The 72,089-nt window shown below is 35.9% G+C and overlaps 2 protein-coding genes and 1 long non-coding RNA gene across 4 annotated transcripts; 1 reads left to right on the top strand and 2 right to left on the bottom strand.

Annotated features, from left to right (window-relative positions):
* The first annotated feature begins 24,728 nt into the window (after window positions 1–24,728).
* On the top strand, window positions 24,729–42,230 carry LOC110713677 (serine/threonine-protein kinase STY8-like). 2 transcript variants are annotated; one of them, XM_021892135.1, is made up of 16 exons: window positions 24,732–25,203; window positions 25,313–25,427; window positions 26,707–26,804; window positions 26,901–27,026; window positions 27,143–27,197; window positions 27,411–27,521; window positions 28,175–28,225; window positions 28,795–28,955; window positions 29,038–29,145; window positions 37,491–37,564; window positions 38,313–38,488; window positions 40,254–40,349; window positions 41,246–41,326; window positions 41,522–41,575; window positions 41,662–41,796; window positions 41,895–42,230. In XM_021892135.1, the coding sequence occupies exons 1-16, from the start codon at window positions 25,004–25,006 to the stop codon at window positions 41,922–41,924; spliced, it is 1,671 nt and encodes a 556-aa protein (XP_021747827.1). In that variant the 5' UTR covers window positions 24,732–25,003; the 3' UTR covers window positions 41,925–42,230. The 2 variants fall into 2 exon arrangements, with proteins under 2 accessions (XP_021747828.1, XP_021747827.1); XM_021892136.1 differs by lacking the exon at window positions 28,175–28,225 and having other exon boundaries at window positions 24,729–25,203.
* Window positions 42,231–43,465: 1,235 nt separating this feature from the next.
* LOC110713598 (protein IQ-DOMAIN 31-like) lies at window positions 43,466–45,894 on the bottom strand. Its single transcript, XM_021892048.1, has 2 exons — window positions 44,325–45,894; window positions 43,466–43,863 (listed from the first exon to the last, which is right to left on the bottom strand). The coding sequence occupies exons 1-2, from the start codon at window positions 44,904–44,906 to the stop codon at window positions 43,684–43,686; spliced, it is 762 nt and encodes a 253-aa protein (XP_021747740.1). The 5' UTR covers window positions 44,907–45,894; the 3' UTR covers window positions 43,466–43,683.
* Window positions 45,895–52,115: 6,221 nt separating this feature from the next.
* On the bottom strand, window positions 52,116–54,449 carry LOC110713599. The gene is made up of 2 exons (XR_002510007.1): window positions 53,927–54,449; window positions 52,116–52,265 (listed from the first exon to the last, which is right to left on the bottom strand). It is a non-coding gene; the product is annotated as an uncharacterized LOC110713599 (long non-coding RNA).
* Window positions 54,450–72,089: the final 17,640 nt, after the last annotated feature.

The following is a 72,089-nucleotide window of genomic DNA, read 5'->3' as shown; positions in this document are numbered from 1 at the left end:
GTACAAAATTAATCATAACTTTTAATAAAATAAGATTCATTTATAATATTTTTAAAATAATAGAGAATTAGTAAAAATAAGTTTTAATCAGTAAAAATACTTTCATTTTAGTAAAATAATTTAAGTATGATATTGCATGTATAGATATCTTGCACTAACAAAATGATTATATGATCGTATTTGACATTCAAGCCAAAAGTTTTATCGTAAAGTTCAATAAACAGTCTGGGCAACGCCTGGGGCACAAAACTAGTCACTAATATATAAAGTCGGTCTAGCAGCGAAGCCACAAGACATCATCGACACTTGGCACTTCAATTTTTCGCTAAGTGTCGAGCCACGTAGGCGACAAATAGGTATTATTGTGACACATAAGATGCTAAGTAAGCGGATTTTGGATATAGTTTTTAAAATAAAATATTGTGTAGTGTTTTATTTTCGATATACTTCTAATATTTATTATTATTATTATTATTATTATTATATATATATATAAATATATAACTTTTAGTAAATATCTTATAGCTTATTACTTTTTCTAACATAAAATTCATTTTAAAAAGTTTTGTAAAATGTGATCTATTTATAATATATTTTAATAAAAAAATAGAAAATTAAGTTTTAATCAGAAAAAATAATTTTAGTTTGGTAAAATAGTTTCAGTTCAATAGAAATAATTTAAATGTAATAAAAAAATCAAGTTAATAATAACATAGATACATATCTATTTTACAAATAAAACTACAAAAAGTATAGTATTATATAAATATAAGCAATATGATATCGTATGTCTGAATATTTTACATTATCAAAAGGGGTTATATGATCTTATTTAACATTCAAGCGAAAAAGTTTAGGACAATCCGGTCATCGCCGCGGCACAAAACTAGTAATCTTATATAGCTAGTGTGTGAGGAAGTTCCAATTCAAAGTCGGTTGTGATTGAAATTATGGATCAAAGGTAATGTCAATTAGTGTTTTATAGGTGGCATGTACGTTTAGATTTCTGTTCTTTGGTGTTCCTCCTCAGGAATTTAAGCACGATTCGTACATTATACAATGGAAACCATCGATCTTCAACAATGATCTAAACCAGTAAGTGTAGACACCCATTTGTGTCTCCCCAAAAACCAAACCCAGTGATGAGTACCTTTCACGTCGAATCATAATCGAATGAAGTGAAAGTGTGGAAAGTCTAGTGTTGCGGTCAGTTTTTATTTCTTTTCTTTCTCTCTGTTTTTGAAAACCTATTTTAAGAAAACAGCCGATCCAGTTTGGTTTGGTCCATGGCAAGGGTCCAATAATGGTGTAGTTGGGTCAGTTCGAAAAGAGCTTTCCAACGATATATTATAAGCCCTATTCCGATGAAAAATGAGGAAGTTATGGTCAAATTACTAAACTGGGCCCAGTTTGATATTTATATGCGGCCCAATGATCAAGAGGAGGACCTAATATTGATTTATCATTCCTAATGTGATTAGAATTGATTATAGTCTTCTAGATTTTTCTTGAAGGTTCTTTTGAATCCTAATTTAATTAGCATTGATAAATTGACTTTAGCTGACTTTTAAGAGTTTTAATTAGAATAAAAGAAGTGTTTTTAAGGAAAATATGATTTTTACCTCTCGTACGGCTAAATTTTATCAAAATAAGAAAACACGTGGAACTTTATTTCCAGCGTCTGGCGCTGCCCTCCAACGTCTGGCGACAGGCGCGTGTTTGGCGTTGTAGTCGTGTTTTATTCTTTTTGAAACTCTGATTCATTTTTTATCATATCCGGCTGATTTTCTTTATAAATAGCCTCCTTAAAACTCTGTTTTAAGTCATCAACTCTCAATCAATTCTCATCAATCCTTCTCATCAAGAATTTCTTGATTCTCTCTCTCTTTCTAAACTAACCCTTTTACAAACACAATTCCTCATACATTAGCACTAGACACACCTAAAATAATTCGAATTTTCCTTCGCCCTAGACGTGAAAGGTTTGAATTCTGAGGGTTTGGTCCCAAATCTAGTCTAAACTTTCTTAATTCCTTATTTCAATTATTTTATTTAATTGTTTATTTATTATTTTCCTTGAAGTTACTAACGTGTGTATTTTGTTATTAGAAAGAGGTACGAGGCATCCAAGTAAGTGCTTTAATTGTTTAATTGATATTTTGATATAGAAATCATGTTTAGGTTATTATTTTGATTCCTAGTATCATGTTTAGGGTAATTTCTAATATCAAGTATGATTAAAAGAATGCTTCCTAGTATCATGTCTAGGGTAAAGAATAAGTTTCTTAAATCAATTATGATTTCTATGATGCTTCCTTTCCTAATATCATGTTAGTATCATGTTAGGGTTAAAGCTTTTATCTTTATTGTTTAGTGACATGCTAGGGTTTGTTATTAATCTTGTTAGTATCATGCCTAGGATCTTGCTATTATTATGCTTTATCATGATTTTTAATGATGATTATTATTGTTGCTTGATTATATGTATTGTTATTGCTTGATCACGCCTTTTATTCATGTTTAAAAGGAATTTGTACTTGTAATCACGCTTAATAATAAGATAATTAATAATCTTGTTTAGAGTTAATATGATTATAATTCAAGTGATCGCCAATAATAGTTTTATTTGTGCATTAAATCAACCAACATAGATAAACAGATTTAGGGTAAACCTATTGATTGCATGTTAGTCAGAAAGCGCACATGAATACGATCAGAATAAAGTAGAGGCCTATTATTGGGCAGGTTCAATATCTTTTAGGTTGGATTTGTACCTTCATCCCCAAACTTTTAGTCTTGATTCCAGACCTATTGGAGTTAACGATCTCCTGGATCGTTAAGGGGTGTAACATTCACCTCGTGAACGGTTTACAAGTTCCTAAAACTCGTTGGCAACTCTTTTTCTCTTGCTTCCTTTCCTTTGGACGCCACCATGCTTAAGTGTATGATCACAGTGGGGTTCAAGTTTGGGGTAATGCTTGAAATATTCCCTAAAGTAACCGTACTAAAAAAATCTTCATGCTTTCATGACTTATTCATGTACATCTCAATAAATATATTAGTTAGACAATCATCCTTTGGTCACAATCATAAAAAACCTTACAACAGTGCTATTGTTGTTGTTGTTTTTAATTTGCTTTATTCTTGTTTTGTTTAACTCATTTTCATAAATCTTAGCTTATTAAATACGTACCCCACGAATTAGTTCTTGTTAGTTGCTTTTTTCGTTATTTTCTGTTTCGTTCTTGTTAGTTAGGTCTCTTGGTGAAGTAAATAAAGGAAGTTGCAGGGAGGTTTAGTTCTTCCCGTTCATCGGAGTTTCGGGGTATCGTCAAGTGATTTAGTTTTATTTAACCAACGAATTGAAGTGCCAAGGCTATTTTTAACGTCGCTGTCGAAAGGAATTTAGTTAATTGTTTTCCCGACGGTAAAGGTGAATTTAAGAATAGGGTTTCGTCCCTAAATCCAAGGGTTTATTTGAGGAAAGTGGTCTTCTAGCGTTGGCCTTAACGACTGGTTGGGGTTCGTTTTTGCCGGTGAAGTAGTATTGGGTACCTTTGCTTCTTCTTGGTCTCACGAGTCCCTTTGTTAGTGTCTTTGATGTTTTTGTTCTGGTTTGTTGTTTAATTGTTTTTCCTTTGGTTTATTTTTATTTTTTGTTTTGCTTTAGTGCTTGTTTAGGCTGTGTGTTTGGTTGCTTGGATTGTTGTTTCTAAATAACTCTCTTCCTCTGCTTAGTCATGAGTTAGAGTTTCTTAGAGTACTTCTAGTTTTGGAAGTTATCGAAGTGTTGTGGTTTTTGGAGCCTAGTTTGTGGGTTTTGTGGGTTTTGTGGGTTGTAAAATTAAACGACCCCTTTTTTGTTGGGTGTGTGGTCCTACTTGGATCCTTGTCGGGGTGTGAAGGTGTTCCCCTGATAGTTAATACAATTCTCCAGGGGGTGAAGTTAATTGCGCAGCTAGATGGTCTTCCCTGCATATGGAGTTTGCAGGAGAAGTGTGGTTTTGAGGGAAGGGTTTGGTTTGTCGTTCATGTTGCTGGGTTGTGGGATGATATGGGCATTCAGACAATTGCTATCATCCCATTGTTAGTTTGGGTGATGAAAAAGTCAGTCATCGTTGTTAACCAATATCTTGAAAGAGGCTACCCATCTTTAATGTTTGGGTTTAGCAAAGTCCTCCATTTTATTGCATTCTCTATCAATACAGTTGCAAGAAGAAAACCTGCAATTGGATGCACGGTTTCTCATAGAGTCATTAGAGTATATGACCCTATAGGTTTTGTTCCAAGACCCCTAGGATGCAGTTATGTTTTTCGGTCCCTAGGAGTGGAACGGTGTCATAGGTTAGTTCTTCAGCAACAGGATGCATATTTCGGGTTCTTTCGTCTCCCAACAATTTCCATCATGAGTTCCCGTCACTTTCAATGCCAGTTCGGGGTTCTCTTCAAGGTTCGTGCTCTGCGCTCTTAGTCCATCTCGATTGTCTCAGTTCATTCGGCTTCTTTTGGTCCACAGTTTGGATGTGGTTTGGTCTTCTGGGTGGTCTGGGCTCCGCAGCTCATGGTTTGCTGCACGATCTTTTCAGTATTTTGTTATCTTCGATCTTCCTGTATAAGTTCTTAGTGTGTGTAGGTTTTTGTGTTCATGTAATAGTTTGTTTAGGTTGTAATCCTGTTTTTCTTTAATAGTATCTTTTGTAAAAAAAAAAAAATACGTACCCCACAATTTGTAGGATTGCAAATCAAATTCCACCAAATGTCATTACACAAAGCAAACAGCCACACTATATTAAGGAAAACTTGAATTTTCAAGAACAATTACATCCCATATATTAACTCTGTAGGAACTAGTTCAGACAAATTAACTCTGAAATACCCCAATGTATTCTATTTTACCATAAAAAGAACCCTTGTCAAGAACAATTACATCCCATATATTAACTCTGTAGGAACTAGTTCAGACAAATTAACTCTGAACTACCCCATCGTATTCCATTTTGCCACAAAAAGAACCCTGTTCTGCCTACACCTTTTGTTGGGTACATGACACAATTAAATCACAAACAAGTATTGGATACTTGTTAGATTTTTAACAATGTGTATTTTATTAATATGTAATTTTCATAATTTAATTTGTTTCATTACGAAACTAAAGATATTTAGCGATAAAAAAATTGCATATAAAACGATGATCTGATTTGATATTATTTTTTCTAATCTGATCTGATCTGAACTTATTTTTTCTAATCTGAACTTATTTTTATAAAATAAGTAAAAACAAGGTAAACTAAACAAGGCCTACAATGTCTTTGGTCTCCAACGCATGAAGACCCTTGGCCTCCAAGGTTATAATATTTGCTCTCCAAGCCTCCAAGGTCAAGGCTTACTTTTGTATTATAAATATCCATCATATTCCTCTTGTTTTGAATACATAACACAAGGGGATTGTTTGGTAAATGGCTTTTTATTGGCTTTTGGCTTTTTCATTTGGTAAAACATCCAAAATTTGTGTTTGGTAAATGGCTTTTTCAACCAGTTGAAAAGCTGGCTTTTAAGCCAAAATGAAAAAGCTACTTGGAGTAGCTTTTGACTTTTGGCTACCTAAGTTACTAATAACATCCAATAGTAAATTTTACCAAATATGTTTTCAGACTAATAAAAAGTCAAACAGCCTTTAAAAAAGCCAATACAAACAGCCAGTCAAACCAGCCAATCAAACTAGCGGACAGCCAACAGCCAGTAGTCAATTGCCAAACAAGGTCAAGATGTGACTACTAGCTCATTAGTGAGTTTCTTAAATCTCTTGAGAATTAGATTCAATATAATCTAGAGAGTCGTACCATACTCTTGTACCCTTCGAGTTGTACTAAGGGTCTGTTCTCATTGCCTGAACTCAGCTGAACTGAACAGAACTGAACTGAACTGAACTGAACTAAGCTGAACTAAACTAAACTGAACTGAAATGAATATTTTATAAGAGAAGGAAATTAGGAGCTGAACTGAACTGAACTGTACTGAGCTGAGCTGAACTGAACTGAACTGAACTGAATTTCAACGTAAGAGAACAAGCCCCAACTCTCATACCCTTTTTCATATATTGGATAATTAGTACTCGCTGTTGGTGGGTTGTTTACCTCATTTGAGGGTTTTCCCACGTTAAATTTATGTGTCTCTTATTACTCTTCTTGTCCATCTTTTATCTATTTATTTTTCGATATCATTTTGTGCTTCTGCTTGCTCCTAATACAAGTGAAATAACAAAAACATCAAAATCATAAAATTAAAAAAAAAATGTCTTTTTTATACTTTATCTTACACACCCCCATTTACTTTTTTCAAAATTTTCTTAAATTATTTATCACAATTAGTGACTATAACATAAAAAAACAGAGGGAGTGGTAGTTACAAATTAACAATGGCAAAAATATTTCCACGTGTTCATGAATTAACAGTAGATTAACTCAACTTGTTATTGTTCTAATTAGCTAAATAGCTTCTAATGTTACTTGTCAAGTTATCAGTAGCAATTTTGTAAATAATACTCCCTCCGTCCTCGATTGATAGTTAATTTTGCTAAAAAAATCACGGGAATTAAGGAGAAATAAAAAAAAAATACATTGAAAAAGTAAATTTACATAGGGTATGCTAAATAATAGATAGAAAAAGTAATTAAAGTACATGGGAAAATAAAATTTACATGGGAAAATTAAATTTGTACAAATATTTTTGCAAATGTTAGAGAATTTGAGTAAAGATAAAACACAGTCCCTAAACTTTCGTATTTGTGCACTTTTAGTCCCTGCCAACTTTTTTGTACATTTTTTGTCCCTCCTCCACCACTTTAGGTGTTTTTCAGGCAAAAGTTTATAGACTATGCTGACTAAGAGTTTAGGAACTATGAGTCAGCAAAATAGTTTAGGAAAGTTGAGTCATCAATAATTTAGGGACCATGACTTATGTATATATATATATATATATATATATATATATTTCCATTTTTTTTTCATAATTTATTAAAAAAGAACTTTTAATTACTTATCATTTTTATTCTTTTTTTTACAGCGTTATTTTTAAAATCAGCTTTAATTATAAATCAAAAGTAATTATGGAACATATGAATCTTACTAAAAGTGATTTTATTCTAAAAATGTAAAGATTTATCATTTCCTCAAATTTGTCATCATTGACAATAGATGCTCCATTCCTTTTCCAAAAGTTCTTATATTTTAACTCTATTAGACAACAACGCTTCAGACGTGCTTTAGGTTTATTAGTAACCGATATTGTCCTTCTGGGACAATAATTTAATTGGAGCATTTATAATTAGTATATGATCAACCATTTATATCCATCTTCAAGATGGTATCAATTAAAAATATTTAATGAACATGTGGCCACTTCTATTAAATAAATCGTTGATATTTAAGTTATTGTATGTATCAAACTGACCATCAATATATTTTATTATTTATATGTAAGGGTTACATACAATCTCCCCCTAATCCTTGCAAATGGAGGTATGGAATGAATCAATCCAACAACCTTTAAAATCCTTGCAACTTTTAAGCCATAAATTCTTTTGGCAATGTCATGTATCAATTAAAGTGTTCCTTTTAGCAAAAACATATTTATATAAAATTATACTTATAGAACACTTATCATGTTCCTCATGCCCAATTACATTCATCTTAAAAAAAAACAAAACCTCTTATATTTATGGGCATAATAAAACGTTGATTATGAATAGTTTCTCACAATGTCATGTATAATTACTTGAACTCATAACACACTTTTTGCTATATATTTAATTAATTAAAGAACTTCAAGTCTATATGTACGAGAATATATACCAATCCATCTACATTTTTCAGAAAGAGAAGGTAAAAATAAGACATGACATAATCAGTTCGAGCTTTAATCAAAACATACCTTATTCGATCCACTCAACTACACTAGCCAAATTAAAATTAATCTTTGGAAACATAAGTAAACATAAGTAAACATGACATTGTATTTATAGAATCACGTTAGTATGTAGTGGATATCTAAGCAACATGCTTTAGCTTTGTAGATCATGCACATTTCTTTTATGTTCAAGCTAGGAACTTTAAGTCTATGTGTGTGAATACTCTTTATAAATATAAGAAACTTCAGGTCCGCACATCATATTCAATTTACATTCATTCCAATAATCTAACTTAAAGTAGGTACATAATACTATAATTGAATGAGAAGGTAAAAACCTACTACTTCATGCTTTAATAAAAAATACCTGAATCGATTGAATCAACTATACTGTCGGATCAATTATATAATATATTGCCTGATAAAGCTTAATTAGAAAATAGAAACAAGCACATAAGCAACCAAAATTTAACACGTTCACGTTAGTGGAAAACCAGATGTTTCATATCATACTTGAAATATAAAAACATAATTCAATACATAAATTATAAATAGTTTCACATGTGCCTTAGGCTTACTTCGTACAAACATTCAAGGCATTAGACATAGAATTTCACAAACAAATTATATGGGTAAATAACCAAACTCATTTAATACGGATAGGAAAAGTAATACCAAAATCTAGCAAATATATGTAATACAAGTTCGTGAAAACCATACGTTCATAAAATTAACACCAATAATAATTCTAAATATCCTTTTAGATTCAAACTAAACAAAACTCATAGTCAAAACAAAACTACTAATTAGTTATTTTCTGCAACAGAAGCCAACTATTCCCAAATTGCTCATTGGACTCTAGGAATAATAAAAATACGAAAATTTAGGAAACAATATAAACATTTATATTATGTAAAGGCTTAAAATTAACAATAACAGATAGTTGAGAATGAACTTTCCTGATATCAAAATCTTTCCCACTATAAAAACCAGCCTTATCGTCGAATTCATATTGTCAACGTCATCTGCTAGCCTGTAACTCATGAAAACATCAATGAAAAGAAAATAAAGTATAGAAATAATTCAAGATAAACAAACCAATGCAACCAAAAAATAATACGAGAGTTCTTTGTAATTAAATAAAGCGGCACTACCATTAACATTCTAAATTATTAATACCATGAGACTCCTTGTACTAGACCCAAATTAATTAATGAGGATTGGGAATGATATGACATTTCTTGAAACGTGTGATTTCATTATTTAAAGTTCAAAACCCATGATCAAGAATAATCTCTTTCTAATTTCTTCCCAAGATGCGACACAACAAGATAATAATGAGTATAATTTAGCACATTCAGTATACAACGAATTAATCATTAACCTAAGAAATCAACAATAAAATTTACATATTGATTAGAGATTTGGTGCTGATAACGTATTGTAAAATAAGGAAAAAATATTGTAAAATAATGTATCGTAAAATAAGGGATTGAAATGTGTATTCTACTTGTCTTTCATATGATGGAGGTATACATATATATAGTACAATAATTGATAGAGTTTGCTTGGAGAATAATAAACCCTAAACTCTAGAAAGTTCTAGAGTGATACAAGATGGACATCCACAAATATGTTTAGATAAGAATAAATCATATATCTAGAATATTCCGGAATGATATAAGGAGCATAATGGTCATCCACACGATATTTCATAACATACTTTTCTTTAAAAAAAAATTGACAGGAAAAAAATTAAATTAAGCTTTATCTTTTCATGGCTTCTACTCTATCCCCTTCTTCCCTAACACCCCCTTCCCAATTTTCTCTCTCCTCCCTTCACCCATGGCTTCCAACTCCCTCTCCTCCTTCGAAAATGGCTCTCACCCCTTAAAAAACCCAACCTCAATAAAACAATGAACAAACCCTAATTTCCCCCCTTGAAATCTCCGTTGAATCCTCCCCAATTTTCCTACCATGACCCCACAAAAGCTTGCATCAACAATTGCTCGCACTTAAGGGTGTTTAAGAATGGGTTGAATTTGGCCGGATTTAAGGATTTATCTGGGTTAATGCAGATGTAATTGTTCTGTAATGGTGGAATTAATGGTGATTCGGGTGGTACGATTACAAGGCTTAAAATTACTTCGGTTGATGAAACATTTTAGGCTTTGGTTTAGATTGCAATGGCGGGCTAGTGTTGGATATGCGGCTGCGTGAATTAGGTTGTTGTGGTGTAGATATTAGGTTGTTGTGGTGTAGATATGTACGATTGCGGCGACATGAGAGGATGAATAGCAGAAGTGGTGGTGTTGTGAATTAATACAAGTTGCAAGGTTGGTAATGGTGCGGTACAGGAGGTTAGGGGGTTGTGTTTGGTGGTAGTTGCGGTGGGGATTAAGGGAATTACATGGCTTTTTTATTTTTATAATTTTTAAATAAGAATAGAGGTTTTTTTTTTTAATTAAAGAAAAAATAAAGGAATTTTTCTTTTGTTTTTATTTATTTATTGTAATTAATGGGGGGTGTTAAAAAAATGACATAAAAAAATGTAAAAAAAACAAAATAATATAATGAGTCATGATCCCAAAACTTTTGTGGTGGATGAGGGACCAAAAGTGTACAAAAAAATTGACAGTGACTAAAAGTGCACAAATACGAAAGTTTAGGGACTGTATTTTACCTTTACTCTAGAGAATTTTGGTAAAAAAACAATATTAATGGTACTTGAAAAAAGCAAATGTGACTAACATTTTGAGTCACCAATAATGGTAAAAGTGACTATCAATCGAGGATGGAGGGAGTAACAAATTGAAAGTACTACTATAAGGTAAATAAGTACTAGGTTAAAAAAAAAAAGGTAAATAAGTACTACTATTACTAAACATTTTCAGCTGTACTTTTCATGCTCCAAGTGTCAGTACTCAGTAGTACTACACTACTACTACTGAATAGTAACATTATTACTACTCTACTAAGAGGTAAAAAAGTTCAGATTAATTGTGCATAACTACTGTATTATGCATTACAACTTTCCCATATAAACCATGAAGGCTTGCTATATATACTTCGTCATTGCATTCGTCCGTGAAGACAATAAATCTATCCGTGGGAATAAACTATTGATGTCATATCATCTTTACGTTGGCCCAATTACTATCACTAAGAACTTAATAAGTCAAGTATCATTATTCTATTAGTACAATTAGTCTATCTATTAGGCTAATGATCGAGATCATCTAATACCAACCACATATTTATATTCAAGGAAAAGGAACCAAGATATGCACATACCATTAAAAAATTATTTTAGCAAAGTAAAGACAATAAATCTATCCATTTTTTCAATAAATATTATAATAAGCTTTGATGTCATGATCCATGATTCAAAAGTGAATATGTTAATGTATAATTAGGTAAAACTAATTGCCGCTTAACATGGATTAGGAATCTATGAAGTGGCTATGAAGGGTAAACTATATCTTCGTTACTGCCATATTGTCATTTTTTTTTACAACATAGTGTCATATTGTCACGGTAGTGTTTATTGCTTTGCGTATGACCATTGTGACACCCGACAAGTTATGAGATTGGATTTTTTGTTTAGAGAGCCACAAAGGCAGATGTGATAATCGATCCCAAAATCTCTTGAAATCAGAATATAAGTTCTAATCAATTGAGTTATTTCTCACTCTCTTTAGATTGGCTTTTGTGATTCTATGAAATCTGCTTCAACTTTCCACATTTGTTGAATTAGGGGTGAGCATTGATCGGGTACCCGTATCGTTAACACTATTGGTTCGGGTACCTGATAACTAATAACACAAAAAATGATATCTATTAACTGAACTGATAAATTCAGCTACCCGATCTTGGGGTACCCGAATTTTTGGATCGGTTATCGGGTACCCAATATGATATACAATAATGAAAATTTAGACTTTATAATATAGCTATTGTGATATCATTCAACACTAATTAACAATGGTACCACTTGAGCATGACCAAATTACTAATAATATTACTAATCATTTAAACTATAAAGTGATTATGAAGTAAGGTAAGAGTTTAGATTTTGGATAAATAAATTTACAAAAATTTCACCAAATGCCCCTGAGTTTTTTTCATTATTCACGAAATACCCATAACAATTTTTTCAAATTCACCATATACCCTTGAGTTTAACAAAAATTTCACCAAACACCCTTAATGACTAACGACAGTTAAGTCCGTTTGTCATTAGGGTTAATTATGCCACGTGGAATTATGTTATTGGTTATTATTGAAATTTATTAAATAATAATTATAAAAAAAAGTAAAAAATAAATAAATAAAAAACAATAAAACACCAGTTTTCAAAAAAAAAAATAAAAAAAAAATAAAATAAATAAAACCACCTCTAACCCCCACCACCATCAGCCACCTTAACCTAGCCACCTCCTTACATCACGCAACCACCCTAAGCCCCTTCGCCGGCAACCCAAGTCCCCTCCCCATGTCGTCGCCGCCCACCTTACCCAAAAATCGACACCCTGAAACGACCCTAAAACCCCAAGATCGAAACCCTAAAAATCAAAATCAAGGGTTTCGATTTTGGGTTTTTTTTTACTTTAGGGTTTAGCGTTGTGGTTCAGGGGGTGGAGACGGCAAGGGGAGGGTCGGGTTGGGTTCGCCGGTGCGCGATGGTAGTTTGGACACCGGTGGTGGAAGGAGAGAGAAAGGGGTTTTAGTATAGGGGGTGGCGCCGGCTGTTGGGAGTCCGGTTCGGGATGGCGTCGGCGCTAGTTCAGGCGAAATCCACACCCACCATCCTCGACACCTTAATTAAACCCAAAAATTCGAAATCCCCAAATCAAAACCCTAGATTTCAATTTTGGGGTTTTTGATTTTGGGGTTTTGGCGTGGTGGTTCACGGAGGGGGAGGGGCGATTTCGGTTCACTGGCGCAGGGAGGGGTTCTTTGACGCCGGCGGTCGGCTGTCAGAGGAAGGAAGGTGGCTGGGGTTTTTTATTTTTAAGTTATTAGTTTTTTATTATTATTAATTATAATTATATTATATTAGTTAATAAAATTTAAAAATTAAAAGAAAATCAATCCTAGCATGCCACATGGCATATTTAGTCTTAATGATTAACGGAGGTTAACGTCGTTAGTCATTAAGGGCGTTTTGTGACATTTTTGTTAAACTCAAGGGTATATGGTGAATTTGAAAATTGTTATGGGTATGGGTATTTCGTGAATAAAAAAATAACTCAGGGGCATTTGGTGAAATTTCCGATAAATTTAAGTAGGAAAACAAAAAAGAAAAAATTGCTTATCGAATCAGATTGGGTAACTGTTAATTTTAAAATGATACCCAATAATCGTACCCGATAACAAATCATCGAATCGGGTATTCGAACCATTATGTTTATCGGAACGGATACCCTAATTTTCGATTTGGTTATAGTTCAAGTTTTCGATTTTTTGGATAATTTTGCTCAATCCTATGTTGAATCTATAAAGTAGATTTTCCTATATACAAAGGACATCACTCATTTCCCACAATGAAGAGATTGTAACAATAACATTAGTGGTTAATAACTTAAGATTGATAATGTGTGTACCATTTGTCATAGATTTAAATCCACACTCTTATTTGTAAATATGTGTATGCTAGGTCATAATAATATGAGATTATAAGTCGTTTATTAAGAATTTAAATTTTAAACTAACAACAAAATCAAACTTTTACAGTACGTGACTCTACTGAAATACTCTGTATAAGGAAAAATTGTTTAAATAATCTGAACTTTGGTCGGTTTACTTTAAAAAATCTCATCTTTCGATTATTCAGGAATATCCTAACTTTGGGTGCATTTGTTTTTTAACAGTCCTAATGGACCGGTTACCTAATGAGAAAGTAAATTTTACTTTAATTTTAATAAATGTCATGTGTTGTGAGTTAATTGATTAAAAAATATAACAATAACAATGATAATAATAAAAACAATAATAATAATGATAATGATAATGATAATAATAATAATAATAATAATAATAATAATAATTTTCTTGCTTCTCGGTTACAGTCTGCTGGGTTACAGACAAAGCTTCTACGACATGCTGACATTGTTGGTCATGGTCGAGCTTTTGAAGACGCTTTGGTTCTGTTTAATGGCACGATGGAGTATGATTTTTTAAGTAATGCTAGTGAGGTCGCTGCCCCGGAACTCATGAAGAAATTGGCAGATATAGATTTCACGAAGGTTACCGATTCTACAGAATCCACCTTTTCATTATCCCCTCGTCTATCAGCATTGTGGAAATATCAGCAAGGAGATCACACGTCTACTTGGCTTTGGGCCGTTCCTATTTCAAGATTGGGTCAAACTATGAACGCAAAGACTTACCGATGTGTGTTATGCTACCGATTGGGTGTTCCGTTGTTCTCTGCCTCGACACTGTGCTCTGCTTGTTTGAGGGTTTTTCCAGGGATATTTTTGGCGATCACGCAGTTTCGTGTGCTGGTATTGTGGGTATTAAACATAGACATAATATTGTTCGGGATACCCTAGTTGATGTTTGCTATCGTTCTAGGATTTCGGCAAGGAAAGAGGTTGACAATGGGTTGTCTGGAGGGAACGACAAGGCCCTCATACCTGCTGATGTGTTACTTTATTCTTGGGATTGTGGTCGTGATGTCTGTGTAGATTTGACAGGATCTTCTCCTTTGACACAGTCGGGGCTATCTGACTTTATTCCTGGACAGGTTGTGGCTGATGCAGCTCATCAGAAGCGGGTTAAGTATGAGGCTCGGTGTAAGGCGATTGGATGGGTTCATTCCCTTCTCTTTTTCTTCGTTTGGTGAATTAGAGAAGAAGATTTTTGCATTGCTTAAGCGAATTCAGAGGTTCTCGATGACGCAAGACATTGGAGCACGTGGTGCAGCTCATATTTTTACTAGGGTAGGCTTTGCTATAGCTAGAGGAGTGGGGGTCCAGATTGTATCTCGGCTTCCCACTAATTTATTGTAGGTTGTATGACTTTTGTTTTTGAGATATAATAATAACAATAATAATAATAATAATAATAATAATAATAATAATAATAATAATAACAATAAACCAGCCCCCATCCTTCCCTTCCCCCATCTGAAATCCCAACCTTGCCCTCTTCATTCCCCAGTCGGAAAACCACAGCCCCCACTCAAAACCACCTCCCAAGCATCCCATCACCTTGGAAACTTCCTCCCCTGCCCTCGAAACTTCTCCTCCCTTGCATCCCCCACCTTGGAAACTTCCTCCTCCGCCCTTGAAACCTCCCTCCCTTCCCCCAACCCTATAAAACATCCCCTCCTCTTCCATAACCCTCGAAATCATCCCCCTCTTTTCCCCCAACCTTGGAATCCCCTAGTCGCCTAGGAGTTGATTTCTTCTCTACATCAAATATTGTTTTTAATTGATTTATTATTATAAATTTTCTTAAGAGTAACTGTTTTATTTTTTTACTGAAATGAAATTATTTTAACTAAATATTAATATTTTAAGATGAATAAAAGAGGGCATAGTTATGTATTAAAAATTTCTCCATATAGTCCTTATTCAATAGTTTCTTAAATACACTTTCTCTGTTTTCTTTAAAATGCAACACACCTCTGTGACACACCTTTTAGGAGTTGGTTAAAGTAGGTTTATGAACGACTTTATCAAAATAATTTGAACACCAAATTAATTGCTTAAAAATAAATTAATTCCCTATTTACGTTGATATAAAAACTTATCCCCATCATATTATCCACGTAGGGTTGGTGGATGGTTCATCAACTTTTTTTTTTAATTATTTACAAAGATTTGGTTTATCAAAGAACCGTTAATCGTGATATCAGTTCTATACATTAAAACAGCAAACATTGTTAGCGGTTCTTTTAATTAAAGTGGAAATAAAATTTAAGTGTGATATTATTTAATTAAAAGAGACACTAACGGTGTTTGCTTAATGTATAGAACTGTTATCATCATTAGCGGTTCTTTTAATTAATGTGGAAAAAAAATTAAAGTGTAATATTATTTAATTAAAAGAACTACTAACGGCGTTTGCGGTTTTAATGTGGTTTTAATGTATAGAACTGCTATCACCGTTAGCGGTTCTTTGCTAAACCAAAATAAATAAATAATAAAAAAAAACCTTCCAATAATCCTATATGGAGGGAATAAGTTTTTATACTCACGTAAATAAGGAATTAATTTACATTTAAGTAAATTTTTAATAGGTATGGATAAATTATCTATCTATATATATATATAAATATATATATATATATATATATATATATATATATATATGTTGTTTTTTATGATTAAAGATATGGAAAATGTTTGGAGGGTAATCCCTAAAAAAATACATATAATTGAAGGGTTGGGGATTTAGAGTACTATAGTGAATTGTACTGTTGATAAAGGAAATGTATATTCGTGTTAATGCATGACACATATTATACTGTATACCAAAAAAATACTCATAAAACAAAGTAAAATGTTAGTACGTGGTGTTTATAAAAAATGAAATGTTGGGAATTTTGAGTGCTATAGTGAATTGTTGATAAAGGAATTGTATACTCTTTCTAATGTATGTCATATGTTATACTACGTACCACAAAAAAAAAAAAAAAAAAAAAAAAAAAAAGTGAAATGTTAGTAGTAGTCCCTTGAAAAAAAAAACAAAACGAAATAGTGAATGGATAGTTATTGATTTTTTTTTTTTAAAAAGGATAAAAAAAATATAAAGTAGTGGGATTGGTAGGTAATTAATAATTAGTTTTTTTAACTTGTTCAACGGGCCGGGCCAGATCGGGCCAAGGCTAATCCAAAATGGGTCGAACTTGTCCATGGGCCATTAAGTCCAGCCCGGCCCGACCCATTTAAAAATGTATAAACAAGGCACAACCACCAAAAAGTAAACACAATATAAGAGAATTATAAAGGACATTTAAGGGGCCTTATAAAGGGCCTTAGCCAACAAGTTAAAAGTAGAGAACTAAGTAATGTTCTTAAGACAAATTTGTTACAATAATAAATAATTAAGCATAGTTAATTGTCTTCCCAAGCAGTGCCGGCCCTGAGGGTAGACGAGGAGTGCCTAGGCGTAGGGCCCAGCCAAGGATGGGACCCTTTTTTTTTCCCTGTTATTTAATTTTGGTAAGAAAGTTTTCCACAAGCATTAAGCAATACGAAATACGAATTATTAATGTAATTTTTTTTTTTTAAAAAAAAACAAGTATTAATGTAAATAAGACTAAAGAAAGAAAAAAGGTCTTAATTCATTTTAAACGCTTCACCTTTTTCTAGGAATATGCAAAGTTTAACCTCGTTCAATGAAAATTATTGGTTTTAACCAAAATAATTAAAATCTATGGAGTACTTGATTAGTTGTATAGTTTACACCCAAACACCCAATATTATTTCTTCTTGAGTAAAACTGATTAAACATATTCTAACTAAAATATCAATTCACATGTTAATAAATCTGTAATTCTTAATCGAAACTCATCAGGTTGAGCAACCACCCATTTGATTATATGCATCTGCTAAGTGTTTACTACTTTACTAAAGTGGCTAAGTTTTAGAATTTTTTTTTTTTAAAGTTTAATAACCTTTCAAGCATAAGTCAAATGAAAATTAAGCTTTTGATAATCTATAGCCTTCTTCTTTAGTGAGCTCCATTTATAGAATTAATTCTGTTTATTTGCATATTTTAATATTAGTATATAAACCTCACATCATGATTAACATTGATATGTCATACTTTTAACTATTCTAATTTTGGCTAAATCCTTACTTTGTTGGATTTAGATAATTATGACTACTTTATGAAATTATAAGTTTAGTCAACTCCTATATGCAGATGTGATATTGTTCATTGACAAATGAATATACTTTAATTTATTTCATCAATAAATTTTTTGATCTTGTAGTTATATAGCGTTAATTTGCAATTTAAAATGCTAATGAAACACATTGGATTAAAAAAAATGCAAAATTAAAGTTAATTATTTGTAAGTGAATCAGCATTAAAAATAAAATAAAAACATATACAAAGTATAAAATACGAAATATTATAGGGGCCTTTTTCTATTGTTTTGCCTAGGGCCCATAAAATGTCAGGACTGGGGCTGTTCCCAAGCATCTTGTTGCTAATAACTTTTTTGACAAATCTAATTTTATTGAGTTCACAGGAGCTTTAGCCATGCTCAAGGTCTTAGGCAGCTATAGAAAATGTTCACGACTTCAAAAATTCCCTAAAGAAACAAAAATTCTCTTGATGTCAAAGAAAGCATTTTCGTGTGATCCATGCATCCCATTAATAACTGATGTTCTGTATTGCAGTTTCACAGCTTGGTTAATACTTCAGGAATGTCGTTTGACATGCATAATTCAGAACATATAGGAGTCAGAACATCATAGTTAGCAGTATCATGTTCTGCCATATAGAGCAGAAACAGAAGCAGTATAATATGATAACCAGAGGCAGAATATTTTTTTCAGAAGAATAATATGTATGCTTGCTGCAGGTTAAATATCAACTAATAACATGCCAATTAGTAATATTATGTATGCTTGCTAATTATTAGTAATAATACACCTAACAATGTGCATAAATTAAGTGGCGATCAAAGTAGGGTAGCAACTAGTTATTTTATGAACAAAACAAGATATAGTCACACATGATCAATTTCAACAAATTGTATCCAAACAAAGACAAGACAAATTTAATCAGAACAACATGAATTGACAATTACCTAGTATAGGAAACTATCATCAACCTCATCATCATCATCATCTCCATCATCAACAGCCTCATCATCATCAGAGCTAGAGTCACGATCCAAATTTGAAGGGATTTTATATTCATCACGACGCCAATCTTGAACACAAACTAGGGCTTGAACCGTTGAGGGTTTCAATGAGCTACGATTAGGAGATATAGTTTTCCCCCCTACACTAAAAGCCGACTCGAAAGTCACTGTACTGACTGGAATTGTTAGAAGATCTCGTACCAATATTGCAAGCTCCGGAAATCTCACGACATTTTGTTGCTAATACTCTAGAATATATAGCTCCATGTTCAAATCAAGCTTCGATTCCTCCAAATATGACTCAAGTTGGGACTTTTTTGTTTGAGTCCTTGTAATTCTTGAACTATAGCTTTGATAATCATCAAAGAAGTTTTCATCTTCAATCCTACTACTTGTAGTAAAGGGAGCAACAATTGGGGAAGTTGAAAATGCTGACTTATACTCATTATACAAAGATCTTAAAGTGTTTAACACTTTTTCAACTTTACACATAGCCTCATCCGAACCATATATCTTGTCAAAACAATATTCCACAAACTTTAATTCAAACCTTGGATCAAGAATTGCCGCACAAGCTAGAAATATGTTATACTCGGACCAATATTTGTCAAAATTTTCCAACATAGGTAACACCATTTGAGCTAAAAATTCATGTGGACCTTTAGATGTCTCAAGTAAACGACGATGCACCATACATGCTCCCTTAAAATACATGTTAGAAGTTGGAGACCTATTGACCGAGAACATACATGTAACATCATAAAAGAGTTTCAAAAACTTGTGAACAACACTCAAATTTTCCCATTCATCCTCCAAAGGCACATTACTCTTGAAAGATGCATGTAATGACTCCAAATGAATAAACACATATTTATAGTAAAGCACATTATCAAGCATCATATATGTAGAGTTCCAACGAACTTGCATGTCCATTCGAAGTTTCCTCTTAGCCTCTAAATGAAAATGCTTTTGAGCGGTATCATAAAAGTCCTTGCTTCTATAAAATGATCTTGTAACAAATTTTACCAAGTTTCTAATCTTATCTAATATGTTCTCAATACAAGATAGACCAGATTGGACAATAAGGTTGATGATATGAGCACAACATCTTATATGAAAAAAACAACCACCACTAACCAACATACCCCTTGACTCAAGACGATTTTTCATGTGCTTAACCATCACATCATTGTAACTTGCATTGTCAACCGTTAAGCTAAGCACTTTGTCATCTAAATGTCATTGATTAAGAAACATAAAATTTCTTCGGAGATGCTTTGTCCATCAAAAGGGGGTGACAATGATGTGAACTTAATAATCCTTTTATGAAGTTTCCAATCATGATCAATAAAATGGGTGGTTATGCAAATGTAATGTTGCCAAGTATGTGATGATTTTCAATTATCAGTTGTCAAACATATTCGTCCGGGTGCATTCCTCAAATTTTTTTTATTTTCTCTCTATAAGAGGCATATAAATAAAAAAGGTCTCTAGTTAAAGTTGCTCGACTAAATGGCTTAAATTTAGAATTAGCCTTTAACATCATCCGCCTAAAACCTTTTTCTTTTACGGTCGAAAAAGAATGAGAACCTTCAACAACATATAATAAAATCTCTTTTCTTAATTCACTCATATCAAAACAAATTCTTCCTCATCCTCAACCGCCTCCCCAAGTGGAAGTCCCTTAGTTCGTTCTTTTACACACATCAAGCAAATGACGTATTAAATGAGATGTGCCACTATTATTGTGGGCAATTAACTCCACTTTACAATGCTTACAAATAGCGATTCGCTCACCTTTTGCATTTGTTCCTTTCGTCATTTCTCGCCAACCTTTAGATTTCCTACTTCTTTTACGCTTACAGGCGACATTAGATTCATCAACTTCATCATCTACCGGCATTGACGTTGTAGTTGCTTCACTTTCCATGGTTAAAAAAACTGCAAAAGTAGGTAATTAATAATTATTAACCCACTGCCATTATTATTAACATGAAAACTAAAATCGTATAACATTTATCAATTACCACAACTAACAGTAATTCCTAACAAATTTCCATCCCTAACAAATTTCCCAAAACAACAGTAAAATTACAGTAACAGAGAACCCAAAACTACCCAAATCAGAAAAGTAGCCAAAAAAATTCCCTTTATAGTGAACTAGAACTATAATTAAATAACTGATGACATAATCGAGGTAAGAAAACAAATCAATGGAATAAAATTCAATCCTTAGTAGAACTGCATATAACGGTAAAGTTTGACTCAATCATATATCAAATTAGTCAATTTTAATGAGAAAGTTGCATAGGAAACTACATTAATCTTCTCATTAATAATGAAAATCACAAAAACATACAAATTCCAGATGAAACAAATCAAAATAATTGAAAAAAGGAAATTAAAATGTACTACTTGAATATGATCGAGAACTGATCGAGAAGAATTGAGCGAAATCGAACAACATACCTTGGTAATTGAAGTGATATGACGGAATCAACGATTGAGAGCGGCAAGCAAGAAGGTGATAAATTGAAGATTTAGAATTTGGGAATTTTTTTAGGGTTCATCATTTGGGGGAAATAGGGGATTTTTAAAGGGATTTTTTTTTTTTTTTTTTTTTTTTTGAAACTAACGTTAGAAAGTTTTAGAAATAAAAAGAAAATTTAAGATAAAAAAAGCCTCATAAGGTTATCTAATTTCAGCTCTTTTTAACTTAGACCCAACCCTTTAAAGCCCATTATTTAATAGCCCTTTAAAAGCCCGCCCCATTTAAATGTTGGATAGGTAAAATCCTTTTATAGAAGGGCTGGACTAGGGCTTTAAATGGGCCCTAACCCATTGAACAGGTCTAGGATTGGTAATTATTTTTTTCTTAAAAAAAAAATTAACTAAATGCATGAGAGTGAAGCCAGTTGCACAAAAACGTGTTGTACATTTTTTTTTGATGATTAAAGATGTGGAAAATGTTTAAAGGGTAGTCCCAAAAAAATGCATATAATTGAAGGGTTGGGGATTTAGAGTACTATAGTGAATTGTTGATAAAGGAAATGTATATTCGTGCTAATGCATGACACATATTATTCTATGTACCAAAAAAAAAATACTCATAAAACAAAGTTAAATGTTAGTACGTAATGTTTAAAAAAATGAAATGTTGGGGGATTTTGAGTGATATAGTGAATTGTTGATAAAGGAATTGTATACTTGTGCTAATGTATGTCATATGTTATATTGCGTACCAAAAAAAAAACAAACAAACAGAAAATAGTGAATAGGTAGTTATTGATTTTTTTAAAAAAGGGATTACAAAAAAATAAAAATATAGTAGTGGGATTGATAGTTATATTTTTATTAAAAAAAAAAATGCATGAGAGTTAAGGAATGAGGTTTTGGAGGCTCCTCATTCACTTACTCTACAATTATATATTATATGAGCAAATGACCCGGGTATACAATACACCCGGGTGTATATAAGAAATTCTATCTTGATACACAATCAACAAATAGAATAACAAGGAAATAAATGACAAGAAGTACTTTGTAAGAAGATGTAATTTTGGTGGAATATTTTGTATGAACATAATCCTGATTAAATAGGAAAATTTCACATTTGCTACCAGTAAAAGGACCTTGCTTCACATTTACTACCGCTTTAATTTTTTATTTTAAATTGCTACCACCTAAATCAGAGTTTTTTAAAAATCACTACCACTTAACAGACACCGTTACTATTTCCGTCACCACCATCCAACAACCGTCCAACCACCACTTCTTCCCACCCACCACTTCTTCTCACCCACCAGCTGTCAATCCACCGCCGCTGTTCAACATCAAACCACCGCAGCCACCACTCATTGTCCAGCCAACCGTCCGTGACTCCGATCAAACCAGCCACCAGCGAACAACTTTCTTGCTGCCGACCAGCCACCACAACGAACCCCCTTTCCCTGTTCTCGCAGCCCCGACCTGCGACTCTAACCACCCACCCTGTCGGCGCCGGTGTCGCGTTCCCAGCCCCCTCTCTCCCCTAGAAAACCCCCTCGATCCCAGCCCCTCTCCCCTCGAAAACCCGATCTCAGCCCCTCTTTGTCCCCCGTTCCCTTTTCTGGCCGCGACGAAGGAATTCCCTGCCACCCAAAACCACCCTACGCGAAACCCTAAAACTCGTTTAGGGTGGTTTCGGGCAGGGAAATAAGGGTTAAGGTTGTCGGTTTTGGGTGGGGAAGGGAAGGGGTTCGATTCCGACGCCGGCCGCCGGCAGGGGGAGGGGGAGGGGGAGGGGGGAAGGTGGCTGACGGGGAGGGCTAGGGTTTTTTTTGGGTGGCTGGTTTTTATTTTTTGTTTTATTAATTTTTTAAATTTTAAATTTTAATTTTTTTTTTTTAATTTTTTAATTTTTTAATTTTTTTAATAAAAACTTAACGGAAATCCTAACGGATTCCGTTAAGTGGTAGTGATTTTAATAGTTAGTGTGTTTGTGTGGTAGTAATATAAAATAAAAAATTAAAGGGGTAGCAAATGTGAACACGAGTGCTTTCCCTGGTAGCAAATGTGAAATTTTCCTGATTAAATATCAATAAACATTTTAAAAAAATTTTGATTTATATTCTTTAGAAATCATTATACTATATAAATTGAGGAATTTATTAAAAACATAATTCAGTTACATAAATGGACTACACTCTTATTGTTCAAATTGTTTTTTTTTTTCCTTAAAAAAGAAAAAAACTCCATTGTTTTTTTCTTCATTTTAGTAAACCAAATAGTAAAGTAATGAATAAATCCATCTACATCAACTAATAAATTAGTATAGAGTATTTATAGAGAGTAGAAATTAATTAAAATTATGAATTTTCTCCCCTTTTCATAAAACATAATTTAGAGGATACCAAAGCTTTTATCTATCTTATTGCAAGTAGTTTCTATTTTTTATTGTACTAATTAATTTATCTAAAGAAAACATAGAGTAATTAAAATAACCGTGCATGACACGGGATTTAACCTAATTTTATTTATTTGTCTATTTACATTACTTATTCTTTTCCTTAAATTGTGTATCAATATTCAAGAAGGCGTGTTACGTTTAAAACATATGAGGTATTATGCAATATGTAGTACAAAGTATTGTACTCTCCGTTGGGACCCACCATTATTTTATACTACGTATTTCTTCACTCCCACTAAACCCACTTTTACAAATATTTTATATTTTTATTACTTCCCCCGTTTTTAAATACTTGCTCCACTTTTCTTTTCCGGCCGTTTTTAAATACTTGCTCAATTTCCTTTTATGGAAAACTTTTACAATATTTAATTCATTTATCAGATTTAGTGGACCTAACATAATAATCTCTCTCCTCCTATTCTTCCACTACTTTTGTTTTTTTATAATTTTTTATTTTCTCAACTACCCCACTACCTCCATATTTTATTACTTTATCCAATTTCTTCTAAAACTCCGCGCATGGAGAAATAAAACAAATATTAAAAAACCGAGGGAGTATGTTTCTTTTTTACCATCCCCACATACACTACTTTTTTTTTTTTACTATTATTTCTTTTTCTTACCAACAATACTTCATATTATAAGCGTAGTCTATAATCTATATTATAATTATAGAGTCAGTTAACGATGTTTCTCCAAAACCTCATTCCTCAACTTTTGTGAGTTTAGGTTTGTTTATTTATTTTTATTTAACGCGGATTTTCTTAAACTTTGAGCCAATCTAAACTTTGCGATTAATGCGAAATGAAAAGCAGTAATTATTAGAGACTACGAAATAGAGATAGTAGCAACTAAAACACGAGTATGGTGTTCACTGTCGGACAGTGGACACAAACACGAATTCAACCAGATGTAACTTGTTTGGCCTACCACGAACAAATATCCCTTGGATAAGCCAAGACTAGACTGATTTTAATTACAAACATAATGAAAGTGGAATAGGCCATGTCAACGTAATTGTGGAACTGTTTCTATCCATGCCACGAAGGATGGGACCCATTCTTCCGTCACCCTTCTCGCAAACGACATCTCCCATTTTCTCTCTCCTCCCCCACATAGTATCATCCCCTCACCTTCACCTACTTAGATTCCCCTCTCTCCTCTTCCCAGATTCTCCCTTCCCTAATTCTAGAATCATCAACCTTTCCAATTCCAGAATTTATTAATTAGTTTTTTTTTTTCCAGTGTTTGTTACACTGATTTTAGCTCACTAATTTGAACAATTTGAATTTTTCGAAGGATTTGAAGCTTCGTCAATGGCGATTGATGATGATACTGAGAGTTGTAGCAGTAGGCCGCTTCATTTTTCGCCGAAAACGCCGAGAAATCATCAGTATTTGAAGCTGGAAGTGTTTAATGATGTTCTTCGTAGGCTACAAGATTCTGATTGTTGTGATGCTAAACTTCCTGGGTTTGACGATCAGCTTTGGGCTCACTTCAATCGTCTTCCTGCTAGGTAATCAATCTATATTCATTTCTTCAATTTTTAGGTTCTTAAATTTGACATAAATTCTTCGATTTCTAGGTTTTCGTATAATTTGTTGATTTTTTTTTCTTGGTGTAAGATATGCATTGGAAGTGAATGTGGAGAGAGCGGAAGATGTGTTGACGCATTTGAGATTATTGCGTCAAGCGGAAGAGCCTCCTAATATATTTGCTTACGACGTCCGTGTTGTACAGGTGAAAGAATTCTACAACTGTTTGTTGAATTGACTTTTATATGGGATTTTTTTTTTTCAAAGTTAGAACAGTGGTCATGACTTTATTCCAAATTCAAAACAAACTATATATTCTTCGGGATTTCGGTGCCAAATTGGAGTATGCGTTTGGATTAGTATCGTGATTTTACACCTAGTCCATTTTTAATTGGTTTTTGATTATTTATTTAATTCCTATTGATGGTAACTAGAAGTATCAGTGTGATTTTGGTGCCAAATTCAATCATGGTTTATCTATTTTTAGAAAGATCTTGAATTCTAGATGGGCTATGGGTTCGAATTAAACCTTCATCAGAAACACCAGTAACTGTAGAGGCTGCCTGATTGGACGCTTGATTTGATTGTCAAATCTCGGCTGTGGGAGGATTTGTGTTGTGGTGTGGCTGGCCATAACCATATTGGTGAATAAGAAAGGGCCATTTTAGAATATTATCCATTTATAGGTTTCTGTTTCAAAGGATTATGGCGGAGAAGCTCGTTGGAGAAAAGTGGTAGAAATGGTGTAGAAAAGAAGTAGAAACGAGTGAGAGATTGAGAGAGGATAGAGAAGTTAACAGAGTTGGCGGAGTATGCCAGAGAAACACTTGGAGAAGACCGCTGGACATGGAAGTATGGTAAAACTGCAGAGCCACATGTGTTGGACTTTGGAAAAACAAACTAAAGAGCGAAAACCTAACTAGTATTTTTGTCCCTTTTTTTTAAAGGGGTACTTAAATTTTTGCCAAAATGTTCCTGAAATGTACCCAAAAAAAGCGTTGACCATACCCAAATTCGTTAATGTACCCATTTTAAGGATATGTTTTGAGGATGTACCCAAGGAGTACCCATATCGTTGCTGTACCCAAAACGTATCCGATACTGATACGGGTCTTTTTAGAAGTACCTGTGCTTCAGAAGACCACCAAGGCACCAATTGTTCTGTGGCTTTAGGGGCTCATGTGCTTCCAATTGAAGGATCAGAAGAGTTTTTTTGTAATGATTCCTTGACTTATGTAAATATTTAGGATGTGTACTATTGACCTGACACTTGTCTTACTGAACTGGTGTACCTTATTATATCTTTTTTTAGTGGTAAATTGAATTTGGTTAGCCCTTATTAACCCTTTGTAGAACTTATCTATCCTGATGGTATCTTACCCAAACTTATTTTTCTTGAAATAAGTGGATACGTGATGAACAATATAGGGCTTTAGGGCCATTGCATCTTGATGCATTCTTATTTGATTGTTCAAATCATACAGGTCAATCTCACTACAAATGGACATTTTGGTGATTCTTTCGACTCACATTCTATGGATGAAGGTAGTCATGGTTCTGTCAAGAATTCTGTTGGTCTGGGGTATTGCTCTTTGTGACCATCTTGAACTCTGATTTTTTTCTTATTTGGTAAACCTACTCATTTGACTAATGCTACATTTTGTGGTAATGGTGGTAGACTCTCACTCAGCCTGCACCCACCACCTATATTCAGTTCATTACAAAGTCTCGAGACTCATGGTGTAAGATATGATGTCGAGGATAAAGATAGCTTTGTAAATGCTACCATCTTGCAGTCCACAAGGTAATATGTGTAAGGTGTTCTGATAATAACATAGTCCTTATCAGAATATTTATGCCTTAGTCTCATTATATTTCTTCACATTTTACTTACTGTTTCTCCATATTAATATTGATCAGGGCAATGCATGAAATCACCTTTTCTACTATTGACAAACCAAAACTCCTTAATCAGGTAGTTTAATATTACAAGCTGTGTTTTCAGGGGTGATTTTTATTACAGCTATTGTATTTTCACATTGCAATGTTCAACATATGAAGTTTTTAACTGTGCCTGAAGCCTCATTGACGTAATTTGGAATTTTAATAATCAATTTGGCTTCGTAATACGGCTACATGTTCGTCGTTTTATTAAAAACGTCAACCTTGTTGTTTTTCTGTCCTACAGCTGACTTCCTTATTATCTGAGATGAGCCTGAACATTCAAGAGGCCCATGCCTTTTCCACAGTTGATGGCTACTCTTTAGATGTTTTTGTGGTTGATGGTTGGCCGCATGAGGTATGATCAGTAGAGTTGTAGGGCACTTTTTTTTTTTTTTTTTTTTTTTTTTTTTTTCCCCCCAAAGCCACATCGTGGTGTTTACTTTTATGGCTGCATTAACTACTATGGGATCGTAGTTATATTTTGCAATTTGGAACATGGTCCAGATTTTGTTTATCTTCCAATATACCATTTATATCTCATTTCTTCTTTGGGTCTTTTTTTTTTTTTTTTTTTAAATATTATGTAAGTCCTTGAGCAGCAATTAGCTCCTTATCCTCAAGACCTCAAGTTTGTTGTGTGTTTTACTTTTTATTTATGCCCTGTTGTGCTAAAGGTTTATCTGAGACTCTGAATTCAAATTTGGTTATAGTATGACTTTCAAAAGCGAGGAGAAATGTAGTGAGATTGAACTGACCTTGCTTTGTAGATAGGTATTGAACTTGGGTCCTCATGTTTTTACTGCATGTCCTTTCTATAATTCAACATTTGAACAAGTTTTTGTCAACGCACTTTTAAGATATCCAAGTACATGAAATATTAGGATCTGAATAAATCATTTTGGGAGGTGGTCGTAGCCATTGCAATGACTTGTTGCTATGTCATGTATTTTTTTCTTTAACTGGCTAGCTTCAGTCTGCCGTTTTGAACATTTGTTTTTATATTATCAGGAAACTGAGCAGCTTAGAAGTTTACTGGGCAATAAAATACAAAAAATGAAGGTAAATCCTTGGTGGGGGTGTTAACATCTACCTTGCCTTTTGATTGCATTGTCTTGATGCCATATAGTGAACATTTTTTTACTACTTGGACATGATCATTATGCAACTTTGCAGGTTTCTGCATTTTACCAGCTTTGTCAGTTTAATATTGTTTTGGTTTAAAGATTGGAAATATTGGAATGTAAAATTTTAAGCTAAATGATGGAGGTGGTAGAGATTGAGTCAGATTGAGGATATTGTTAGTGTAGGGCCTGCTTGGTGACATTTTCATATTCTAGCTTATAGTTTTGTAATAACAGAAAATTGATTTTCATTTTGGTTTTTAAAATTCATACAAGTCCTTTACTTGATTGCTTATATGCAATGGTGATAGGTCTTGTAGCGTATATCAACTTTGTTGGATTGAGAGATCCTGTAGCAACACTATCATTGGAACTTTAAGATTGTTTTCTATTTTCAGAATTTATGAAGGCGTAAGTTCCTGTATGGAAAGTGCCTGTTTAGGATGTTTTTAAAGCGTCTTCGTCTCAGCATCACAGTGCTAATGTAGAGCCTTTTTGTTTCTGAAGGATCCCCTTTCGTCGGAAGCTGTTAGTGACCATCATCATGAAACAGTTCCATATGGTCCTAAAAACATAAAGGGAACAACAAACAAAATTGATGAAGCTGAAATTGATCAGAGCCTTCTAAAAGTAGGATACAAAGTGGGATCTGGCTCACACGGTGATTTGTAGGTTTTCTTGTGACAAAATCTTAAAGCAGTGCTATGATTGGCGTGAACTTTATATGATTGTATGAGTTGGCCTTTTCAGGTACAAAGGGACATACTGTGATCAGGAAGTTGCTATCAAGGTTCTAAAGTCTGGGCATATTAATACAGATGTGGTTAAAGACTTCTTCCAAGAAGTTAAAATAATGAGGTGGTAATCTCTGTTTTTTGGAAATTTTTAATGGGTACCTCACTGTTAATGTCTGAAATATGTTCATTCTCTTCAATTCCTGTGTCATGCTTCTACATTAACTTTACGTATTAGGTTTGCTCTGGAAATACTTCTTTAGTTCTTTGACTATTAGTTTATTTATTTAATTTATTTTTTTTGAGAGGATTTTGTGTAAATTTTATTTATTTAGACTAAGTGAGTTGAATTTCCATAATGCTCCTAATCAAAATTTTATTTTCTTGAACACACTCAATTTAACTTCGAAACTTAAAAGAGAGGAGGCATGTGTTGGTTTATCTGTTTGAGCACTTAGTATCTCTGTGTGGATTTGTGAGACTTGCTGTGCATGTTACCAATTTACAATGTCAGTGTCTTCTGATGTGGTTGGTGATGCTTTCCATAGACGACAGGAGAGGAAAATGTTAGAAAGCAAGAGAGAATAGAGCTAATATTTTGATCAACTATTTGTTAAGTGTTTAAGATTGTCTATATTGGAATTGGAGTGAATTAGACTCTTAGCTCATGACATTTTGTGTATAGTAGTGGTTACCATACGAACTAATATAATTTGGTCAATCAAATGAAATATTGAAAAATTCAAGAGTACTGTACCGAATATCCCCTTTTATTAATACTCTTTGTGTGTGTGTTCCACTCCCTTTTGCTTTATTCTTTGGCAAAAAAGTTTTACTATCTTACCCCACAATATTTATCCTTTCTTTCACACTCTCTCTTACTTCATCCACATTTTTCTTACACCCACCCACCTGTATTCTTCATTTCTCTTACAGTATCCCCCTTTTTCTTACACTCACTTGTAAACAAGGTTTTGCAATATGTGGGTAGGACCAAAAAAAAAAAGGAAAAGAAAAAAAGAGAGGGGGACTATCTTTTTGCTATAGTTTTGCCGTCTATTCTGCTAAAACTTTGACCCTCCCCCCATCTCCCAACCTAAAAGCTTTCTTTATCATGCGTTTGTCTTTATCTCTGTGCTTACTGGATTGCTGAAGAGTAATTGTTAGAATGTAGAACAAATATTTTGACGAGTACAATAGCAAAACTATCTGGTTCCTAGTCAACTCCCATGTTTGAAGGTAAACCGTCTCAATAATCGACTGCTTTATTTAAAAATTTATGTAAAAGTATGGAGCTCGAACCTTAATATCATGTCGGAGCTTGCTTTGATAATCACAAATGTACATGCAAATTGCAATCATGAGTTTCAAAGAATCTAGAACTTCCTTAATTCTGGTGGAAAAACCCAAATAGGCTTTTTTTAATAAAAGGACTGAGGGAAAACTACTTAGGGGTCCTTTGGTTTGCACTGGTAAACAGAACGTAATCTTAGTTTTAAAAGGCGCGAGGCCATAGTTATCAAAATCACGATCCGTACGATCCTAATACACCCAGTCGATCTGGATCGTCCTTACAATTGGTTTGCGGTAGAATCGGCCATAGGATCGGTAGGATCGATAACGATTGTACGATCCTATTGTCGATTCTACAAAATAAGCTTAAAAGGAACATTTTTATCTTAGTGGACTAATAAACAATTTTGTAGAATCGGCCATAGGATCATAAATCGTTGTCGATCCTACCGATTCTATATTAATTTACCTTCTTTTGCAAATGAGTCACTTCTATAAAAGTTAATAAGTTTATTTTGTAGAATTAAGTGTGTTTTACTAAATAAGCTTATATTTATATCCCGTAAAACTGTTATTTGCTTCTCCCCCAAACCTCGATCCCCATAGTTATCAAAATCCTGATCCGGCACGATGATCCTAATACACCCAGTCGATGTGGATCGTCCATAGAATCGGTCTGCGGTAGAATCCGCCATAGGATCGGTAGGATTGATAACGATTCTACGATCCTTATACACCTGATGGATCTGGGTCGTCCATAGAATTGGTTTGCGGTAGAATCCTACTGATCCTATATTAATATCCCGTAAAACCGTCGTTTGCCCCTCCCCCAAACCTCAATCCCCAAATCGTTTAAGTCTAGCTGCAAGGACTCCCCGGATGGTGGCTACGATTGGACCGGTGGTTGCAAGGAGGCTTCTCTGACCTCTCTCTCTTTAATTTAGGGTTTGTAATTTATGGATCTTTTGTAAATCTCTCTCCTTGATTGTTTTTAAGTTTTTTAATTTTCATTTTTTTTTTCAGTATTAATTTACCTTCTCAAAGCACATGCCTTTTATTTTAAACTGATTTCAGTGCCTAACACTGTAATTGCGCCTCATGCAAAGGCGCACTAGGCTAGGCGCCTTTTGTAGGCTCCTGCGCCTACATTAGCTAAAGCTGAAGAGGTTGTGCCTTAGTGAGCCTTGTGCCTAGGCGCGCTTTTTAAAACTAAGAATGGAATGAACAAAGAAAAAGGAGAATGGAACGAAAATCCCTCAAATTCACTATGTTGTTTGTTTTAAAAAACAAAGAGAAACAAGCTACAAGTCCCATCACCACACAACAACCTATTTCCTTCACTTCCCACCATTCCCAGCCACCACCGAGCTACCCCACCCCACCATTTTCTGCACCTCTCCCACCACTCGTCGTGCTTCGCCACCTCTCCCCCACCCCTTCCCTGCAAAACTTTCCCCTCCCCCAAAAAACTTCCCCCCCAGCCAGTAACAGTTTAATCCTAGAAACCCTTCCCCCTTCCACGTAAAACTGTCGTTCACCCCTCCTAACACCCTAGTGGGTTCCGAGGTTTGGGGGAGGGGCAAATGACAATTTTACGGGAAGGTGAAGTGTTTCTAGGGCTTTGCGGGTCCTAGAGAAGGGAAAGGTTTGCGGGGGTAGGGGTGGTAAAGCGTCGGCGAGTGGAACAACGATGCTGTGGATTGTTTCCGGTTGTGTGTGTAGGTAGGAGGGTGGTTGTGGGTTGGTGGCTAGGGAAATGGAAATACCTTGGTGGGGTGAGGAATCAACTTGAAAGGATTTGAGGGGATGGAGAGGGTAAAGGAAATGGGAAAAAAAATCGTAACAAACAACAACAAAGGGAATCAGGCAGTTAATTCCCTTTCCCTTTGATGAATACCCCTAGTCAAACGGCTCCTTAATGTTTTGAGACTTTTATGTTTTAGATGTGGTAATTATTTATTCTAGTTAAGATTTATTTGTTATTGTGTGTATGTGAAAAATCGTCATGCTATATCACAACGCTTTAATGTTTTGGTTAGGAGGAAGATAAATACTTCTCGTTTTCAGTCTCGTGTTCAGGAGGCAACCGTGTTGACAAGATGAGTTTTGGTTAGCAGCCCCGTTCTTGGGAGGTTGGAAGGATCTCCAGGGTACTCCTATGTAGGTCTCCAATATTGTTGGGTGATTTGCACAAGCATTCACTGCGTTTAACGAGTTAACAGTATCATTTGCCGGGTCATGTGTACTAGAGGGGACATGGTGCATCAAACGATGAGGACATAGAGGAGACACATGAAGATCGTGAACCTTCTCCTCTATGTCCTTATCGTCCGATGCACCATATCTCCTCTAGTACATATGACCCGATGAATGATATTGCTGTCCCGTCAAGTATACGGGCCCGGTGAATCCCGGTGCAAATCACTTCACTATATCGAAGAACACCCAACAGGATTACCTTCGAGACTTGACCAACCCCTCCAGACCTCAAAAAATGAACTCTACGACCTAGTTTCCGGACAAATCCTGTCAACATTGGGGCTGGTCCCTCCTGAAGTTTTGCCATGTAAAGTTACCTCTTCCCTAATTTTTTAGTACATAGTTGTATCTTTCAGAAAGCCATTTGTCCACTCCCAATTAAAACAGAGCCAGTTGAAGTAATTAGGGTAGCAACGTTCCTGATGAAGCAGTCAATCAAATACCAAACCATTGTTCCTGGGATCTTTGCGTACTATGCATATAATATTGTTAGAAAGTAACAAGAAGCTTAGATTCACCATCTTTGGGATTTAGGGAAAACAGAGGAATTGGAAAGTTAAAGGAGTGAAAGGGGAGAAAAATACAAGTGCTTTAAGCTTACTAACTTTTATTTGACATTTAGTTCACTGTAGGTAGTCAGAAGCTAAATAATACCATGCATAATCAATATAAAAATTGCTTGCCACACAGAAAAGTCAGTAGAACTATATAAATTTTCACCGAACTTATGATTCTGAAAGAGAAGTTTTGATTTGTAAATCAAGATTTTGGCTTAGTAACAGTAGTCGGTATGTAATATTTTGGTCTTCAAGTGTCAGAATATCTTTCCGAGAATCAGAACTTGTCTGTTCTCTTCTCTCTGTTTCCATGATCTAGATCTACAATTCCTTACCATCTTGCCATGTCCCGGATCTGCCGAAGGAAAGTATCTCTCTGATAATCGCTCCCTCCTCCACCCTTTTTCCTGGGCATGGAAAGGTTATTTGCATGTTTAATGGAGGTATATCAGACCCCAAATATGAATCTAGGTGGTAACAGTTCATTCTTCTTTAGGACCTAACATGTGTTTGTTTTGATGGCTAATCACTGATGTGATGTATACAAAGATAAAGATGTAGTAAGAAGTGCATGGCATGCTGACATTGTGAAAAAGCCATTATTAAAATCATCTTATGCTGCTTGATCTTGTACGTTTCAGGAAAGAAAAGAAATTCATTGTATTGTCACAATATTCTCGACTCTTATGGACTCATGTGAGCTTACGGTATCATTCAACATTGCAAGTGATGCTGGTTTTTATGAAACAAGCTACAATATAGAAGGGCGTTAAGGCTTTGATCTTTTAGCTGATTCATATCCAATATATGAAATAGGTTTGTCATCAGCAGATAAGTTTATAGCTTTCAAAGGCAATCTTTTCTTTTTGGAAGGTCTCTCCACCAAAAAGGGTAGGTTGTATAACACTTTGTTTGGATTGAAGGAAATGAAGAGAAAGGAAGGGAAGGAAAATGGGGGGGATATATTATCTGTCATTTGGATAACAAATAAGGAAGAGAATTGAAGGAGAGAGAAATGGAGGGATTATATAGTAAGAAATTGATCTCTCCAATAATGGAGAGATTTGGAAGGAAAACTCATCTTTTTTTCCCTCCCCTTCCCTCCCTTTCTCTTCTCTCCCCTTCACCTCCCTCCTCTTTTTTTCTTTCCCATTTCTTTATCCAAACACACCGTAAAAGTTTTGGGAGAGGGGGGAAGGGGTGGGGTGGAAGAGCTGAACATGTATTGAGTAGAATTATAGAGCTAGCGTTTTAAGGTGAGTGGAGCTATACAAGTCTATCTTATCAGAAATTCATGACTTCAAAACTTAAATTGGTAAGACCTGTTGGTAAAGATAGAGGTTGGAAATCACACCCTATTTCCCATTGCCATACATCTAACAAGAGAAGGTTTATAGCTAAATAACCAATGGTTAAGAAACACCAGGGCAGTGGAATAGAAAGAAGAAACTATCATATATGGTCTATGCTGTCAAGTTGAAAGATGTCTTCCAAGAGACATAAAGATGAGGGACATACTTGTAGCTTATGGCTAGTAAAAATAGTAATGGATGGAAATTTCTCTTAATGGAATTATACAAAGTGTTGTTTTCAGTTATTTGCCATACCTTTCCATTCTGTATTATTAACCAATACCTCTAAGTACGCTTACTGCTGGTATCCTCTAGGAAGAGAGAAAGAGAGAGAGGGGGGGGGGGGGAGTAATGGGGATGTAAGCAGATGTTTGTTACCTTACCTATATGCCTCTACAAAGTTATGACTGTGTAGCGGTGGTTTCTAGTCTGGGGACTCGATTGGTTGATGTAGGAGAGAAATTCCTATGGATACTTCTAATGCATGGGAAGTTAATTCCTTTATAAAATTCCTAGGAATTGCAATACTTTGTTTGGTTGTCATGTGGTAATTTGTCAATCTTAGGAATTGTGAATGACCAAGGGGTGGGTTAGTAACTTCCAATGCTTTGCGGGAAATTGTACTTCCCATGAATTGTAACTTCCTCCCTTTTTTTAGTTTTAATGTCAACCAAACAACATGGCCAAAAGGAAATTCATGAAAAACCAAACGATACCTGAGTATTTATTTGAAATACAACTTATTACTACTTATCACAAATAAATACTCCCTCCGTTTCATAATTAGAAGCCTATTTCTAACATTTATACTCACATAACAAAGAGAAATAGGCTTCTAACTATGAAACGGAGGGAGTAGTGTAATTTGTTGCACATCTCAGGTTGCAAGGAAAAATGATTTGGATTGTGAATCTTACACTATAGAGAAGGGGAAGGGGAGACAAGGGGGTGGGGGAGAGGAAGTAGTTAAGACTTATGAAGGAGAGAAACTACAAAAATGGCAAGAGTGAGTGGCTATTCTTTATTTTGCCTTCATCTATATAATCCTTCTTCCTGAGTAATTTCTTTCAGATTGCATGAGAAAGTCCTGGTCCATTCTCCCATGCTAGCTGGATTCTTGGATTGAGATGCCTTAATGTCGAGTATTAATTTAGGAATAGTCTTTTTTGTAGCCTTGGACCACTGTTTTGATTTTTCTATTTGTTTTATTAAGGAACTAGACTGGGCGATCTGATATTAATTTGTTTATCAACAAAAAAATAATTTGTTTATTGAAAAAAGAAAAATGGAGAGTGATATTTTCTCATCCGGCTGTGGGATGGCCTTTTACTTGAATTCACCCATTCACTGTTTGTCCTTTATTATTCTAGTACCCCCCCTCCGAAAATCTTCTCCCACAAGTGCACTCTTTATTATATAATGAAAATTTAATCAGATCTATAATCTAGCATGCCATTCTTCTAGATCCATAGTGGGTATTGTTCTGCATTTCTTGTTTCCATCATATGTATTAAACCAAACTGGACACTATTTACACTACAAGAAAGAAATGACAGACTTTTAAGTGATACATTCTCCGTTCCATAGTTATCCAAAGTTGGATAGTTGCCTTTTCTGCTGTTGCTTGTATTTGCGAAGTTAATCTTTCTTAAGCTTAAGTTTGACGGATTGGACTTTTGTGAACGATGGCACTGTGCATTGTTTTTTTTTATTTTTAAAAATGTGATGAGATGTTATAGTCTAAAAGAGAAGTGACAGACTATATCTTGAATGTGATGCTAAGGAATGAGCTTATGAAAGCATTACGTTTATTTGTACACTGCTTCAATGAAACTTGTGCTATTTATGTTGTCATAAGGTAGCTAGCTGACTGTAAATTTGAAGATTGTATGTGAGAGCTCATAAGTCACATTAGTTTAGGCTTGGCATGGTGTAAAATATTTTGCAGAAAGTAGATTAATGGATGAAGATTTCTTTTGCAAATGAGTCACTTCTATTATGGAAATAGAAGGATGAGATGGTTAAGATTACTTGTACAAAGTAAATGACATTAAACACTTATGGAACAGAAATACAGAATTATATGATTGAGAGCAGGTCAAAGTCATCCCAATTCTATTGTTATTATGCTTTCCAGCTTTAATTAATCATGAGCTGAAAGCATTGCGTCTGTACAGTAATGCTTCACCCTGTTTTCTTCTCAGGATATGAAAGTAAAGGGTTGTTTCTGTTGCGCTAATTCAGGCATAATCAAACTTGAGTCTAGTGCGCATTTCATAGGTGACAAAGCTCAACAGTTGACTTTGGTCATTGAGTTTTATTAGGTCAATCTGCCATTTCTTTCTTCTTGCTTATTCTGATCCTTGAAAGTTGCCATATGTTTTCCAGTGTTATTGCTTACACCTTATGAGCTATAAACTCATGGGTGCTTGTGCATTATTTGTTGAATGTACACTAAGGTGCTAATGTTTTTTAATGCAAACTAAGGTGCTAATTTTTTTTTTTTTTTTTTTTTTATGCAAACTAAGGTGCTAATTAATAGTGTAAAATAACATATGTGGCTTTTTAATCTGAACACGGAGAGAAGATACTGAACTTGAATTTAGGGTTGAGTTATTCAAGCGTATGTGAATAATCTTATCAATTCTACGTTCTCCCCTTTGTTAGTTCTCTAATCACTAAAACAAATAGTCAAAGTGATTTGTACCTGCCGGTTCCTTTGGTCTTCTGGTACACAGAGCGAAACTAGAGTACCTATATAAATTATTTCTCATTTGAAATCAGCCTTGAGTCATGTGTTATTCTATATATTCTACCTTAGGCCAATCCGTCTGTAGATTTTCTATCCTCTTGGCACTTTCTAGAAAGGAGTGGGGGTCAAGCCCTACATGCTTAAGCCGTGTATGTAATTTAAGTGAGCTGGGGTTAATGTGAGAGAAGGGTTATTGTTTAAGGAGAACAAGTGACTTTCATTAACATGTTATTTATAACTATTGTTCATCTTGTAGGAAACTTCAGCACAAGAATGTCGTGCAATTTATAGGTGCTTGTACAAAACCTCCGAACCTTTTCCTTGTGACTGGTAATGTCCTGTGAAAATATTCATTTGTTTTGTTGAATTGCTCAAGTATAGTTTCAAGTTCTAGTACCATTGAATTTCTATATTCTAAAGCTATCTTCATCGTGCTGTGTTAAGTACTGAATGTATTGAAGAAATTGCATTCAACTTAAACTTAATTTTATACTTTAAAATCACAATGGAAAATGATTTGCTCATTTTGTTAGCTAGTCTATAAATGTTATAAGTTGATGTGTAGACATTTACTTTTGTACAGTCCTTGGTGCAATTATTATCTTCATCATTCAGATTGCCACTTCAGATTGCTTCCTTACTCTTGGCGTTCTGTTCTAGGGGTTGCAAATCGTAATACAGATACGTATAGGTCTAGCCTTCTCTTTCAGTAAAAGGTTCTCAGACTTCTGAAATTGTAATACAGATTTGTATAGGTCTAGTCTTCTCTTTCAGTAAAAGGTTCTCAGACAACTAAAATAGTAATACAGATACATACAGGTCTCTGATCTAGCCAACAATGTATGGTAGAGGCGTCTGTGTCTGTTTTCTTGAGTGTTTGTGGTACACATGCTATCTACCAAGTGTAAGATTGGCATTCCAAAGTTGATCAGTATTTTGACATTCTTATTCTGCTTAATGTTGCTTTGAATCTTCAGTAGGAGAGTAGTTGCAGACTGATTCTTTTTCTAAAGCGTGTTTTTTCTCTGATTGATTTTTTCCCCCCTCTTTTTTTTTTTTTTTTTTTTTTTTTTTTCAGAATTCATGCCAAAAGGGAATTTGTATGATTTCATGCATAAGAGAAAGGGTGTGTTCAAACTACAATCACTACTCAGGGCAGCTATTGATGTTTCCATGGGAATGGAGTACCTCCACCAGAATAATATTGTACACAGAGACCTTAAAACTGCCAATCTGCTTATGGGAGAAGATGGGGTAAGACATCTTACCTTTGCAATCACATGATCTGTAAAAACATTTCGCGGAGGGAGTTGTAGGGATTAGTAAGGGAGCAGAATGTAATTATGTGACTTTGTCTGATTTTATATTAACAACAAATGTCCATTGGCAAAGACACTCTATGTTGGAGACTCAGTAGAAATTCATATGAATATATTCATGTGTGTGTGTGTGTTTTTTTTTTTGGTTTTGAAATAGTGTTTCTTGTGTGAGTTTAATGATTAAACCTCAGGTATTAGTGCAATATAGAATCAGGAATTTGTGCTTAGCATCAATTACACTACTTTTGTGGCACAATGGCCCTCAATAATATTTATCATGTTTAAAAATTTTATTCCTATATACTCTGGTAGTCTGGTCATTATTCTTGCCAGTGATGGACTTTTGTATCATTCTGTACAAGTAGTGTGGGAGTTGGGGGTTTAGGATATGATATTGAGACTTTCTTGCATGATGATGCCAAATGGTAATACTTCTTACTTTCTGAGATCTAGTATGACTAGGAATATCTAGGTGGCTATTAGTATTGGTCATTATTAGGAAGGAGAAGGGGTGTCGTGAGTGCTATGAAGCTCTTCTAGGCGGCAAGGATAAAGTAGATATGAATTTTTTGAAGTATGTGAGATTTTTTTCTCTTCCTATTTTTTTTTTTATTAAAGCTGTTTTGGGGCTGTTTATCCAGTTGTATGAACGGTAGTGATTGCATGGAAAAATTTTACTGTCTGCTGTGCCTTAGCTTTGGTTCCCTAGCACCTATGCATCAATGGACTCCTGACATGGAAACAATATTCGTAAGATTTCAGTTCTATGCAGGGGAGGCTCTGGGGCGGTGCAGCCGGTGTGGCCACACAGGGCCCCCAATTATAAGGGGCCCCAATATTATAACAGTATATATTTTTATAATACAAGATAGATATCTAGAACTAAGTAATCAGTGGTAAAGGCAATGTCCAATGTAGCAGGACTCCCGGGTTCGACTCCTGCCTTTTTTTTTTAGAAAATTTTGTTTCCTTTTGGTTTACAACTGTACTATACTTATTCATTTGTACTCATTTATTTATTTATTTTTAACGTTCTCAATATTTTGGTTAAGATGGTTATTATCATTTTAATTTTTTGTTCATTTCTTAGACCATCCAACATTCACCTTTGCTAACTTATTTTCACACGTCTTTAGTCTTTATTTTCTCACCCCTTTAAGTTTTCATTGTTCATTGCCAAGATCTAATCATCCAATTATCTAAAATTTAATCAAATACTTTATGTTTCTTTGCTTCAATTAAAAATTCATAGTCTTTCTACTGTGGACTGTATGTAAATTTTAAAGTATAATTGAGTTTGTATTATTTTTCTTCCATGTGATTGATTTATTCTAATTTTAATATATGCTGTGCCATTTTCTTAATTTTTTTTTAAAAGTATATTAGTAGGTTTTTTTTTTTTTTTTTTTTTTTTTCAATTCTCGAATAAGGGCCCCAATTTTTTGAAATCGCACAAGGCCCCGGTAAAATTTTCCACGCCCCTGGTTCTATGATCTGGAGTGTTGTCAACATTATCTGTTTTTTTCTGAATTTGGTGAACCAATCAGCTTCCTGAATTCTGTTGTAGTTCTCAGTTTCTATTTTATTAGATTGTTGCATCCTTTGCCCCGTACTTCTCGAGTCCTCGAAAATAAATTTAAGTATTTACCTATATGGGGATTCTTGTCTAAGTTATCTTTGAATAACATTGCTTCCTGCAGGTTGTTAAGATTGCTGACTTTGGAGTTGCTAAAGTACAAACACAATCAGGAGTCATGACAGCTGAAACAGGAACTTATAGGTGGATGGCCCCAGAGGTAATTATGATTCCATTATCTTCATATATTTGTCATGTTTAGAGATTACTTAAACTTCAGATATAAGCAAAGGAAATGAGACCAAGTTGTAAATTGTAAAAGAAATTTTTTAAAGAAAAAAAGCAAATGAGAAAAAACAAAAAGCAAGTGGCATGCTAAGGGAAATTTGTTTTGGTTGAAGTTCGATATCCACTCTGATTGCTGTGTTGTAGAAAGGGGATGATTGCTGGAACATAATTGAATCAATGGATATTGCCCATTCAGAAAAACTGAGCAATTAAGTTAACTTTATCTGTCTTTTTGCTTTTATCTTTTTGACTGGAGTTGGCTGGATACCTGTTGCAATGGTATGGAAATTACATTTTGTGTTCGATGTGACAAAACTTTATACTGTTAGTCCAAGTCATTGCTGTCCAACCACAGTTTAGTATGATAATTTGCTGCTTCAGACAGATGCTGTTGTATCTAAGTCCCAAATAAACATGACAGGTGTACATTAATTAATCAAATTTCTCATTATCCTGTGAAAGGAAGGTTGTGCTTGCCTTGGGCTAGAACTGTTGCTCCACTGGTTCTGTGGTGGTGAATTGATTTGGTTGTAATACTTCTTAATATACTTCACAGGTTTTACTCTTGTCCTCTATCCACAAAAGGCCTCAATTTTCAATTTAAAAAGCAGCAAAGATTGAAAATTATTAACAGGAACTTACCATTTTGTTTTGCCCTTTCTCAACATAATTGATTTTACACCAAAGGCTATAATTGTTCCGTCATAATACTAGGGGGTTTTTTTTTTTATTCTAAATCTCTGGCTGGCTGTCTTCAACTTTTTTTTGACATTACTTATGAATGACTTTTCTGGCTTATGTTGCTCCAACTGGTTTTATGATTTCTAGGTTATTGGACATAAACCCTATGACCATAAAGCAGATGTCTTTAGTTTTGGGATAGTAATCTGGGAGCTTCTTACTGGCGAAGTAAGTCTTTTTCGTTTAAATCCTTTTTTTTTTTTTTTTTTTTTTTTTTGTTGTTTCACCCCTCCTCCCCCTTTCTGCTCCAATGCAACCCCATTTGGCCTCCAAATGTACCATTGCCGGACACCTTTCTTATATAGCATGAGTTCATCTTAGTACCAAATTTAGCAGTAACTTTCTTATGATCTTATTTACCAGCTTCCATACTCTTCCTTGACCCCATTGCAAGCTGCAATTGGAGTAGTCCAAAAGGTAATAATATTCTCCATTCTGATCAACACTGGCAACTAGTGTTACCTGTCTATTCTGATAATGACTATATTAAACCTGATTATTAGGGGCTGCGACCTGCTATTCCAAAGCATGTTCATTCGAACCTAGCTGATCTGCTGGAGAGATGTTGGCACCTGGACCCTACCCTTAGACCCAATTTCTCGGAAGTTAGTGGGGTTCTGCAGCAAATAGCCAAAGAGGTAGGCACTAACGGTTTTATAGGGTTTGGATGATCACATTTCTTCTCTATTACAGAGTACTATTTAGTCATTTTGAGATGGTTTTTCTGTCAACACAGGTAGTAGAAGTTGATAGTTGCCAAAATTAATCTTCTTCCCAAAAAATGCTTCTTATCAAAGTGTGCCCTTCGGAAATGATGCAGATCTCTCTCAGTAGATTGTATAATATTTTCATTAGATTGTATAATATCTTGCGTGACTAACAAATGGAATGGATCCTACTGAAACTGACTAACAACTCGCATGGCAGAGAGATGCTATTTGTAGAAATATATGTCGACCAACATGTAGGCTATAATATATGTACACATATTCTAATTGTGTGAATATCCACTTGTATCTAAGACAAACGAATGCTAATTGAATGGAGTGCTAAAAATTTTGGATTTGGATAATTGAGTTTGTCTGAACCATTTTTTGTTTTTTTTTTTTTTTTTTTTTTTTTTTTTGTTTCTCTAGTCGAGTTACTCAAGTCCAAATTTAAAAAATCATCCAAATTCGAATAATCTCCCATCTGAACCAACTTTGAATCATTTTATTATCTGAAGTTTTTTTATTTTTTATTTTTTATTTACTTGACATGTAACATGTGCCCACAAAACTTTTAAATGTTAGACAAAAGAAAACTAAAATCATTTTAGTCTGAAATTCATAATAATACTAGTTTTACTGGAAATATCTCCAAAATTTTTTTAAGCTTGACATTGTTAAACTAAAATTATCTTGCTTTGAGCTGCTTAGCTCATTTGCATATAAATGTCCCTAATTATGATATTGAGAAGTGTGATATTAGTATTTACAAAAAGATTAATGAGCAACAAAATCATGTAAATAGTTTGGGTTAGTTCTCTCTTGAAGACCCTTGTTATTTGCTACGATAAGTCCTTCACTTTGCTCAGAATTTATTGGAATTTTAAGCTTTATTCCAATCAGGCACTTTAAATTCGAAGTAATTGTTGACAAATTAATGAATTCTTCATCAGTTTTTGAATTTCAACCTATTTATGCAAAAATGGCCCAATCCATGTAAAGAGAAGATCAATCCTTGCAAAACAAAATATGTATGTTGTGCATGTTGTTGCTCATGTACGAGCCCGTATGCTTAAGAGCCATGCTGCAGCAAATTGAAATTTAGGGATCATTTTTCAACACGAGCAACTTCAAGGACTACACGCTCAATCTTCAGGCCTGCATGTGAGCTTTTGGTTTGCACGCGTAGGGCTTTTCGTTCTGTTTGTCTGGTTTACGATCAAGTGCAATGTGGCTTATCTAGATGAGTTTGATTGTTCTATTCGTATTATCTTAAACTATATATTATCTAGTTTATTGTAGAGTATTCCCCTATAGATTAAATACGAGAGGGTTGAGACTTGTGAGGAGTATTTAAATTCTTCACAATTCATGCTTGTATTTTAATTCATACATCATTGATAACACTCCTTAGTACAAGGAGGGCTTTTCTCCTGATTCTATCACATCAACCTCTTCTAATTATATTTTAAGTGTATTTAAACTTTGTTTTAGTTGTTCTTTAGTAAAACTAGCATGATATTTTTTCCCATACTCTGATGAAATCAACATGAGAAATTTTCTTCTTTCATAGTATAATATTATTAGAAGATTTGAACTACAATAACGTGTTATAAATATTGAAATATTAGTTGTTACTATGTACTAGTATATGCAAATATGTCAAAATTAAGAATAGTCAGTCATATGACTCATATCAAACATGTTACCCACTAAATTAAGATGGGTATAAGAACGTTGTACACTGAAAATCGAATAGTTTCTTTTCCATTCAACTGAATATAAAATAGTCAATAATAGAACAACTTGAATAGATGATCAAGCTTCAATTGCATCACTGGCTCTACAAAGGAGCTGTCGTGCTCGAATACGGTCCTGCAGACGGACCATTGTGTTCATACAATGCAATGCAATACGAGCCTGCCTTCTCACACACACCCCGCGAACCACAGCCTGTAGCTTGACTAGACTTTTCAATGCTTTAATTGCTCTTCTTGCCTGTGTGCATGTAAGTCACCCCAAAAATGGATAAATTAAATAGGTAAATTGTTTCATTAATAACAACTTTCATGGAAGATTTTGAATGAAATAGTGCTAAAAAAAAAAAAAAAAAAAATCAATGCGTTAGAATTTTGGAGGTAATGTAAACTAAAAGTGCATTTTTGACACTTTTCTTTCTATCTTTCTCATAAGCGTTGTCTAACTCTAAAAGTTCTTGAATCATATATAAGAAGTATTATATAGTGAGTCTGTTTTATTTTAAAATGACTTATAACCCAATAACTAATGATTATTATAGTGATCGAACAAATGATTGAATGTTAAGCTAACAATTAACTAGGTTAAATAAAAGACAACATATAACAAAAATCTAAAAAAAAAAAGTTATCCAAACATTTATCATGAATTCATGAGATGGTTTAATTAGAATAATGATTGAATTGAAGGTATAGTATTACCAAATGACCCCTGAAAAGAGATTGAATGTGGACAGCAGCCATCTCTTCCCTTAACTTCATAATCTCCGAAGCATCTCTACTCTCCTCCTCTTCTTGCTCCTCTGTTGTCGTCTCCTCCTCCTTACTTGCTTGATCGTGAGGCGGTGGAGCAGCCGAGTCAATGGAGGTGACATCCTCCTCTTTCACGGAGCTAATCTCCTTGATCACCGTAGCACAACTAGTCCTATTATCATCTTCATTCCCAGAAATACTTGTATTATTGTGAATGATAATGATATTCTTGTTTCTTCCTTTGTGACCAGGGAATTTAGGCCTTAATATCTTTTTCCTTACTGAGGAAATCCACTTACTACTACTACGACGAATTCCCACCCTACCGGCACCACCACTAGCCCCTCCAACAGCACCTGCACCACCTGTGCCACCAACAGATTTTCGTTTCCTAAGACTAGGGAACCTCTTCTTAATGTCAAGTTTTTTTATGCTCTTGATGCTTCTACTCACCTTCATACCCCTAAATTTGTTTGAGGACATACTTGTTACCCTCATTTTTTTGGGTACTTTTAGCTTTTTTATGTTCATGATCAAAAAGGTTAGGGATGTGAAATGATGATAAGATGAATACCAATTAAGATTAGTTTAGGAAAATAAGAATTGGGATTATGTTTAAATGATGAAAAAAGTGTGATAAAATGTATTTTTGAGGGAGCCAATGTTGTTAGTGCGTTGCATGTTTATGTTGGTTATGGGTTTGTTTGTTAGAAGGACGTGGTGGGATGTTTGGTGATTTTTATTTTTTATTTTTTAAAGGAAAATGACATGATTATTTGATGAGTTTGAAAGATTCAATAATAAAGGTGGTAAATTAAAGGTTAGTGGATATGGCGTATATTGGAATGAACCCAAGCTTAATTGTAATATTATGTGGGCCGGGATACTTCCTGTTGGGTCGCCAATTGCTCCAAATCATGGTGAATGACTAGAAGAATGCCTTTTTTTTGTTTTATTTTTTTAATAAGTGCAGAGTGCCATTTATTTCATCAACAAAAGCATTTTGAACAGAAATTATGATTTCTTCAAGTGCATGTGCATGGTAGGGGCGCTTGGTTTTCACCATGGCCTTTTGTTGCCTACCTCCACGCATGGTGCCACCTGATTCCCGAACAAAAAACTTTTAACAGTAAGGGGTATTTTGGGAATAATCTCATTTTTGTGTCTTGGCTAGAGAAGTTGAAAGTTGTCCATTCCAAAGCGTTTGAGAGTCTGCAAAAGATTTGCCCTAAATTTTTGAACTTCTGAGCATAGTAGAGTATGTGTTAGTTGAGCAGAGCAAATTTTAGCATAGTAAAGCAGACGTAGCAAAGAACAGGACCTTACGTTTCCCTAAGAACGTCCTTCCGATGGTCAAGTCAAAAAATACTTTCTAGGAAGAGAAAGTTGAGAGAGTAGAAAATCGGAAAAAATTACATGTCTTAATTAGGCCATGTTCACTCCACCTTATTTTTGCTTAACTAAAATTATTTTTACTGAACCAAAATTATTTTTGAAAACCTTAAATTATTTAAACTGAACTTAAATTAATTTATTGAACTAAAATGATTTTTTTACCGATTCTCTATTATATTTCTTTTTTTTTTAAATTACCTATTTTTACTAATCTGAATTTATTTTTACATAGTTTGATTTTTTTACTAAATGAAATTATTTTTAAAGGTGATGTGATAGGGCATCAATTGTACTTTTTGGTTAAATCAGGGGTAAATTAGTAACCGCGTCATAAAGGGCAGGTTTAGGAATAATGGACTTGATCATAGTAGACTTGATCCTAATAAAGGGTATCTTTGTCATTTTAATGGTAATTATGCCAAGGCTTGGGCCAACCCAAACAAATCCAATTAAATTTAGACAAAATAAAATGATTCGGATTAAAAAAAAAAGAGAAGTTTAGATTATTCATTAAAATACTCCTTACGTTCTTTTAAATGCTCCATTTTGACTTTGATACCAGTCATATGTGCCACTTTAAGCGATATTTGTATTTTGTACATAAGATCATATAAAGTCATATGAACACATGTTAAAATCCTTTTAAGCGTATAATTTTCGAATATCAACTTTTAATATTTTATTCTTATTACTAATCTTGGTGATGAATTATGCGTTGACTAATACGCTGATCAAATAAGGACACTTTATAAATAAAGTTTAATTTATTGTGAACCATTACCATTTACTTTACACTTTTTGTAAATAACTACCATTTAAATAATTTTTTTTGTAAAAAATAACTAATTGTTAAAAAATTTGTTTCAATACCAATACTATTCAACGCCAAAATATAAAAAATCGTCTTGTGGGGCCCACTTGAACCAAACCCTAACCATCCACCACTCTCCCACCTGAACCGAACCCTTACCCACCACTCCTCTACCTTAATCGAACCCTAGCCACCCATCACTCCCCCATCGAACCATAACCAGTAGTGGGTGGCTAATTTGATTCAATTTGGGGGGGGGGGGGAGTGGTCGGTGATTAAGGTTCAATTCAAGTGGACCCCACAAGACCATATTTTTTAATTGTTGTCGCTAAATGATAGTGGTACCAATTGCGGATCCATGATTTTTGAGCCTGTGGGTCAACCTGAATTTTTAATTATTCGTGTGTAAGGAGGGTGATCCCATCGTAAGGGGTACTCTCCTTAAATTCCCTTGGCCACTTAAAAGCCTAGCTAGGACTTTACACTTGTTAGGGTGTAGTAGGATTTGAATTCCTGACTGTTTGGGGGACCTTGAATTAGAATTGATTATATCATCACACTTTTTTGTAAGAAACAAGTAGGTAGGGGTGAAACAAATTCGGTTTAAAACCAAACCGAACCGAAAACCAAATATGGTTCGGTTTTTTTTTAAGTGGTTTGGTTTCGGTTTTGAAAAAAATAATAATTCGGTTTTCGGTTTGGTTTCGGTTTGAGAAAGTGAAAAACCGAAAAAACCGAACCAAACCGAAATATAGGCCCAAACCCAAAAAATAACCCTAGCCCAACAGATTTACCCTAAGTATATAAACGAAAAAAAACCCTAATTATCTCATTTCCTCTTCTCTCTTCTCCGCGGCTCCACGCTTCACCCTTCTTTCTCCTCTTCTGATCTTCTCAGTCTTCTCACTCACTCTCCTTTCCTCTTCTCAAGTTCTCAGTTCTCAGTTCTCCCCCTTCACTCTATCTCCTTTTCTCTTCTCACTTCTCCACCTTCCATTCGCATCACCATCGACGAATCTTTTGAAGATTTTCGAACTCCATCAAGGGCATCAACTAAAGGGTTTTCATGTCAAATTCGACCATGAAAACACTAGATCTAGTGTTTTCATGGTCGAATTAGACATTGAAACCCAAATTCGAGGTAAGGGCCGTTGTGTAGGGGCCGTTGTATAGGGGTTTGGTGTATGACTGCTCTTGCTGTTCTGCGTTTTTTTATTAAAAACTTGTTCAATTCTGTTGTTAAAACTTGTTTGTATGGAATGGTTGGTTTGATTTTGTTACTTTGTTGTTAAAAATTGTTTAATTATGTGTATGGATTGGTTTGATTTGATTTTGTTAAGTTGAAACTTGTTGAATTTGAAGTTTTAGAACTTGTTAGTGATATTATGCTACTGCAGTACTGCTTTGTTGATGAATGAGGCCCGAAAAATTGCAGATTATTGGCCCAAATAAATGAGGCCCAAAAAATTCGGTTTGGTTCGGTTTCTTATTATGAAACCGAAATAAATATGGTTTGGTTTGGTTCGGTTTCTAAAGTAAAGGGTGCGGTGTGGTTTCAAAAATACAGAAACCGAATTAGAGTGGTTCGGTTTCGATTTGGGCAAAAAACCAAACCGAAAACCGAACTTTCACCCCTACAAGTAGGAGTCGCCAATGAGTTTTAGGAAAAACTCATAAACCTCGTTCATGCCTTTCTTCCATGTGGAGTTCATGGAATAATTAGCACGAATCATAAGTTTACCCATGCCCAAATTGGTCTATAAACCAGAAATGAGTTCGGGAGCAAGGGTACTAAGATAACGTTCCTTTTAGAGGGGAATCATCATCCTAGCCTTAGTACGACCTCTACTAGCTCTTCCTTTTTTACAATTTCATCACCAAACAATATATGTAACGTGATACCTAAAACTATGTTAGTTAATTTTATTTACAAACATTAATTCACATAGGAATTACATCGTGAAAGTCGTTATTCTTATTTAATAATATTCGTTAAAGAACAATAAAATAAACAAGATCCGCCTTGGCTTAAGTGATCAACCAACAATTATTTAATTCAATTCTAACCTTTATTTAACGCAAGATACTATGTGGAATTGATTAATTAATTATTTTAAAGGTGATCAAACAACACTAATTAATTAATTATAGTCCTTTTAAACAAGAAAATAAAGGTGATTTAACTAAGTGCTCGGGAATTTACCACTTCTCTTTTCTAGATCTTCGTTTAGAACACTTATGGACTCCTTCTTGTTGGGGAACCTCCACCGTAGTAACAAGATATTGAAAGGGTGAGTGTTTAGGACAAGAGGGCTAGGTTGCACAAGTTCACAAGTTATTTCGCCAGAGTTTTAGGTTAATTTTTGTCTGTTTAAGCCTCGATTTAAGCTCGTATTTATAGGGAATGATTAGGTTTAGGGTTTCGAGCATTCTGCGCAGCAGGTGTCGCGCGCAACAGATAGAGTTGTGCGCAGCATCCCAGCGCAAGTTATAGAGTTGCGCTGCTATGTCCAGCGCAACTAATTGTCGTGCGCCCGGATTTATGGTAAGATTCGATTTTATATTTTCCGTAGCGCAACCCTGGTTGTCGCGCGCAACTGAATAAGTTGCGCGCGGCAGCCCAGTGCGACTTTGAGAGATGCGCGTGGCTTTTTCTGCGGCTATAGACACCCATTTGTGTCTTTCCAAAACCAAACCCAGTGATGAGTACCTTTTACGTCGAATCATAATCGAATGAAACGAAAGTGTGGAAAGGTCTAGTGTTGCGGAAAGTTTTAATTTCTTTTCTCTTCTTTCTGTTTTTGAAAACTTATTTTAAGAAAACAGCCAATCCAGTTTGGTTGGTCCATGATATGGGTCCAATAGTAGTGTAATTGGATGGGGCTTGCAAAGACCTTTCCAACGATATATTATAAGCCCAATTCCGATGAATATTGAGGAAGTTATGGCCAATTTACTAAACTGGGCCCGGTTTGAGCTTTATGTACGGCCCAATGATCTAGGGGAGGGCCTAATATGATTTATCATTCCTAATGCAATTAGGAATGGTTTTAGTCTTCTAGATTATTCTAGAAGGTTCTTTTCATTCCTAATTCAATTAGCATTGATAAATTGACTTTTGTTGACTTTTCAGAGTTTTAATCAAAATCAAATAGCATTTTCGAGGAAATTATATGATTTAATCCTCCAGTACGGTAAACTTATCAGATTTTTGAAAACGCGTTGGTATCAGCGCTTAAAGAGCCTAAGCATTGGCTCATTAGCAAAAAGCACCGACATATAGGTTCAAGAGCAAAAGAGAGCACCGACATATAGGTTCAAAGCAACGGAAGCGCCGATGTACAGGCATAGCGGAAGCAAAGTTCAGGCGAACTTTTAAAGATCGACAGGCTAGATCTTCGGTAATTTCCTTTGGAAAATTATCGCATTAAGCGAAGGTGACTTCAAGAGAAGATATCTTCGACAGCATTCCCTAGCTTGCGAAGAGTTGTCATGAACAACTGGAGATTGTTTCAAGAGAAATAATCTTCGATAGTTTTCCTTAGGATGTGGAATATTATCAACGCGGATGGAGATTGTTTCAAGAGAAATAATCTTCGATAGTGTTCCCTAGGATGTGGAATATTATCAACGCGGATGAAGATTGTTTCAAGAGAAATAATCTTCCATGGTATTCCCTAGGATGTGGAATATTATCAATGCGGAGGAGGATCGTTTCTGGCGAAGCAATCTTCTAGTTGGAAGTAGTTACAGGCGTAGCAGTTTTCAAGCGGGATGACATTCTCTAGCTTGCAGGAGGTCATCAAAGCAATCGGTTACTTTCAGAGACGTGTGCTCGACGGTGCAAGATACGCGTTTCTTAACTCTTTTATCTGTTTAACTAATGCTAGTTTTGCAGGTATCGGCGTTACAAGATTGATTTAGGATCGCAGAACGTTCTAAATCATTCTTCGTCCCTATCGCTACTTTGACTTTTGTTTTCGAAACTCACGTTTCTCCAAACTCAGTCAAAGTGGAGGCTTCTGTAGACACCCATTTGTGTCTCCCCAAAACCAAACCCAGTGATGAGTGCCTTTCACGTCGAATCATAATCGAATGAAATAAAAATGTGGAAAGATCTAGTGTTGCGGAAAGTTTTAATTTCTTTTCTCTTCTTTCTGTTTTTGAAAACTTATTTTAAGAAAACAGTCAATCCAGTTTGGATGGTCCATGATATGGGTCCAATAGTAGTGTAATTGGATGGGGCTTGCAAAGACCTTTCCAACGATATATTATAAGCCCAATTCCGATGAATATTGAGGAAGTTATGGCCAATTTACTAAACTGGGCCCGGTTTGAGCTTTATGTACGGCCCAATGATTTAGGGGAGGGCCTAATATGATTTATCATTCCTAATGCAATTAGGAATGATTTTAGTCTTCTAGATTCTTCTAGAAGGTTCTTTTCATTCCTAATTCAATTAGCATTGATAAATTGACTTTTGTTGACTTTTCAGAGTTTTAATCAAAATCAAATAGCATTTTCGAGGAAATTATATGATTTAATCCTCCAGTACGGTAAACTTATCAGATTTTCGAAAACGCGTTGGTATCAGGCTTGGCGCCTAACCCTAGGCCTGGCACCTGGCGCTAGCCATTGGCGCCTGACGCTAGTGGTGGAGCCTGGCGCCAGCTAGCCAGGGTTGGCGCCAGCCCTGTTTTCTGAGCGTCAGACTCTGTTTTGTTTAATTTATCTTTTTTGGCTGATTTTTTCTATAAATATTGTATTAAAAACTCTGTTTTCACCAACCATTAATCATCTACATCCATCATTCATCAACAATCATTATTCTTTAGCATTCTCTAAATCATTCATCTCTCTTAAAACATTCAATTCTTACTTTGCTTTTCTTATACAAAATTCCGCATTCACAAGATCTAGAAATACCTAGCCATATTCGGAGTTGTCTTCGCCCTAGACGTGAAAGGTTTAATTTCTGAGGGTCTGGTCCCAAATCTCTATTTCAATTATTTAATTTAATTGTTTGATTATTATTTTCCTTGAAGTTACTAACGTGTGTATTTTGTTATTAGAAAGAGGTACGAGGCATCAAAGTAAGTACTTTATTGATTTATTGATATTATGATGTAGAAATCATGTTTATATTGTTATTATGATATTCCTAGTATCATGTCTAGGGTAATTTTAATATTAAATATGATTGTTACGATGTTTCTTATGTTCTTCCTAATATTTATTCATGTTAGTATCATGTTAGGATTAAAGATTTGATTTTTATTGCTTAGTGACATGCTAGGGTTTGTTATTAATCTTGTTAGTATCATGCCTAGGATCTTGTTATTATTATGCTTTAATATTAACATGAACATGATTATGATTATAATTGTTATAATTTATGATGACATTATTATTATTATTATTATTATTATTATTATTATTATTATTATTATTATTATTATTATTATTTTGTTCATGATTACTTATTATGTTGCTTGATTTTTATTGTTATTGCTTATCTTTAGTCGCCTTTTTAATTTTTTTTTTGTTTATTTTGATCCCTTCATCGACTGTTTCAGTGTATAAAACATTAATGTAACCCCCAAATCCCTCATTCTGATTCTATTTTGTTCTATCCTTGCTTAGCTTGTCTAGCTTTCTCATAATGTCCATCTAGATCTTGATTCCTACAAAGAACACACAAGACAGTTAGTTGACGGACATCATTGATCACAAATAGATTTTTAGAGTGTCGGACCCCTAGAAATATTAGCTTGGTTATCAGAGTTTACATTGCTAATTCTAGTTCATTACCTTTTAATTGTTGTAAACAAATTTTAGTAGACTCTTGACCCTAGCTATCTTCAAAGCTATTAGCAAAATAAATCTGGCTAGGGGATGCAGAAACATTTAAGTGATTGAATCATTGAATTAGGGGTAGGATAACCATTAAGAACTAATAAAAATATCGTTTGAAATAGTGTATGACTCCCCTTAACTATATGTACTATTTCATTCTGCAGATTGTCGGGAGTCAGGTCCTTGTGAAAATCCTAAAGAACAAGAATGCACCCCCCTTTTAGAACTACTGAATTTTAAATCGAGTATGGCAAGGGCTATGGCAAGGGCATACGTAGGGATGCAGAGCTCATAAGTTTGGGTGTCAAGAACAAGCTAATAAATAATCAGGGTGATATTCAACTGCCATAATTTACATGGGAAAGATCAGTTAGAAAGTTTCTCATTGAAAATGTAAGAGAAAAAGACGAGCTTAAAACAAAGCTTAGAGAAAAACTACTACATTCAACAGAGGCGGCTGTAGTGGGAGATGGCACTGAACCAGCAAAAGAAACAGTTTTGCTTGACACAACTGATGAAGATGTAGTCCCAGCCACGGAAGCATAAGTCTTGCCAAAAGTTATTTTTTTGATGGGTTTTGGTGTCAGATAATTTTAGTAGCTTCTACTATAGAGTAGTTGTTATCAAACATATACAGGAGATAATATAAGGCTCTGAATACATAAAGGATTTTTGCTTGATTATCAGGGTATACTTCAATCTACAAGTTAATATGTCACTATATCAGTGCTTAAACTGGGATGGGTGAGTAGAGTTTTGGCGGGTCTCTAAAATTGGAGAAATTCTAAGCTATACCAAATGTATTAAAGGAGTGAGGTTAGTTCTTTGAAATTTACTAGAGTGTTCAGACCTGTTTGCATCTTAATGGATTACCTAATTGTCACAATGCGACAGACCTGATCATACTCCCAGCACTTCGTACATGATTGTCTTAAAGGCAAGGGATCAATACATAGTCTGCCAATTAAGTTCTATCCAATTGTTCATAAATATTTATACCATTAGTTTTAGTAGAATGAATATCGAAATATACACATCAACAAGTCAAAACCTAGCAACAGAAACCCTCTTCTTAACCCCCTCAATCCTTCCATCCTTTTCAACCATCCATTCAGACAATCAAACAGAAGCAAATCAGTTCAAAAATATCAATAATCATTCATCAAAGTTAATTATAAACTGTGGAGTAGCGAGAAAAAAAAGTAATATTTAACTCAAAGTTTAATGGAATAATCAATTAACTGCATTTCAACATAAATCAGGACAATAAACAAAATTAGCTCATATAATTAAGAATCTAACAAAAACATCACAAATTAGCGATATCTAACTTGCAGCAAATTCGAGCGAAAAGAGAAAATTCGATCAGTAATTACAAAATTGATATGGCAAAACTGAAAGTGACTTTCAAATCGCATGAACTCAACAAATTATCACACAATTTCTCCACTTCTATCAAAAACACAACATACAATAATAAAATTGATACCTGAAACTTTCGATTTGGGCGATTACTCAAACGAAAATTGAGCAGCAGAGAGAATTGTATCCAGCAATTCTATCGTATCAATTGGAAGCACTTCAGACGAAAGGGAATCAAGCAGAAATGAGTAATCGAGTAATAAAAGATTCGAGCAATCAATTTGGGAGATTCGAGCAATCAATTTGGGAGTTTCGATCAATCAATTGGAGGTATGTTAGGGTTCATCATTTCTAAGTGGGAGAAAGAATCGAGCAATATAAACCTGTAAAGTTTTTATTTTGTTTTTTTTAAAACAAGTTTTTATTTTGTCACTTGTAGAGTTTTTTTTTTCTTTTTTTAAAGTAAAATACTTTGAGGAATTTTATTACTCGTAGAGTTGTAATACTTTTCCCCTCAAATAAAAAAAAAAGAAAAAAAAGAGTTGTAGTACTTACAACTTAGGCTCGAATTTTTTGAGCTTTTAGGCAGAGCAGATTTCAGTAGAACATAGAAAAGAAGAGCAGAGCATGGCTTCCACACACTACAGAACATAACATAGCAGATCATCAAAGCGATTTTTAGTATAGTAGAGTAGATTTCAACACAGTAGAGCAGAGCAAGGCAGAGTAGAGCAGAGTAACTCAAAAGAACAAAGCCTTAGAGAAGGCTAAAGGCAACGAGGGTAATTTACATAGTTGTCCTTATTAGCGAACAAAACTAATTTTAGTTAATCAATTAGCAGATGAGAAGAGGAGTAATGCCATGTTAGAGCTTTATAGGTTAGGGATGTTATAAAATAAGGTAACACTTCTTAGGTGTTACTATAAAATGTTATCTATTTAAAAGTGTTACTCTATAATGTTACCTATGTGAAAAGTGATACTTTGTAATGCTACTTATTTTAAAAGTGTTACATTAAGTGTTACAATCTACAAAAATGTTACCAAAGTGTTACTTATAAATCTATTAATTTTGCACTTTAATAAGTGTTACAAACACGTGTTACGTAAACTCAATTATGTACTAGTGCGATTTTAGTCCAGATTTGCAAATTCATCAACAACTAACATTAATTTTGGGAATATTAATCTATGATATGATTGATGAACAATATGAACAATGATGAACAATATGAAGTATGAACACTGATGAACGATTGTTGAACAATATCAAAAATGTTGAATGATTTTAATTTTGTGATTTTTAATTATAATTATAAATTCAAATATTAATTAATATTATAAAAAATAGATTTATAATTTATAATTATGTATTTCTAAAAAAAATACATGTATTAAAAGAATACAAAAATAAAATACAATTTTAATATATTATGTATATTAAAAATAATTCAAAATGAAAATAAAAATACTAAATATAGGTCAATCAAATTTTGCCACATCAGCAAATTGTAGTGTCATTTTTTAAAAATGACATTGTAGAATTTTTAAAATGGTATACATATATAGATAGATTGGTTCATGAAAGTGCAAGTGGCATATCAAATTTATTGATGAAATGGAAAATGGTATATTCAAAATTATTTTTTTAAGACGTATATTAAACTAAATTAATAGAAGTGCAACTACTGTGCAAGTGGTATATCAAATAGTTTTTCATCAAGTTCCATGTAATGAAGATGTATTTTGATAATGTATTGTAAACTTACAATTATATTTTTTTGAAACTTACAATTACTAGGGAATCCTATGCGCGCGATATAGCTAGCCATCGTAGGGGAGTTATAAATTCGAACCTCAAAGTTTACGTACTTTGAGCTGCTGTTGAATTATACTTGTCTTAGGTCGATCAATAAGAGATTATATCTTAATTTATTTAATTGTGGAAACATGTTTTGTGTTATGATTATTTATTTTGAAAATGATCATATATATTATAACTCGCCAATGTACGCGTATTACTATATAAAAAGGCAATCAAAGATATGGAATCATTTTATAACTACAATAGGAGTGTTATGGAGAGGACAAAACCCTCATTGAACACCCTGTCACAAAGGCTATATGAATTAGTATATTTCCCTGCAATTAGATAGTCTTTGGACCATATAATGGAGGAGATAGCATTTATGAGCTACGAGTATTTAACTGATGATGTATTAGTACATCTTAATTCTTTCCTATAATCATAAATTATAAGCTTTTCCTAGGATAAAAATCGAGACAATGTCATAGTAACTAAAGCAAAATACATCTTCAAACAACCTCTTAATCAAAAGCATAAGACTATAGTACCTCATATGTAAGACATAACTGCTACAATCCGTAGAAGACTCATCAAATGAGTTGCTTTGCTTGACTCCCCTATAAACACAACTAAAAGAGATTACATCAAAAGTATTACTCTTATGTGTTTTTTTTTATTATCATTTTAATGGTATTCAAGCAATTACACTTTACATTCCACCACTACGAAGGTACCATTATTGCATTCATCCGTCAACTCCACCAATCTTGAGTTGTCCCCAACTCTAACCGGATACGGGCGTCTCCGAATAGTATGCTTATTCACCTCTTCGTATAACATAAACAAATAGATTGCACAAACTTTACATTTCCTTTATTATAAAAATAAAAAAAATAAAAAACAATAAAAAAATACCAACAAGGTCATCATCCTTATAGAATTATCGCGGCGGTGGGTGGTGACCGGGGGAATAAAAACTGACATGTTAGCAGTATTTTCCAGCAACTAGAAAAGGAGTTTTTGAGAAAAGAGAAAATTGAGAAATGGGGATTTTGGCCTTTTCGATGGATTGATAAGAAGGAAGATAAAAAAAAAAGAAATATAGGACAAAAATACAAAAGGTTAAATACTTAAATGCATTAAAATTAATTTTAATCGGTGGTAAATATGTCAATTAACTTTTTTAAGGGTATAATAGTCTTGACACTATTCATAAGAGTATTTTCCCACTTTTTATAGGGTAGGGATATTAAGTCCGAGAAAAATGACAAATTCATACATGTGCGAATAAACGGTTTTTTTTTGTAATAATTAATGCTATTCATTTTTTTATTTAGATGTGTGATTAATTTTCTTGAACTAAGAAGAGAGATACTTCAATCCGGCGGTAAGTCACACCCAAATGAAACTAGGTTTCGTGGATCATCATGTGGCCAATTATTTCCATTGATTGTCGATCACATTTCAGTATAAAAAATTTAAAAGTTAGATACTGTACTAAACATCATAAAATAGATATTCATTTATGTAAGTTTAAAATCCTAAATATTTCGTATAAAATAATAGTATGAATACATGTATAACTCTCAACCTATGTAGTCTCTCTATTCTTTTTTATTAGTTATATTTATATTTTTGACACTATTCATGAGATGATATGGAAGAATCTCTAATACAACATAGGACGCGTTTCTGGTGCGGAAGGGTGTCACATCAGTAACCTCTAAAGTAATTCCACTTAAGTAACCCTTCTAGTAACCCCTCAAGTAACCCCACTTAAATAACCCCCAACCTAGTAACCCTTGATCAGATCTAGTAACCCCTGACTCACCACCAACGGAAAACTACCACCTACCCATAATCACCACCAACGAACCACTACAAACCTAAACCTAGTATCCCCTAACTGTACCTAGTAACCCCTGACCTAACCACCAATTCCACTGTTAAAGTAGCCACCAAACACCACCACCCGCCACCAATGAAAGAACCACCACTACCCATCCAAAAAACCACCACTAAACCCACCGACGAAACCACCACGAAACTAGTCTAGAAATTACATAACTTCTAATTTGATTTTGCTTTAGATATCTCTTTTATAAAAATTACTTTGATCCAAGAATTTCTTTGGTTTAGGATACAATTACAGCTAAACAGCAACCGGATCTGGAAATTGGTGTACGAAGACGACGACGGAAATTGGTGTACGAAGACGACGACATAAGTTCATGTACACAGACGAAGGTTTGAGTAGATCGAGATGCTGCTACCGGAGTGTTGCGACAAAGAGGTTGAAGAGTTGCCAAAAAGTATGAACGTCGACAAGGTATTGCTGTAGAAAATGCTAATGGGAGAAGAAAAGAGGAGAGAGAAAAAGAATTTAAAAATAAATTATGGCTGGCTGTACGGAGTAGCCAGCCGTATATGAAACTTTGTGTACAACATAATATAGTCATATGAGGTTTGGTTTTGTTTACTTCATTTCAATAAATACTTTATTTTTATTATTTAGTCGTTATAAATTTTCAAGTATGCTAAAAGACATTAATGGTCGACAAGTGTATTGAAAAACGAGAAAACTAAGTCAAAATGTAACCAATAAAAAACGGAGAGAGTAGTATAGATAGATATGGAGGGAATAGTATTGTCAAAACGGTTTGACAGTTCGGTTTCGGTTCGATTTTAAATCGGTTTGGTTTGGAAACGAGTCAGTTTGAAATCGGTTCAAATGCCTTATAGGTCGGTTTCGGTTTGTTTTAAATTATTATCGGTTTGGTTTGGTTTCAGTTTATTCTTGAGCGATTTTAATTTGGTTTGGGTTGTAAATGGTTCATGTAGTAAATGGTTCAGTGTAGACGGATTGCGGTTTGTTAACGGGTCGGTTTACACAATTTTTATCCTAGTTCAAATAGCTTAGTGTTTTTTTCGGTTCAGTTTAATTTAAGTTGGTTTAGAATAGGTTTGGTTCGTTAATGGGTTTGGTTCTTACACGGTTTAACATTATTTGATTCGGAACGAATTTGGTCGGTTTTGGGTCTACTAAAATAAAAATCGAGTCTGTTTTCGATTTTTTAATCGGTTTTATTTGAGGCAATTAAACGGTTTTGGTTTGAAATTTGACTTATTATAATTGATAAACTTACTAATAATATTCTTTATTATAATTTTGTATCTTTAATTTGAAAGATTAAAGGATACAACCATCCTATTCTAAAATTTTGATTAGGCCAGCTTTGGTCCAATATAATTCCGAGCAAGATATGAAGCACTTTGATGATGTTGTTTTAAGAGAAAATGCAGATTATTTTTGCTTAATCCATAATTACATAAAGTAAAAGTGAGAGAAAATAATAAAGAAACATGTGCACATAATTAGATTTCATTTAAAATTTATTTTGATTTCAACCATTCATTTATAATAAGTGGACTATAAACAGTTTGATTTATAATCAGTTCGGTTCATAAAACAGTTTAGTTTATAAACGAATCGGTTTGTAAGTGGTTCAGTTTGTAAATTGTTTGGTTTGCATGTACATGGTTCGGTGCAAAATGGGTTGCAGTTTGCCAACGGCTCGTTGTAAACGGTTTTTATTTTGGTTCAAACGGTTTCGGGATGGATTATTTCAAGTTAGAAACGGTTTGGGTTTTTTTTTCGGTTAGATTTTTTTTCGGTTAGATTTTTTTTCGGTTCGTTAACGGGTTTGGTTCTTATATGGTTTAACATTACACGAATCGAATCGGATTTGGGTTAATTAAAATACGATTCGAGTTGATTTTCGATTTCAGAAAATCGGTTTTTAATCGATTCGATTTTTATTTGGATCGGTTGATTTCGGGCATATAAACGATTTCGATTAAAAATTTGACAGTGCTGGGAGTAGGGGTGTTCATAAATCGGTCCGGACCGAAAAAATGGACCGGACCACCCCAGACCGAACCCGGACCGGACAAGACCGAATTAATCGGTCCGGTCTTCGGGTCGTGAAATTCATTTTTTCGGTCTTCGGTCCGGTCCGGTCCGGTCCAAAACCCTATAAAAACCGATTTTGGACCGGACCGATTTTTTTATAAAAAATATGTGTGAAACCTTAAATAACGTTTAAAATTATCCTTAATAAGCTTAGAAAACTTTAACTTTATAAGTTTTTTTGCACTAAACATACAAAAAAAGACGAAAAAATGACGTTATAATATAGTTTTCCCAATATTTTCTTTGTGTTTTCCTTTACTTTATTAAAAATTAATATTGTTTTTTAAAAAAATTCTTAAATCGGTCCAAAACAGTCCGGTTCGGGTTTTGGACCAATTCTTTCGGTCCGGTCCGGGTTCGGTCCTAACTTAATCGGTCCGGTCTTCGGTTCTTAAAATTCTAGTTTTCGGTCTTCGGTCTTATCCGGGTTGGTCCGGTCCGGTCCGGTCTTGGACCGATGAACAACCTTAGCTGGGAGGGAGTAATGGATATGAGGAGTACAAAACGAAATGGTAGTATTCGTTTATATAATAACATGTACTCGTACTTGAGCATTGTCCGGAACGAAAAACCTACTAGATAATGGAGTACTACACGCATATTAGTCGCTCTACTCCCGGTCCCAAGTTCCCATACACACCTGTTAGGAATATAGGAAAATATATTATTCTGATATATTTTCCATATAGATTTCATAATATTATATTTAGGATAATAATATATCTTAGTGATATTCTAAGATAGATTTATGGAAGCTTATATGATAGAGTTTATATTGTGTAAGTTATCTTTTGTAGGCTATAAATAATAGCCAAGATCATCAATACAATTCAAGCTATTCTCTCATAAATAATTTGTCATGGTATCAAGAGCAGGTTAAATCTTGGGACCGTTCACACAAGCTACTCCCCCTGCCGGTGGGTTAGAATATTAAACCCACCGGTGGGATTCATAAATTTGCTTCCTCTATGCAATAGTATTGCTCTTTGAAATTTCTATTTTTTTATTTAATCCTTTTTTTTTGGAATAACCATGTGATACGTGGGTTATTATTGGTGTATGTGATCAATATGAATGATCATATGTGATTTGGTTAGGTTGTAGCGTTTGAGTGTGCTTCCTCCATTATTGCATCTCCATGGAGATGAAGAAAAGCCACGTTTGGCGTATTATTTATTATTTAAAAAAAAAAATGCAAAAGACCACGGACACCAGCGAAGGGCCTGGCAAAGAAGATCACGGACACCAGCAAAGGGCCGTGGCAAAGAAGATTACGGACACCAGCAAAGGGCCGTGGCAAATAAGACCACGGACACCAGCAAAGGGCCGTGACAAAAGACCACGGACACCAGCAATGGGCCGTGAAAGAAGACCATGGACACCAGCAAAGGGCCGTGGTAGCAAAAGTTCGTTTTTTTTTTAAATAAAAAAAATTGAAGGCGACATCAACATAGTAGTGCAACTCAATCGACTTCAACAAAGTGCGACTTTCCAATCGTAACGTTCGTGTTACTGCCGTTACGATTGCGGGAGGGTGTTAGGAATATAGGAAAATATATTATTCTGATATATTTTCCATATAGATTTCATAATATTATATTTAGGATAATAATATATCTTAGTGATATTCTAAGATAGATTTATGGAAGCTTATATGATAGAGTTTATATTGTGTAAGTTATCTTTTGTAGGCTATAAATAATAGCCAAGATCATCAATACAATTCAAGCTATTCTCTCATAAATAATTTGTCAACACCTCCCTCCATCTCGAATTTCACTAGGAATTCATAAATGAAAGACAAGTGGTATAAAAAAATTCATATTCATTACTAGATGTGTAAATGGTTTACTTAAATTATGTCATAAAAGTGCAAGTGGTATATCAAATTTATTAACGAAAAGAGCAAATGGTGTTTTTAAATATATTAATAGAAGTGCAAGTGGTATATCAAAAAGTTTTTCATCAAATTCCATGTAAATGAAGATCTATTTTGGTTCTGTCAAAAAAATTTTTTGGTAATGTTTTGTCAACTTACAATAATTTAAAGGCTGAATATGACAAATTCAAACATGTGCGAATATATTGATTTCTTAAAATTTTGTTTAATGCCATTTTAAAATTTGGATGTGTTATTAATTTTCTTGAATTAAGGAGGATAGATACTTCAATCAGGCGGAAAGTCACATCCAAATGGGAAATTAGGGATCGTGGGTCATAATGTGACCAATTACTTCCGTTCATCAATTCACAGTCCTTGTAAAGACTAAAAACTTTTAAATATGTCATTAATCAACCAAGTCAATTACAAATATTTTTCTTTGTAAACAAAATTTCCATTACTTCTCAAACTTTACATACTATGTATAAAAGTAATTTTAATACTATTCTAAATGTCTTTGACTCTTTGTTGATCCGGTTATGTCACACATGTATAACCTGCATATAACTATGAGAAACTTTTTCTTGAAACCAGACTCACCGGGTGTTTAGGGTAAAAATACCCTAGACACGTGGACCAATGAGATGAGGTCACGTGGTGAGATCAGGATGGCCCAAGTGGCCCAATATCCTCTTGACACGTGGCCCCTTTGGATAAGCCTCTGAAATGGCGGCCTTCAAGGGCCCAAATCCCTAGGAGCGCCGTAAAGCGGCGCAGCCCACTAAAATCTAGGTCAAGTGACTTAGATAGGGGCACATTCTCCAACGACCCTATAAATAGGGAGATATTTTCCCATTTTGGGGACACGTTCAATCATTTATTACACCTACATTCTCTCTCATCAGAGAAACACCTGAGCTTGGAATCCAAGCAGATCCCCACCTAAATTTCCGTACTCTTTATTCCCTTTCAAGTTACTAACTTGATCTTCAGAGGTGGAGCTCCAACCATCCGGAGTTTCCGTTGTTTTGCAGGTACAGCTCAGCCGGACCAATCTTTGTGACATAACTCTCCCGAGGGACAAAAACACCCAAAATATTTGGCGCCGTATGTGGGGAGAGTACCTCGAATATGGTTCAAGAGTCTGTACCACCCCCTAAGCGTCTAGGCGACGATCCGGAAATTTTCACTGATCAAGAGGACGAAGATCCTCAGGTTGAAACTTATATAGCCGATGATGGCTCTATGATAACCAAGCGCATCCGGCCCAGAGACACTCTGTAGCAGGGTGCCAGCCAGGTGGGTACAAATCAACCCCCTAGGCAGCCGGAAGGGGAAACCCATACGGCAAGTGGATCAGCACCCGTCACCCGAGACGAACTCATGAAGTTCATGACAAGTTTCAAGGGTGAAATTATAGATCTGATCTCTAAGAGCCGGGCTGGCCCAAGTAGGGGTCAGGCAGCAAAAAAGACTCCTCTAGAGAAGGGGAAGTCAGTCAGAGATCGGCAGCCAACTCCTCATCCAAAGGAGAAGGAAGCCGGGACCATTGATTGGTCCAAAATTCTTCTGCCTCAGAGGAATGCCAACAACCCCCGCCGGACTCAACAGCCGGTGGGAAGCAAAAAATCAACTCCTGACGCCCGGGAGATCATCACCCGTAGGAGGAATCAGTAGTTTTCTGATTCGGCTTCTACGTCGAATTTTCCAGACAGCTTCAACAACACTTCCGCAGGGAATGCACTTTCCTTGCATGAGAGCCATACAGGCGGTAATACCGTCCATTCTGGTCCTCAGATGATTGGTAGTGCACCGTATGTACCTTCTCAGGTCTACGGTCAGTATCCTCCTTATTTCATGCAGCCGACCCTCTTTAGAGGACAGGTATACAACAACGTCCAATCTCTGGACTGTCTGCTCCGCCTGGGTGAACAACCTTCTGCGTTCACCCGGGAGATAACCGAGGCGGCACAGCCGGCCAAGGTTAAAAATGTGTTGGTAGGTACCTATGGTGGTACCACCAACCCGGAAGATCACCTCATGGCTTACACCAACCTCATGTATTTACAAGGGTTGGATGATGCCACTTGGTGTTGATGCTTCCCGGATACATTGAAGGGCATTGCCCAACAATAGTTTGGCAACCTGCCAGCCAGGTCCTTTGATAGTTTCAGGAAGCTTGCCTTCTTGTTTGCTTCAAACTTCTCAATGAACATCCCTGCAAAGAAAACAAGTCTTGACTTGAGCACCATTAAGCAGGGAGAGAGAGAGAAGGATTACGCTCCTATGTCAGGCGGTTTAATCTAATCATAATTCATATTCAAGGACTGTCTGACGAGGTAGCCTTTACAGACTTTTTCAAGGGTCTGAGAGACGGGTCAACTTTTAAGTTCGACCTATTCAGAAAAGGGGCTTTCACTTTACAGGCGGTCCTGAGGGAGGCGGAAAGCTATATTCAAGCGACCGACCTCTGCTCGCCTGGTAACCAGTCGGACTCTAAGAAGTCTGAAAAACAGAGAGACAGTCGGCCTGCTCAGCCGGCCAAGAAGAAAGAAGAGATCAAGAAAAGAAAAGAAATCTGGGCGGTTAGTGATTCTGACCAGCCGTCTCAGAAGAAGAAGAAAGAATTTAAAACGTACGTTCCTAAGTACGAGTTTAACAAGGACTGCAACTCCATCCTCATGGAGATCAAGGACCGGCTGTCCTTAGAGAAGCCGAATCTAATGAAAAGTTCCATTCAATCAAGGAACAAAAATAAATTCTGCCAATACCATGAGGAAGTTGGCAATGACACCAACGACTGCTTCAGCCTTCAATGGTCGTTGGACCGTCTGGCTGACAAAGGGATGTTAAAGTCCTATATCTCCAAGTCCAAAGGGACTAATAAGAAGAACCCGGGGCAGTCGTCTAAGACGTCCAACTCTTCTAGTAGTTCGGACACTGATAAGGAGCCGGTCTACACCATAGCAGGCGGGTTCTCATGCGGTGGCCCTACCATTCGGGGCACCAAGAGCCATCTTTGAAAGATGGACAAAGATGATGATGAGCAGGCGTCCGCGAGCTCCTCCTTCCCAGAAGTTTTAATCACTGAGAAGGACAGGGGCAGCGTTCGCCGTCCGCATGACGACCCGGTCGTCATTGAATGTAAGGTTGCCAACCAGCTGGTTGGACGAATCCTTATTGACACCGGCAGCTCGTCAGACATCATCAGTCTCCGGTGCCTACAAAAGCTAAAATAAAACGTCAGCAGCATGCATCCAGTTACCCACCCCTTGGTTGGCTTTGGGGGTGGGATGGTTTACCCAGTCGGAAGGGTTGATTTACCAATCCGGCTGGGTGAGAAAGGAAAAGGAGGACACCTGGTTGTCAAGTTCTTAGTCTTTGAGGAGTTAATCGCCTATAACATTATTCTGGGCTGGCCCACCCTCAACAAAGCCAAGGCTGTAATCATCCCTTCTCTCATGCTCATCAAGTATGAGAGGGATGACGGCTCTGTTGGTTCCTTTAATGGGGATCAGAAGACGACCAGGGAGTGCTACCTCTCAGCCGTCAAGGATACTGTGGCTCCAGACAGCCAAGGGCAGGAACCAATAGACCTTGACAATGTCAAGGATGCCGACCCAGCCCCAGCCCCATCAGCAGCTGGAAAGAAAAGAAAGGCACCGCTGCTGGTGGAGGTAAAGAAAGAGAAAAAATAGCAATCACTGACCGGGGAGCGGTCAGCGGAGCTCCGTCCCCAACCGGCTAGAGACCATATTGATATACCTCTGGACGACAGCCGTCTAAAGCGTACAGTTAATGTTGGGACGGCTGCTCATGCTAAATTGGGTGCAGATCTACACCTCCTGCTGAAAGAATTCAAAGACATTTTTTCCTTTAAAGTGGAAGAGATGCCAGGCGTTAGCCCGGATCTTGCTGTCCACAAACTCGCCGTGGATCCTAAAAAGAAGCCCATCCGGCAAAAGAAAAGAAATCACGGCGAGGAAAGAAGTCAGGCGGCAGCTGGGTTCATTCGGCTATGTAATTTTCCCGCCTGGGTGGCGATTGTTGTGCTTGTAAAGAAGCCGAATGTTACCTGGCGTATGTGTGTTGATTACACAGACCTCAACAAGGCATGTCCTAAGGACAGTTACCCACTTCCAAAGATCGACAGCCTGGTCGATTCGACAGGCGGGCATGCCTTGATGAGTTTCATGGATGCCTACTCCGGCTTCCATCAGATACCCCTGTGGAAGAAAGATCAAGAGAAGACGGCCTTCGTCACTGATCAGGGGTTATTCTGTTACACTGTGATGCCGTTTGGCTTGAAAGATGCGCTGGCTACATTCCAACAGATGATTAATACGGTCTTCATTAATCAAATTGGGAGGAATGTGGAGGCGTACATTGATTACATGATAGTCAAATCCAAGCAGCAGGCGGATCACCTTGCTGATCTCCGAGAAACCTTCACCACACTCAGGAGGCATAAGGTTATGTTAAATCTTAAGAAATGCGTCTTTGGTGTTGAGTCTGGGAAGTTTCTCGGATTCCTAATTGATCAAAGGGGTATAGAGGCTAACCCCGAGAAGATACAGGCGGTAATTGACATGAAGTCACCCCGCACTTTCAAGGAAGCGCAAAGACTAACCGGTTGCCTGGCGGCCTTGGGAAAGTTCCTCAGCCGGTCAGGTGACAAATTCCTTTACTTCTTCCAAGAAATCAGGAATAAGACCAGATTTGAATGGGGGGATGATGCTGAGGCGACCTTTTAAAAGCTGAAAGAGCACCTGCACTCTTTGCCAAGGCTTGTTAGTCCTCTGCCCAAAGAGTCATTATACATGTACCTAGCCGTCTCAGATCATGCCCTCAGTGCTGTTCTCCTGGCTGAGAGAGACGAAATTCAGCTCCCGATCTATTTCATTAGCCATGTTCTAAAAAATGCTGAGCTCCGGTATCCCATGGTTGAATATTTTAGCCTTGCCCTGTATATGGCTTACAAGAAATTGAAGCCGTATTTTCTTGCCCATCCAGTGGTATTTTACACCGATCAGCCTCTCAAGCGGCCAATGTCTACCTTGGAAGCATCCGGCAGAATGCTGAAATGGGCTATTGAAATGCAAAGTCTTGAAATCACTTTTGAACCTAGAAAGGCAGTGAAAGGTCAGGCGCTTGCCGACTTCATTGTTGAAATGACGTGATCGGTTCAACCGGATAACATGGATCAGGTTTGGAAAGTGTATGTAGACGGGAGCTCGACGAAGAACGGCTGCGGTGTAGGAATTATATATGAGTCCCCTGAGGGGGACATATTTGAATATGCAATGCGGTTTAAGTTTCAAGCCTCAAATAACGAGGCGGAATATGAAGCCCCGCTAGCCGGAATTCGCATGTGTAAGGCAGCAGGGGCAACTAAAATTGACGCCTACTCTGATTCACAGTTGGTCGTTAGCCAGTATGAGGGAAAATATGAGGCAACTCATCCGGCTATGATCAAATACCTTCAGGCAGTCAAAGAAGAGGCCGGGGCACTTGAGGAATTCCATTTGAGTCAAGTGCCCAGGTCGGATAACAACCAGGCGGATGCGTTGTCCAAATTGGCTTCATCCGCCTGCTATGATACGCCTCGGTCAGTCTTTTGGGAAGTTCTTGAAAAGAGAAGTATATATGAAGAGCCCATTGGAATCCTGGACCGAAGCTCTACCTAGATGGATGGCATCCGGGCATATTTATCAAACGGCATACTTTCTGATTCACCACAAGAAGCAGCCGTCATGAAAAAGCGAACAGCAAACTTCGAGTTGAGAAACGGAGAGCTCTTCTAGGCGGGTTTCCTTAAACCTCTATTGAAGTGTGTTACCCCAGAAAAGGGGAAAGAAGTTCTTGAAGAATTTCATGCTGGGTACTGTGCCTCTTATATAGGCGGCAGGTCCCTAGCCGTCAGAGCCAGGCGGCATTACTTTTGGCCTACTCTTGAAGCAGACGCTAAAGAGTTGGTGAAGAGATGTGACAAATGCCATGGGTTTGGAAAGCTTATTCACCGCGCGGCTACTGATCTGACGACAATCCACAGCCCAGAAATGGGGCATGGATATCTTGGGTCCTTATACGCCTGCTCCAGGCGAAAAGCGCTACATTTTGGTGGCTATGGATTATTTCACCAAATAGGTAGAAGCTGAGCCGGTCAAGAACATCAAGACAAAGGATGTCATCTCTTGCATTTGGAAGAACATCATCACCCGGTTCGGGGAACCTATGTCTATGGTGTTTGATAATGGCCCTCAGTTTGAAACACCTCATCTTAAGACTTGGTTGGGAGATTAGGGTATCTCTTATTGTTTTGCATCAGTCGGCCGACCCCAAGCAAACGGCCAAGGTTGAAGCCTTCAACAAACTCATCTCAGACTACATAAAAAAGAAAATTGAAAGAGCCGGTGGCTTATGGGCAGAAGAGCTAATTCATGTCCTATGGGCCATCTGGACTACTGCCAAAGGGGAAATCGGTGAAACCCCATTTCCTATGGTATACGGTGCTGAAGGCGTCTTGCCCATTGAACATTACGAGCCGACTCTCAGAGTCATGCTCTATGATGAAGAGGCAAATTGAGAGGTCATGCGGCTGGCATTGGACTCCCTCCTGGAACGCAAGGGCAATGCTGCCCTGCGCCATGAGATATACCGTCTGAGAATGACGAGAGCCTACAACAAGAAAGTACACAAGCGTCCTTTGAAAGTTGGCGACTTTGTGTTACAAAAAATGGAGGCAACTGGTAGGGCCAATGAAGCTGGAAAGCTAACTCCTAATTGGGAAGGCCCCTATCGGATTTATGAACAAGGCAGGGATGGCACCTACCGTCTGAAAACTCCAGACGGCCGGCGTCTACCTAGAACTTGGAATATAGATAACTTTAAAAAGTACTACTTCTGAGAAATGTAAATTTTTTGTAAACAGTGAGTCAATTAATGAGAAATCAGACTTTGTTTGAAAAATTGTTTTGCTATTTTTATAATTACTTATCCGCCTGGGTTATTCTCAGACGGAACTCATGTTTGACTGTCTAAGTTTGACACTTAGTGTAGATTCAATTATATAATTATCTATCCGCCTTGGTAATACTCAGGCGGATTACCAGTTTAATCAACTAAATTTGATACTTAGTATAATTTAATGTTATATTTACCCTTCCGCCTGGGTAATTCCCAAACGGACAAATTGTTTAACCAACTAAATTGACATTTAATATAAAACTGATATTGTGTAGCCAATTGCCAGCTTAAAAAACTAAGAACAAAAACGCTTAGTGGCTATACAACCAGTCTCAAACAAGACTAAAGGCCAAATGGCCGGATGGTTGCTTATTTTATAAAACAGCCTGTCCCAACATGGACAATGGCATCCGGCGACACCCCTCTGGGTGCAATCGTCGCAGAGAACAGACTATTCGTCGGTTCTACGTACCTATGCAGACGACGAAAATTGAACGACCAAATTGGTCAACTCATAGCCGTCTGACCAGAATAATCTACGAGGAACGTTTAAGTTACCGAATACTGGATGCCCCGAGGCATCGGTCGGTTACTGGCATAAGTTCTCACTTAGATTATTTATTCCAATGTTGCACTCTCTCTCACAATTGGGGCAAAAGATTTTGTGTAATGGCTATGTAATAACCCCAGATGGAATATTACCGCCTGGGTAAGAGGCTCAAAGCACCCTCTCTAATGGCCGGTTGTGCACTTGGTTTGGGGAAATCACCATTGTGATTGATTGGACTAAAAACACTTCATACTTCTCGAAGTATCAAGTGTTTTCAAGCCAATCAATCAAGTTGAAATGAAACCAACCACACAGCCGTCTAGGGGCAAGAGCACCCGGATTGCAAATTGCCGAATGCTTTTTTAAGTTAGGAAAAATATCAAAGAATTGCAAATATAGGCAAAATTCAAATTGAAAAATTCAAACACAAACATGTATAAACAACCGACTTAGTCGGAATACTTCATTAATATTGAAAATGGCACAAATGCCAGAATAAGTGTTAACCGGAGTCACATTCGGTGAAGAAGCAAAAAACAAATTGTTAACCCAACTCCATAGTTGGTAAAGATACAACACTACACGGCATATAAGCCGGCAAAGAAAGTAATTGGCATACTTCCGTATAATTTGGGGAGGCTCGCCTAAGGCTGAGTTGGATGCTGCTGCTTCGGCAGATCTTGGCCAGTTGGGCCTTCATTTTGTTCGTCTGCCGCCGGCTCCTCAGTATCCGAGACTTCATATCCCTGCTCAGCAGCCCAATCTCGGAAGCGAGGCGGAGGAGCTCACCTAGCACTTGGGCATCATACACCTCACTGGCGTAATCATACCTAAGTTTATAGACTTTAAAGTCTATATCCGGGTAGAGGAGGCTCCAAGTGATTTTCGGGTGGGCTGCATTGTCCCGCTCATTTTCCTCCATCACCCGTTTTTTCTCCTGGGCGATCTCATCTGACTGCTTGTTCCGCAGATTGACGATCTCAACCCCCAGACTGGAGACGTCTGCCCGTAGTTGGGCGTTTTCCTTGTCAGCATCTTCTAATGCCTTGAGCTCAGATTTGGCATCCTTTAGCTTTTCCTCAAGGTCATTAGCCCGGCTGGTGGCTTCATCGTTTGCAGATGTCAAGCTCCGGATCAGCTTCTCCTGTTTCAACTCTACTGCTTTAATCTTTAAATCACACATATAATTAGCATATTCAGCAGAGTTGAGGTTTTCAAGGCCCCTCCGTTTGGCATCATTTACCTCTTCCTGTTTCCGCCTGAAGGGGCCCCGGAGTCCGTCCACTCTCAGCATTACCTGAGAAAAGAACAGCCGGATTATGACATACTTAGTTAAAATAAAGAAAAGATATCAAGGTTGTGAGATTCCTTACCACAGCCAGCTGGCCCATTATCCGGTCGAAGTCCACTACCTGCAGATCAGGTATGAAATTCTTCTCTAACCGGGTGAGGGTCCTCACCATCTGTTTTGCGAAACCAGCAAGATCCGGTTCGTCGGATTCAGATCTGCACCAAAAGTAGTACTCTATGAGTAAGAGGCAGCATAGTTGGCATTCATCCGTTGTCGGCTGCTAACTGAACCCCGGAGGGGTCTACCTTAGTCTTGACTCTCATGAAGTCAAATGGCCAAGGTATTTCAATCTTTCCCTTACCTTGGGTATCCGGATGGGGCGTAGGCGTCTCATTCTCCCCGGTTGTTGCCGCACCGGCTGCAACATTAGGTGGCGGGTCACCCTTCGATGTCGTGGAGGCATCCGGCGCTTTCTGCTGCGAACGCTCTGAGCCTTCGCTCAGAATCTTCATCACAGCAGGGGATTTGCCACCGGTCGTGGGACGATCGGATTTGGCAGAAGTATTTGATTGGGGTGGGTCCTTTCTGGTGGCCTTCGCAGCCGGAGCTTTTTCTAGATCCTCTCCTTGCCTTTTGAAAAGCTTGGAGAAGGATCGTGGCACACGCTTTACAGAGTCCTGCAAAGTGAAAAAGGTTAAGTATACCCAACCGGCAAACTACCTTAGTAAAAAAAGGAAAATAATATACAAAGTCAGGCGGTTTTACCCCGCCTTTCTTGGACTCTTTAGCATCAACGGCTGCCTTCTTGGCAGTAGCAGCCTCCTTGCGCAGCTGCGCCGCCGACATAGCCGGAGTTTTTTCCGGATCGACCATCTTCAAGGCGTCGGCTGCATGAATAGAATTTAAGTTAAAAGAAATTATGGAAAGTTTGTAATAGAAGAATAAAATAACAAACACTCCGGATGTAAGTGGATCTACCCTTGGGAAACATGGTACTTAACCCACAGGCAGACAAAAAGCATTCGTCCTTGAAATAGTGCGGATGGGGGATCTAGTTTTTGGGAACTATAATGTGAGTCCCATCCCCCATGGGCTCAGTTGTGGTCTCAAAGAAACCTGGCTCTATTATTTGCTCCCCGACCTTATTAGATAGCTCCGGGAGGGGGCATTTCCTTCCTAAAAGAGTCGGTTCTGTGTTATACCGGCGTAGTGTCCGGTTGTATCTCAGAGTTGGAGAAGAAATCAAATAAAACTTATCTTTCCACCCAGACCATTTGGACACCTTGTCCAAGCTCATCAAATGCTAGGGAAAGGTGGAAACAGTGTACCATGCCCCATGACCGCCTGGTGCCTTGCTCAAATAATGCATATGAGCGAAGGCGGAGAAACTGGGATTTATGTTCTGGAGCTCGCAGGCGGCGATGTAACTCAAGATGTTCACCCACGAGTTGGGGTGAGCTGCCAAACTCCTAGATCATACCTGTAGACACCCATTTGTTTCTCCCCAAAACCAAACCCAGTGATGAATACCTTTCATGTCATTTAATTATCGAACAAAGCGAAAGTGTGAAAAGTCTAGTGATTTGGATGTTTTTATTAAAATATCAATTCTTTCTGTTTTTGAAAATATTTCTTTTCTTACCCTATTTTTGAAAAACATGATTCCAGTTTAGTTTGGTCCATGATACGGGTCCAATAGTAGTGTATTTGGATATATAGGGTTTGAAAAGACCTTTTCAACGATATATTATAAGCCCAATTCCGATGAATAATGAGGAAGTTATGGCCAAAATACTAAACTGGGCCCAAACCGGATTTTAC

This window comes from Chenopodium quinoa, unplaced genomic scaffold (genome assembly GCF_001683475.1).
Source record: "Chenopodium quinoa cultivar QQ74 unplaced genomic scaffold, ASM168347v1, whole genome shotgun sequence".
Taxonomy (NCBI): domain Eukaryota; kingdom Viridiplantae; phylum Streptophyta; class Magnoliopsida; order Caryophyllales; family Amaranthaceae; genus Chenopodium; species Chenopodium quinoa.
The sequence above is the reverse complement of the archived record's forward strand: the minus strand, read 5'-3'. Positions and strand labels throughout refer to the sequence as shown.

Coding starts and splice junctions, on each gene's coding strand:
- LOC110713677 (XM_021892135.1), top strand. CDS start 25,004: ATGGCGATTGATGATGATACTGAGAGTTGTAGCAGTAGGCCGCTTCAT. Junction 26,805..26,900: donor AAGAATTCTGTTGGTCTGGG/GTATTGCTCTTT, acceptor TAATGGTGGTAG/ACTCTCACTCAGCCTGCACC. Junction 38,489..40,253: donor TGCTTATGGGAGAAGATGGG/GTAAGACATCTT, acceptor TGCTTCCTGCAG/GTTGTTAAGATTGCTGACTT.
- LOC110713598 (XM_021892048.1), bottom strand. CDS start 44,906: ATGAACATAAAAAAGCTAAAAGTACCCAAAAAAATGAGGGTAACAAGT. Junction 43,864..44,324: donor CTCTTTTCAGGGGTCATTTG/GTAATACTATAC, acceptor ACATGCACACAG/GCAAGAAGAGCAATTAAAGC.